Genomic DNA, 72,089 nt, shown 5'->3' with positions numbered 1-72,089 from the left:
ACAGTGGATCTCTCAGCAGAAACCCCACAAGCCAGAAGAGAGGGGAATGAATATTCAACTTTCTTAAAGAAAAGATTTTTCAACCCAGAATTTCATATCCGGCCAAACTAAACTTCATAAGTGAAGGAGAAATAAAATCCTTTTCAGACAATCAAATGCTGAGGGATTTCATCACCACCAGGACTGCCATGCAAGACCTCCTGAAGGAAGCACTAAATACGGAAATGAAAAACCAGTACCAGTCACTGCAAAAACACACCAAAATATAAAGACCAATGACACTATGAAGAAACTGCATCAACTAGTGTACAAAATAACCAGATAGCATCATGATGACAGGGTCAAATTCACACGTAACAATATTAACCTTAAATGTAAATGGGCTAAATGCCCCAGTTAAAAGACACAGACTGGCAAATTGGATAAAGAGTCAAGACCCATCGGTATGCTGCATTCAGGAGACTCATCTCGCTTGCAAAGACACACATAGGCTCAAAACAAAGGCATGGAGCAAAATTTACCAAGGAAATGGAAAGCAAGAAAAACAAGAGTTTCAGTCCTAATCGCTGACAAAAGAGACTTTAAACCAACAAAGATCAAAAAAGACAAAGAAGGGCGTTACATAATGGTAAAGGGATCAATTCAACAAGAAGAGCTAACTATCCGAAATATATATGCAACCAATTCAGAAGCACCCAGATTCATAAAACAAGTTCTTAGAGACCTACAAAGAGACTAAGACTCCCATAAAATAATAGTGGGAGAATTTAACACCCAACTGTCAATATTAGACAGATCAATGGGACAGAAAATTAACAAGGATATTCAGAACTTGAACTCAGCTCTGGATCAAGTGGAGCTAATAGACATCTATAGAACTCTCCACCCCAAATCAACAGAATATACAATCTTCTCTGTGCCACATGGCACTTATTCTAAAATTGACCACATCATTGGAAGTAAAACACTCCTCAGCAAATACAAAAGTACCAAAGTCATAACAAACAGTCTCTCAGATCACAGTGCAATCAAATTAGAAATCAGGATTAAGAAACTCATTCAAAACCACACAATTATATGGAAATTGAACAACCTGCTCCTAAATTATTCCTGGGTAAATAATGAAATTAAGGCAGAAATCAAGAGGTTGTTTGAAACCAATGAGAACAAAGAGATAATGTACCAGAATCTCTAGGACACAACTAAAGCACTGTTAAAAGGGAAATTTATAGCACTAAATGCCCACATCAGAAAGCTAGAGAGATCTCAAATCGACACCCTAACATCACAATTAAAAGATCTAGAGAAGCAAGAGCAAACAAATTGCAAGGCTAACACAAGACAAGAAATAACTAAGATCAGAGCAGAATTGAAGGAGATAGAGACACGAAAAACTCTCCAAAAAATCAACGAATCCAGGAGCTGTTTTTTTTTTTAAAAAAAGAAATTAACTAAATAGATGACCACTAGCTAGACTAATAAAGTAGAAAAGATAGAAGAATCAAATAGACACATTACAAAATGATAAAGGGGAGATCACCACTGATCCCACAGAAATACAAACTACCATCAGGGAATACTATAAACACCTCTGTGCAAATAAACTAGAAACTCTAGAAGAAATGAATAAATTCCTGGACATACATGCCCTCCCAAGACTAAACCAGGAAGAAATCAAATCCCTGAATACACCAATAACAAGTTATGAAATAGAGGCAGTAATTAATAACCTACTGACTGAAAAAAGTCCAGAACCAGACAGATTCACAGCCAAATTCTACCAGAGGTACAAAGAGGAGTTGGTACCATTCCTTCTGAAACTATTCCCAATGACTGAAAAGGAGGGACTCCTTCCTAACTCATTTTATGAGGCCAGCATCATCCTGATACCAAAACCTGGCAGAGGCACAACAAAAAAGGAAAACTTCAGGACAATATCCCTGATGAACATTGATGCAAAAATCCTTAATAAAATACTGGCAAACTGAATCCAGCAGCATATCAAAAACTTATTCACCACGAACAAGTTGGCTTCATCCCTGAGATGCAAGGCTGGTTCAACATACGCAAATAAACGTAGTCCATCACACATAAACAGAACCAAAGAAAAAAAACCACATGATTATCTCAATAGATGCAGAAAAGGACTTTGATAAAATTCAACATCCCTTCATGTTAAAAACTCTCAATAAACTACATATTGATGAAACATATCTCAAAAAAATAAGAGCTATTTATGACAAACCCACAGCCAATATCATATTGAATGGGCAAAAGCTGGAAGTATTCCCTTCAAAAACTAGTACAAGACAAGGATGCCCTCTCTCACTCGTCCTATTCAATGTAGTATTGGAAGTTCTGGCCAGGGCAATCAGGCAATAGAAAGAAATAAAGGATATTCAAATAGGAAGAGAGGAAGTCAAATTATCTCTGTTTGCAGATGATGCAATTCTACATTTAGAAAACACCATTGCCTCAGCTCCAAAACTCCCTAAGCTGATAAGCAAATTCAGCAAAGTCTCAGGATACAAAATAAAAGTGCAAAAATCACAAGCATTCCTATACACCAAATATAAACAAGCAGAGAGCCAAATCATGAATGAACTCCCATTCACAACTGCCACAAAGAGAACAAAATGCCTAGGAATACAGCTACCAAGGGATGTGAAGGACCTCTTCAAGGAGAACTATAAACCACTGCTCAAGGAAATAAGAGAGGACCAAAACAAATGGAAGAACATTCCATGCTCATGGATAGGAAGAATCAATATTGTGAAAATGGCCATACCACCCAAAGTAATTTATAGATTCATTGCTATTCTTATCAAACTACCATTGACATTCTTCACAGAATTAGAAAAAAAAACTACTTTAAATTTCATATATGTCTTGTATAGCCAAGGCAATCCTAAGCAAAAAGAACAAAGCTGGAGGCATCACACTACCTGACTTCAAACTACACTGCAAGGCTACAATAACAACAACAGCATATTACTGGTACAAAAACAGACATATAGACCAATGGAACAGAATAGAGACCTCAGAAATAACACCATACATCTACCACTATCTGAACTTTGATAAACCTGACAAAAACAAGCAATGGAGAAAAAAATTTGTATTCAATAAACGGTGCTGGGAAAGGTGGCTAGCCATATGCAGAAAAATGAAACTAGACCTCTCCCTTATACCTTATACAAAAATTAACTCAAGATAGATCAAAGACTTAAATATAAAACCCTATACCATAAAAACCCTAGAAGAAAACCTAGGCAACACTATTCAGGACATAGACATGGGCAAAGACTTCATGATGAAAATTCCAAAAGCAATTGCAACAAAAGCCAAAATTGACAAATAAGATCTAATTAAACTAAAGAGCTTCTGCAGAACAAAAGAAACTGTCATCAGAGTGAATATGCAATCTACAAAATAGAAGAAAATGTTTGCAATCTACCCATCTGAGAAGGGTCTAATATCTAGAATCTAAGGAACATAAACAAATTTACAGGAAAAAAACAACCCCATTAAAAAGTAGGCAAAGGATATGAAAAGACACTTCTCAAAAGAAGACACATATGTAGCCAACAAACATGGAAAAAAGCTCAATATCACTGATCATTAGAGAAATGCAAATCAAAACCACAATGACATACCATCTCATGCCGGTCAGAATGCTGATTATTAAAAAGTCAAGAAACAAGAGATGGTGGTGAAAATGTGGAGAAATAAGAATGCTTTCATACTGTTGGTGTGAATGTAAATTGGTTTAACCATTGTGGAAGACACTGTGGCAATTCCTCAAGGATCTAGAACCAGAAATACCATTTGACCCAGCAATCCCATTACTAGGTATACACCCAGTGGAATATAAATCATTCTACTATGAAGACACATGCACACATGTTTATTGCAGCACTATTCACAATAACAAAGACATGGAAGCAACCCAAATGCCCATCAATGATAGACTGGATAAAGAAAATGTGGTACATATACACTATGGAATACTATGCAGTCATAAAAAAAGAATGAGATCATGACCTTTGCAGGGACATGGATGAAGCTGGAAACTATCATCCTCAGCAAACTAACACAGGAACAGGAAACCAACACCACATGTTCTCACTCATAAGTGGGAGTTGAAAAATGAGAACACATGGACACAGGGAGGGGAAATACACACACCAGGGACTGTTGAGGGGTGGGGTGTTGAGGGGAGGAAACCTAGATGATAGGTCGATAGGTGCAGCAAACCACCACGGCACATGTATACCTATGTAACAAACCTGCACGTTCTGCATGTGGATCCTGGAAATTAATGTAAAATAAAATTTAAAAATCAGCTAAATCAAACCTATATTGTTGTTCTGGAAGCATCACAATTTTTTCATCAAATGAGAAATCAAAATAGGTATCTCACAGAGAGATCTGTCATTACATAATGCCTAAGCCTTGCCAGTCAGTATGCCTTGGCTTGTCGTGTGAGTTTGGGTGTTGTAAATTGTGTGTAGTATGTAATTGTGTAAATTGTATCAAGGGATCATAATGTTATGATATTTTTGTGCAACACTCAGTACCCTTTGCTACTGTATTTTAAGAAGACTATATGTCTTCAATGCTGAGTGATGTTTAATTGGCATCTAAAATGACACTCTAAGCTCTGGTATTTCTATATGTTAAACCAACACTAAATGAAAGCATGTTTATAGTCCGTGAGGCACACGCTTTCAAGATAATAAATTTTAAAAGGTTCAATGGCCAAAACATACCATAATTAGACAAGCATAATCCAAAATAGTTGATAAAACTCTATGAGAACTCTCAAAAAGATAAATTATTTAGCTTTTTCTAAAACTATGGTGTCTTATTTTAGATTTCCTCAAGAGCAAAGCCCAAGACATAAATTTGCAAAAACAGTTCAAAACGTGATCACAGGAAGCAGAAGAAAGGAATGGTGAGACAGGGAAGGAGGAAAAGCTATAAATTTCCGAGAACCTTGATCCTGGACTTCCGGCCTTCAGAACTTAGCAAATAAATTTCTGTTGTGTAAGTCAGCATTTCCCCAAGCTTTTTGGCACCAGGGACTGGTTTCATGGAAGACAATTTTTCCATGTACAAAGAGGGCGGGGTGGAGGATGGTTTCAGATGATTCAAGCACATTACATTTATTGTGCACTTTATTTCTATATTATTACATTGTAATATATAACAAAATAATTATACAACTCACCATATGTAGAATCAGTAGGAGCCCCGAGCTTGTTTTCCTGCAACTAGATGGTCCTATCTGGGGGTGATGGGAGACAGTGACAGATCATCAGGCATTAGACTCTCATAAGAAGTGCACAACCTAGATCCCTTGCATGAGCAGTTCACAACAGGGTTCATGCACCTATGAAAATCTAATGCCACTGCTGATCTGACAGGAGGTGGAGCTCAGGCAGTAATGTGAGCAATGGGGAGCAGGTGTAACTACAGATGAAGCTTCGCTCACTTGCCTGCTGCTCACCTCCTGTTGCACGGCACAGTTCCTAACAAGCCACGGACCAGTACCAGGTACACCACAGGTCCCCCAGACCCCATTGCCTGTCTGTGGCCCAGAAGTTGGGGACCCCTGGTGTAAGTGATGCAACCTGTCATAGTTTGCAATGGGAGGTGCTATGGTCAGAATGTTGTGTCTTCCCCAAAATTCCTGTGTTGAAATCCTAACCCCCAAGGTGAGAGCATTTGGGGGTGTTAGACCATGGGAATGGAGCCCTCACTAATCTCAGGGGAATGGGATTAGTGCCCTCATAGAAAAGGCCTGAGAGAGACCCCTCACCCCTTCCACCATGCGAGGACACATCATGAAGGTGCCATCTATGAACCAGGAAATAGGCCCTCACCAGACACTGAATCTGCCAGAATCCTTATCTTAGACTTTCCAACATCCAGACCTGTGAGAAGTAAATTTCTGCTGTTTATAAACCACCCAGTTTATGGTATTTTGTTCCCACAGCTTGAACAGACCAAAATGTAGTCCAAGCACACCCACTGAGTCACATTGCTAGGGACTGAACACGGAACTCTGACTTCTTCATTCTTTATGAAGTCAACAAATATTAACTGAGCAAAACACTGTAATAAACCCCAGAGTTAGAGAGAGAATGACAGAGACACAGCCCTGACTTGTATGTTGCACAGTCTTGTGGGGAAAGCCTAATATTGAAACCTACAAATTATGAAGATAAAACAAAGCCATGATGCTAATGAGGAATTGAGGGGGAAAAAAAAAAAAGCTCTTAGTTCCTTGCAAGAACTGCAACTAAAAAGCTGGAAAAGACAGTAACAGAGGAATCCACACTGTTATTTGTTAGTTACCCAACTTTATCTGAACCTGTTGTGGTTCAGAAAGTGAAACATGAGAGATCTTGGTTAATGTCTTGTTGCAGCCTACGTGATCATCCATCCTGAGTTTATCAAAGGCTCTAAGCCATTGCCAATCAATTGTTGCTGGAAGATTACTTAATGGGGTTGCACAGAAAGCACCTTAGCATCTGTCACTGCCAAGAGATGAGGCATGTTTTGGTGTGGACTCCTAGCAGGAGATGACCCTTTTTACCAACAGGATTTAAAAATACCTTCTCCTAGTGCTGCAGCAAACTAATAAAGTGCCACGCCCATACTGAACACGGATGTGAAATGGAATGCCGGCTCAGGCCCCAGGAGCTCATGCTAGACCAAAAGCTGCAACATCACTCCATCCCAGCTAGCATTTTGCAGATTGTATCTGCGGGATGCAAAAGTTTCCAGAACAACTCATTAGTAGAGATGCAGAATGTAAACTCTGCAACGTGGACAGTGGCAGGAGAAAACAGAGACTCAGTGACAATCTCTACCACAGTGGGAGGAGAAGAACGTCAAAGATGCAGAAAGGCCCCAGTCCACATCACATCCACAGATGTTCAGTGCAGTTTTATTTATGATAGAAAACAAAATGAAAAGCTAGGAATGAACCCAAATGTTTATTGACAGGTAAATGGCTAAACAAATTCTAGTGCATCCTTATTATGGAATACTACTCAGCGATAAAAGAATAAACTATTGGTACACACTGAACATACACAAATCTCAAAATAATCATAATAAATAAGAGTCCACACACAAAAGAATGCATGCATACTGTGTGATTTCGCTTATGTAAATACTAGAAAATGTAAACTAATGTATAGTGACATAAAGCCAATCAGTGGTTACTTGGGGATGGGGAGAGGGAAAGGGAAAGGTCACAAAGGGACCTGATGGATTTGTCCACTATCTCTCATGTTGATTATTGTGATGGTTTTGTAGGTATAGACACATAACAAAACATCAACTGTTTCATATGTACAATTTATTCTATAACAATTATACATCAATGAAGCTGTTTTAAAGAGAGAATATGAAACCTCATTTTCCTAAAACTCCTTCCTTGGTTACATTAGTAGCTAAGGGACTGGAGACGTACCGGATCCCAACTTGCACCTATTTTCTAACACTGGTGAAATAAACCCTGGATCTAGCTCATTGCAGTGTTGGGATGGTCATTCTTTCAATAAATCCTGCTGTCTTCATCAAGTCTGAGTTAAAAGACTTCACGTACTCTTACATCTGGGAGCTGAGGTTGGATGGAGGCTACCTGATTTTTAAAGTCAAGATTCGAATGCCCCAAACAGATGACTCCAGATAGGACAGTCCCCTTCAGAGTCCTGAAGAGTCATTCAGTTTCTGCCTCCACTGGCTACTGTTCACACAGTCAGTGACCGAACTTTTTTTTTTTTGAGACAGAGTCTTGCTCTGTCGCCCAGGCTGGACTGCAGTGGCACTCTCTCGGCTCACTGCAAGCTCCATCTCCTGGGTTTGCACCGTTCTCCTGCCTCAGCCTCCTGTGTAGCTGGGACTACAGGCGCCGGCCACCGCACCCGGCTAACTTTTTTGTATTTTTAGTAGTGATGGGGTTTCACCGTGTTAGCCAGGATGGTCTCGATCTCCTGACCTCGTGATCTGCCTGCCTCGGCTTCCCAAAGTGCTGGGATTACAGGCGTGAACCACCGCGCCTGGCCCAGTGGCCGAACTGTTAAGAGAAGCAGGTTCCTCTCCTCTATCTCAGGTCCCATCCAGGATGAATCTCTGAAGTTTGTCTGTCTCCACTCACTGAGAGCCAGCTTCTTTGAGGGGTTTTGAAGCTTCGCTGAGTGCTTCCGGATGCTAGGGCTCACCTCCTCCTCCTCCCTCCTTCCAGTCACTACTCCACCTCACAAGCCTCCAACTAAAAATATACCTCTGCCTGGCTCTGGACTCTGAAACTCGGCCCCCAGGAGCTTCATTTACTTTGCTTGCTTTCTCATGAAAAATGTAATTCACCATCTGTAGTTCTATAGAGGCCAGAAATGAGAAGAAAAGAAAACTGCCGAAGCTCACCTGGACGACCTGAATAAGACATAAGATTTCATTTCCCGAAAGTGTCTCAGTTAAGCAAATATGTCCTCTGCACCCCGATAAGCAAAACACTTAACCTAGCTCTGGAAGGGAAGAAAAGCTGAACAGAAAGATGTCCTGCCCTCGGGGGAATGTGTAAAGGACTCTCTGGGAAAAAATGCGGTGTTAAAAATGAGGGACTAAAGGAAAGCTTTGACAGTCCAGAGCAAGTCAAGATGATAGTCTGGACTTTTAGCAGAAACAGCCACTTTGCAGAACACAGTAAGACGACAACAAAAAAAATTCATTAAATGTAAAGCCACAAAGACAAGAAAGGTGAGGAAGGGGACGACAACCCATGAGATGGACAGCTGAATTTTAGACAATGGGAAGCAAACTTACGAGGCAACTGACCTGTTAGACTTAAACCTGAGCCACCTAGAGGAGCACCCACAGGAAATCAGCTGTTCCTCATTGGCTATCCAATATCCATCCTGCTATTTGCTTGAAAAAAGAACCCAATTTTGTTTAAAGCGCAACATGCCAACCCAAACAATAGGTCGTGACTGGTCCCAGCCAAGCATGATACTCCACTTTCCCGGCCTCTCTCCTAGAGAGGTATAGCCATGTAACCAGTTCTGGCCAACAGGGCTAAAGCAGAAGTCTTCTGGGGCAAAACCCGAGAATTATTTTGCTTTCTTACTCAAGGGAGATATGCACAGCCAGGACCTTCAACACCCCCGCTTCTTCCTGACTGGAATGTAACTGTGATGGCTGGAGCTGGAACAGCCACTCTGCAATCCTGAGGCAAAGCACAAAAGGATTGCACAGACACTGACCCTGACATACTTAGGTGGCTGAACCAATGCAGAAACTGCTGACTTCAGACTTCTTGGTTTGTGGGGCAGAAACCCTTTGTTTCAGACACTGCCCGCAGGTTTCTGGTACTTGAAGTAGACTGCAGTTTTAGCCGACTCACAGAGATAAAGGAAGTGAGGCCCCTAAAACTAAGGCAGGGCAAACAGCATGTCATGGTGATGGGTAAGTCCCAGAATGGCAGCTGTGGAGCAGATCCAGAGTCAACAGAGCAGACTGGACAGGAGCAATCTAGAGCCAGAGGGATCTGAGAAGCATATGCAAGGGGAAAAAGGAAAATAATACGCAGTACATTTGAACAGATGCAGGAGTGATTTAGAATCTTTTGGGAGTTTAGGTATGACTTAATGGTAGGTGAATAGAAAGCTAAGCAAAGACACAAGGTATTTAATAACTCCAGGAAAAAAAAATACAGTGGAGATACATTAATTGCTGTGTAAATATTCCTTGAACAATGCTTCATAGTCATGTCATCCATAATGAATGATTTAACCAAAATTGGGATATAATGCTTTCTAGAGGTTGAAAAAAGGGAACATGAGTATAGAAGGTGTAGGACAATTTATATCATCATCTTCCATAAAGTCAATAGATTATATCTACATTTAAAACATCAATCAATAGTAGTAATATGGTGCGGCTGTGTCCCCACCCAAATCTCACCTTAAATTCCCATGTGTTGTGGGAGGGACTCCGTGGGAAGTAACTGAATCATGCGGGCAGGTCTTTCCCATGCTGTCCTTGTGACAGTGAATAGGTCTCACAAGAACTGATGGCTTTAAAAACAAGAGTTTCACTGCACAAGCTCTCTCTTGGCCTGCCACCATCCATGTAAGATGTGACTTACTCCTCCTTGCCTTCTGCCATCATTGTGAGGCCTCCCTAGCCATGCAGAACTGTAAGTCCATTAAACCTCTTTTTTTTTTTTTTTTTTTTTTTTTTTTTGGTAAATTGCTGAGTCTTGGGTATGTCTTTATTAGCAGTGTGAAAACAGATTAATAGAAGTGGTAATAGCATTTTGTTTAGAAATAAGGGAGGTGATACCAGAAGAAACAGTCAAGAGTAGAACACAGTTGCTTTGAAAAGCAGGAATTAGGAATATGGAAAAGTGGGGCAGGAAAGTGCTGTTTTTTGGTAATAATCTTTGCATAACTCTGTTTTTGTCCACTATTGTAGGTACAAATGTTACTTTGCTAAAAGTTAACTTCTTTAATCCCATTTGGTTAAGAAGAGCAGCAAAGTATTCTTGAAAGAAGTGGCTTATTTGATTGGCTGCTATGTTAGACCCTTATATTCTACCTTGAAGCAAGGGTCTTTCCTGATCAAAGATCGCATGGTATCACATTGTTCTTTTAAAATTACTTGCCATTTATCCAACAAGCATTGACAGTGCACCAACAATGAGACAGGCTCTGAGCTAGGCACTGGCTCTGCTTTTTTCATCCCATGAGGCCCTTGCTGCCCAGAAGCATGACTCAAGGTGAGGCCAGTATGAAAAGCAGCACCTGAGACAAGGACGCTTGCCCTCTGCGCCCACCCCACACCCCCATGTCTCTTACCTGGACAAGTGCAGTAGCCTCATATTGAGGCACCCATCCTCCTCCTTTGTCCTTGTACAACCTATTCACACAGGAGCCAGAGGAGTCCTTTTAGTGTAGGTTAGATCAGTTCATTCCGCTGCCTTCAACCTCTACATCTTCTGGCTCATTCAGCGTAAAATCCAAATCCCTCCATGGTCAAAACACTCCACCCAGCTGGGCCTCCTACTATCTGACTCTCCTGAGCATTCACAACACCTGACATCCCTCTCCTGTCTTCATCTGCTTCTACCACTAATACTACGACGCATGCATTTGCTTAGTATCTCTTTCTGTGCCATGGACCACAGCAAATAAGGCTAGTGACTTTATTGTGGTCATTACCGCAGCCCCCACACATGGGACAGGGCTTGACACTAGGCACTTAGTAGCTGGTTGTTGAGTGAATACATGAACAGTAAGGAGGCACTGAAGATGACATTGATAGGTGAATGGTAACAAGTTTGAGCATTAGAATACACATATAAGTTAACATCTTTACCATTTTTACATCTACAGTTCAGTGGTAATAAAAACATTTATATTCTCTTTTTCCCCTTCATCCCCCCAACTTCAGCCCCCTCCTCTGGCCTCTGGTAACTACCAATCTATTTTCTATTTTCATAAGACCTTTTTTTTTTTCTTTGAGACAGAGTCTCACTGTGTCATCCAGGCTAGAGTGCAGTGGTGCTATCTCAACTTACTGCAACTTCTGCCTCCCAGGTTCAAGTGATTCTTGTGCCTCAGTCACCCAGCTGGGATTACAAGCATGGGGGGCCACCACACCCAGCTAATTTTTGTATTTTGTAGTAGAGATTCACCATGTTGGCCAGTCTAGTCTAGAACTCCTGGCATGAAGTGATCCACCCGCCTCGGCCTCTCAAAGTGCTGGGATTACAGGTGTGAACCACTGCGCCCAGCCTGAGATCCACTTTTTTACCTCCCACATATGAGTGAGAAAACACGATACTTGTCTTTCTATGCTTGACTTATTCCGCTTAACATAATGGCCTCCAGACTTGAGCATTTTTAAACCATCACACTTCCTGTGGTGTGAAGACACATTGCAAATAAGAACATCTGCAGAGACATAGGAAGCCCCGAGGAGAGGGCAGGTATTGCAGTGAGGAGCCTGGGTTGTCAGTGGCACTGGCAGGAGGGATGGTGAGACCTTGAAAGCCACAGCACACGTTTAGAAGGTAGAGCCTCTAGGCTTAAGGACCGCTCATGTTTGGGACTGAGGTGCAGAAAGTGGTTCAAGTGGTATCCAGGTTTCCAGACTCTTGAGGAAATGGTGGTAATTGGTGTTTGAGGAAAACAATAATGAATGTTGTATTATTAGCAGTATGACATATCAAGGTTGAGGTTATTGATGACTGCAGTTATTAGGTGGCATGTTACACAGGTGACTCAGGAGACAGGTCTAGGCTGGAGAAACAAGTCATTAGGATCTAGAAAGTAATGGAATCTGGGGAGATTGGTTCACCCAGTCAGAACCTGCAGAATGAGATGACAAGAGGCCAAAAACAAAATTTTGAGAAATGCTGATTGTCACACGTCATGATACTCTACCTCCATCTGTCCTCTAGGCTGAGGCGCCCATTGCCCAGAGGCTGAGCCTTCCCTTAGAATTGCCCTCATTTAAAGAGAGCTGCTTTGCCCAGGGTCCCATCCCCTTCCTGGAGACAACCCTCATCCGATGCCTGATCAGGTGAGAGGGGTTGTAAAGGCAAACCCTCTTGGCTCACTGTGAAATAATTCTGAAGCGCTAACTCAGCTCTAGAGCTTTCCAAAAAAAGGATGTCTCTGTTGCAAATGCATCACAGTTCAACTTGTCTCTCAACTCAATCTTTTTTTCCTCCCTCCCTTTCAGGTGTATCTCCCAAGAGGATTTCCCAAAATCCCCCTACACGTACATATCTATTTTGCAGTCATGAAATAGAGAAGCCCAACCTGCCACATCAATACTTAAGGAAGACACAGAAGTGGCTGATCTGAGGAAAAGCAAGAGACGTAGGAGGTGAGCCTGCCTGGCGTAGGGCTAAGGAAGCAAAAAAAGGGCTTTATTCAAGAGAGAAGCAGGTTGAAAATCCTTGAGGTCAACTAAGATGCATATTGAAAAGTGATTATCGGATTTAGCAATAAGAAGGCTATTGATGATCGTCAAGTGTTGCTTTCTTGAGGAGGTAGAAGTCAGATGTCAGTGTGATGATGGGAACAGTAAAGAAAGTAGAGACCTCATGTGCATTCCATTATTTAAAGTATAAATATATAGGAAAGGAGTGTGTACAGTTTAAGTGTACAGTTCAGTGGTAATAAAAACATTTATATTCTCCTTTTCCCCTTCATCCCCCAACTCCAGCCCCCTCCTCTGGCCTCTGGTAACCGCCAATCTATTTTCTATTGGCTGAAGATGAGATGTGGTGAGTAGTGACTCTCAAGTTGAGAGAGACTTGAACACATCCAAACACTGGAGCTTCCTCCAGTAACCGACCCAGGGAGTGCAGAGACCAACCAATGGGATGAGGTCTGAGAGCAGTGGCAGCCTCTTCCATCACAAGCATAGTCAAAGAAATAGCCTTGTGTGAGAGGAGGTCACATCTTCCACTGGGAGGTGAGAATAAATGCTGGTGGATGTGGGGATTGGGTGGCAGCAAAGACACAGGCCAGCCTCACTTGTTCCTCTCACCAACGTGGATAAGAGCAGACTCAATGCTGGATGCTGTGTTCAGACTGGGGGTGCTGGTGTAAATTAAGACACAGTCTGCCAGGAGTGACATACTATAAACATTTCAAAGTTCCATTTTCTTCTTATTGTCTGCAGGAATCTTGACCTTCAAGTCTACTCCCATTTGAAGTGACTTTGCCCCCAAATATGCTTCTACTTTGCATCATTGCTTTCTGCTTTTCTCCCAATGTTTCCTCATATAAGTCCTTGGCTCACTCAATGGGGTTAACATTTTTAACCCAGTTTATTTTTCTGACGACCTCCACGAAACAGAACCAAAAGAGAGTAGTCATAAAGATTCTCCATGATCTCCTGCCTTACCCGAGGCTCCGCAGGGAGCGGGTGCTCTCCATGCCTGTTAAATAAAGAAGCAAGTAAATTCAAGTGTTTCACCCAGTCCCTCTGTGTAGTGAACGCTTTTAATTTTAAGGGGCCTCAGTATCCGTTTTGGATGTGGATTTAGCTTTCTCGTCCCAGAGGCAGGGCTCAGGCACCCTTGACACAGTTTCCAGTTCTTCACCATACCCAAATGACTCGAGCTGGTAGCCAGAGAGAACTTAGAGGCATCTCTCTGCTGCCAGCCTGGGCTCCCTACTTCTTTAAATAGAAAATGTAGGCATCTGCCCACAAACTTAAAAGGGCCCACTCCCTCTTTCCCAATCTATGTGGCTAGTGGTCACACTCTCTTCTCTCTTCTGTCTTCGCTCCCAGACTTTCACGTTGTGTGGCCTCCAGGTATGCTGTGTCCCCCTACTTCGAGTTTGTGAGGGCTAAAAACTCTTTTTGCTCATAGACTCTTTATATGTTTTCCATTGACACATAAGGATTGTACATATTAATGGGGAACAGAGTAATATTTGAATACATTATACAGTATTAATGATCAAATCCAGGTAATTAACATATTCATCACTTCAAACATTTATCACTTCTTTGTGTTGAGAACATTCAAAAATCCTCTCTTCTGGCTATTTGAAAATATAAGTTATTAACTATAGTCATCCTATAGTGTTATAAGAACACTAGAACTTATTTCTCCTGCCTAGCTGTAATTCTGTATCTGTTAAGCAACCTCTCCCCAGCCTCCCCTTCCCACTGTGCTTCCAGCCTCTTAATAACGACAATCCTATTCAATGCTTCCATTAAGCTCCCACATGCGAGTGAGAATGTGCGATATTTATCTTTCTGTGCCAGACTTGATTTCACTTAATGTAATGTCCTCCAGAATCATTCATGTTGCTACAAATGGCAAGATTCCAGTCTTTGTATGATTGAATAATATTGCATTATGTATACACACTACTTTTTTTTTATTCATTTACTTTTTGCTGGACATTTAGGTTGATTCTATATCTTGGCTATTGTGAATAGTGCTGCAATAGACACGGTGATGCAGATATCTCTTCAATACACTGATTTGCTCTCCTTTGGATACTCAGTAGTGGAATTGCTGGAACATGTGATATTTCTATTTTTAGCTTTTTGAGAAAACTCCATGATGTTTTCTATAATGGCTGCACTAATTTACATTTCCACCAACCATAAGATTCCCCCTTACCAGCGTTTGTTGTATTTTGTCTTTTTGATCATTGCCATTCTAATAGGAGTAAGATGATCGCTCCTTGTGGTTTAAATTTGTGCTTTTCAGATAGTTATGTTGAGGATTTTAAATATACTTCTTGACCATTTGTATGTCTTTAAAAAAAAAAAATCTATTCAGATCTTTTACTCATTTTTTAATTGGATTATTTGTTTTTTTCTTTTCCTTTTTCTTTTTTTTTTTTTTTTAACTATTGAGTTGTTTGAGTGCCATAGTACTGGCATAAAAACAGACACACAGGCCAACAGAACAGAATAAAGAGCCCAGAAATAAGTTCCCATATTACAGCCACCTGATTTCAACAAAGTTGCCAAGAATATATATTGGGGAAAGGACAGCCTCTTCAATAAATGATACTGAGAAAATTGGATATTCATATGCAGAAGAATGAAACTAGACCCCTGTCTCTCACCAGGTACAAAAATCAACTCAAAATGGATTAAAGACTTAAATGTAAGACTGAAAACTATAAAACTATAAAACTACTACATGAAAACACAGGGGAAATGCTTCAAGGCATTGGTCTGGGCAAAGATTTTTATAAGGAATAATTCAAATGCACAGGCAATAAAAACAAAAACAGACCAACTGGGATTATATTAAGCTAAAAAGCGTCGGCACAGCAAAGAAAACAATCAGTGAAGTGAAGGGATCACCTGTAGAATGAGAGAAATTCTTTGCAATGTTAAAACTCTTAAACTTTCACGCTGTGGTTGTGTTATTGTGCCTGCAGTCGGACCCCTGATGCAGAGAACACCCCACAGGGACCCAGGCAGGTGGATCGCCTGCGTGCTCCTTTGTCCAGCCTTCTGGTGGCTGCTGGGGACAGTGACTACCAGCTATGTTGCTAGAGTTTCATTCAAAACACACTGGTACCCATCGTGGATTTGGGAGGTGGTCATCAGAGCGGATAGTCGGAGGTAAATTGTAGGGAAGAGTATAAGCTCCCACATGGGCTGGATTTCAGTGTAAATCCAGCTCTGGCACAGGCTGGGTATACAAGCCTGAATTAACTCATGTTAACATCTCTGATACCCATTTTCTTACTCTAAAACTGGGAAAAGTAGCTGAAACTTTATTAAATTATTTTAAGAATTGGCTAAGTCAACATAAATGGTCAAAAAATATCAACCTCACCAGAAAGTGAAGAGATAAAAACTAAAATAAGAAAATATCTTCAGCTATTAAATTAAAAGAGATGAAGCCAAGATGATAAAAATGCAGATGAGGCTGGAGAGAAATAGGCACTTTCCTGTATCGTGGACAGGTCTGTAAGTCAGCACAGTTTCATGTGCTCTGGAAAAACCTGGCTCTAGACATAAAAACACCTTATTAAAAAGCTGACCCAGAAATTCTAGTTCTAGGAATTGACCTTAGGGGAATTATTGGCTAAGTATACAAGCATGTATATATAAAGTCACTTCAGAATTGCTTACAGCATAAAAATTAGAAAAAATTCATTTAAAAGTATAGAACACAAAAAATTCATGTTATACTATTGATCTAAAAAGCATGCTATATTTTAGTAAGATGTAATTCCATTTTTTGTTTTCAAAATTCTGCATTTTCTAACATATGTTGTAATCCTCCCTTATCTGTAGGAGATACATTCCAAGATCCACAGTGGATACATGAAACTGCAGACAGTACCAAACCCTGCATCTATTAATACTATGATTTTTCCTATACACATATACCTATGATGAAATGTAATTTGTAAATTAGGCACAGTAAGAGATTAACAACAATAATAAAATAGAGCAATTATATCAATATACAGTAATAAAAGTTATGCAAATATGGTCTCTCTCTTTTGCTTTGTCTCTCGTTCTCTTTCCCAAATATTTTATTGTACTGTACTCACCCTTCTTCTTGTGATATGTTGATATAATAACCTAGATGGCTACTAAATGACTAATGTAGCCGATACAGGGTAAATACACTGCACAAAGAGCTGATGCAGGTCCTTGGCTGGACAGGGTGGGACAGGGTAAGACTTTATCACACTACTTAGAACCACATGCAATTAAAAACTTTTGAATTATTTATTTCTGAAATGTTTTATTTAATATTTTTTGGACCTTGTTGACTGGGTAACTGAAACTGAGGAAAGCTAAACTGTGGATAAGGGGGAACTACTGTATATGCATGGACACACACACACACACACACACACACACACACCACTTCATGGTTATCTATATATTTACAGAGTAAAGTATCAGTAAGTTCTAGAAACTTGTATACCAAAATGCTAACAATAGATATCTTTAGACAATGGTTCCTGCAAGAAAAACTTTAATCCATTACTCTTGTTTCCAAATTTATTTCTAATGGCATTGTTAGACTTTTATAATCTCAATGAATCTGTGTAATGCAATCAGAAAATAATATTTTAAAAATAAAAATAAAACCAACATTTTAAATGCTTAGTACAATGCTGTATTAGTCAGGGTTCTCTAGAGGGACAGGACTAATAGGATAGATGTGTATATAAATCGGAGTTTATTAAGGAGTATTGACTCACACGATCATAAGATGAGGTCCCACAATAGGCCGTCTGCAAGCTAAGGAGCAAGGAAGCCAGTCCGAGTCCCAGAGCTGAAGAACTTGGAGTTCGATGTTTGAGGATAGGAAGCTTCCAGCACGGGAAAAAGATTTAGCCCAGAAGATTAAACTAGTTTAGTCTTTCTACTTTCTTCTGCCTGCTTTTATACTGGCCACACTGACAGCTGATTAGATGGTGCCCACCCAGTTTGAGGGTGGGTCTGCCTCTCCCAGTCCATTGACTCAAATGTTAATCTCCTTTGGCAACATCCTCACAGACACACCCAGGAACGGTACTTTGCATCCTTCAATCCAATCAAGTTGACACTCAGTATTAACCCATCACAAATGCTTAGGATATAACGGGTGCTCATTAAATACCAATTACGGTTATAATTATTTAAAGCAAGAATATAGACCAAATTAATGGACTCATCTTCAGAGCAAAGTTATGAACTTGTCCCTCTTCTCTCCATTCTCTGATAAACTTAATCTGAACCCACTAAAGGCAATATGCATTTTAATGATCTTTGAATCCCCAGCACAGAGCCCTGTGCCTGGTCCATCGTCAGCGCCAAGTAGGGAAGACAATGAGTAATTGAAGGAATATCATCATGTAGAAGGGGTTTTTCACAGGAATCTAGAAAGCAAAAGGAAGAAGATCTAGCTGTGTTGCCTCTATGTCAAGACTATTCAAATGTTTTGTTTACATATTTTGTTGATCTCACAACCCTTGGTATTATTATCTCCCTCTGAGAGATGACGCTCAAAGAGGTTAAGCAACGTGCACAAGCCATACAGGCAACTAGCAAGTGGTGGATGAGGGTTGGCACCTGCTCCATCTGACTTTCAACGTCTCTTCTTTCCTCCACCCCTCCAGCTTGGTCTGTGATTCCCTTCTCGTGAATGCATTGCTAGAGGTTAAAAGTCAGACTGATCATCCAAACGCTGCTGTCTTCATAATCTCAAGGAGTGGAGGTGTGAGTTCTGATGGTTCAGTGGCTCACTGATTTGGAAATGAGCCTGCAGAACTACCATCCCCTGGGTAATGGGGCAGAGCAGCAGCCCTCCTTGGCTAAGGAAATTAAATGAATTTTCATCCATTCACCTAAATTATTCTTTTCGCCTCTCAGGAGAAGTAGCAATCAAAGAGAGCAGGCGAAGAGAGGCAGTGGGCTTGGAAAGGTCAATGATACCGAAAAGCACAGAATCTTCCTCCATTAATGCCCTAATTGTTTTTATCACCCAGTATTCACTCAAACGTCAAACTTAATCTCTGCCTTTTTCCTCCCCTAGGTCACAGATGTTTAATATTTCTGACTAAGACATAACGAACCTTTTTATGTCACCGTAATATTTAGTCTCTTTAAAACATGATTAGCTGCATCCATTGTGCAATGCAGGGATGACTAGAAATTTCGAGATGGGATTCCATTAGGTGGATTTTATTACCCAGCCAAGCTGAATGGGAAATTAAGCCAGGTAGCAAAGGGCAGTGGTGACACACTACGGTGCCAGCGTGGGGCTGATTCTAAAGCTCTGGTCAAAGAAAAGTAGAAGTTTGGAGTTTTAAGGACCTTTAAAAGTTATGGGAAAGACTTTTCAGTTTGGTCAAAGTCTGCTTCTCAAGTTAACAATTTTTTTAATGTGAAAATTTACCAAAACTTTATAAAAAATAACTACAGTCTGTGTGTTTCTAAATCATGGTTCCTATTTTGACTGGCTCATTTGGCAAAAATATGCTCACAAATCAATGAGTAGGTGATTGCTCATAAAACACCATTGAAAAATGTAAAGTGCATTCTTATATGTTTGTGCAAACAAGCATGAAGGTGCACCTATTGCTTCTTTTTCTTTATTTCTCAAAGTAGCTTCTGTTGTCTCATGCTCATGAAAAAGCACACACTCTTTAAGGCACCCCAACACATCAAGCAAGCAAGGACTGATAACACAGAGCTGAACAACCTCTGAAGCTATTTGTGGAAATTTCTCAAATTTTCTACATTTGATTCCAGAGCTTTCGTATCAGTTTCCACCTCAGACTTCACTCTTGATTTTTTTGTCTCCCGTTTTTTTATTTCACTGATGACTTTAAATTGAAGATACCCCATAAAGAAGAATTATGACAATATCTGACATTCATTGTGAATTACAAGTAACAGTAAAAGCTACAAAAATGAGGAGAGTAGCTACTGAGGGAGATAGGTGAAGCATTTTTATAACTATCAAGATATAAGCACTAGTCTCTGCTTTCTGTCATTTGCCAAAATAATAGTCTCTAAATGCTAATGATAATATCAGAAGAACAAATATTGGGGAGACATGGCACCAATTAGAGTTTGGCCCCCACCATGGACAAAACTAATTATAATATTATCCCAAATCCAGCCAATTTCACTTCTTCAATATTTTCTTCAGCTATTTTTTTAAGAAAGGGGGTCTTGCCTTGTTGCCCAGGCTAGGCTACAGTGGCACAATCACAGCTCACTGTAATCTCAAACTCCTGGGCTCAAACAATCCTCCTGCCTCAGCCTACCGAGTAGCTAGGACTAAATGTGCACACCACAGAACCCCGCTATTTTTAAATTTTTTTTTTTTTTTTTCCTGTAGAGGCAGGATTTCACTATGTTGCCCGGGCTGGTGTTGAACTCCTGGCCTCAAGTAATCCTTCCTTTACTTCCAGAGAAGCTAGGACTACAAGTGCATACCACCATGTCTGACTACTTTTCTTTTTTTACTTTTTATAGAAACAGGGTCTCACTATTTTACCCAGGCTGGTCTCAAACTCCTGGACTCAAGCAGTATTTTTAAAACAGTCAATTGGACTGTTTCTATAGGTGCCTCTGAATAGATCTCCTTATCTCCATACTGACACCTAGCTCTCTAAATGGCTCATTACCTTCAGCACAAGGCAATCGAAACCCTCCAAGATCTGGCCCTTTTTATCTCTTCTCCCATGCTTCCCCTACCAACTGGGGAGCCTTCTTCCTGGCTGTGAAATTTCTCCTGCTGCCCACACACAAACCTGCAGCCTGGAGGGATGCATGCAGTCAGGGGTTTTATTTGAAGGGAAATTGGGTCCTGGAAATACAGACATTTTGGATTCCTGATGGCATAGTTTCTGAGAAACTAGCAAAAGAATATCCTCAGATAAGGACTGGGCTAAAAGTTCATATTTCACTGATTATTTTCTTACATCATATATCATAATGAAATAGCTTATTATATATTGTAGATATATGTGTGTATATCTATATACACAATTTATTTATTGGTATCTATATATTAATTCTGAATCATTTTATCAAATTATTTTACTCTTTTTATTCACTTATAGTTAATTGCCTTGAATGTTCAGGTATATAACCTTGTCATTTTTAACTAACAATGGTTTTCCTCCTCATTTCAAACTTTTGTACACATAATTTCTTTATCTCACCAACACAACTAGTTATAATATAAACTCTAACAGTGATAAATGTGAATTCTTATCTTTCTCCTGAACTTAGTGGGAATATTTCTGGTACCTCCTCACTCACACTAAAACTGCCTTTGTGACAAAAGAGATATTATTTACCAAGTTAGGAACATATTTTTGAATTCTCCTTTTGTTGAACTTCTTTCAATCAAAAATAAATATTCGATTTTGTCTGACGCTTATTCAGCATCTATGAAGATTCTCATCAGAATGTTTTCCTCAGATACATAAATATGATGCTTTGAACATATTGTCTTGTAATGCAGCATTCTTGAATTATTAGAATAAATGCCATATAGTGATGCTGAGCTTTTTAAATGTGTTATCGAATTGTTTAATATTTTATACAGAACTTTGCACTATTACCGTAAATGAGAATTCCTATAATTTCATTTCTGTGTGATTTTTTAATGTTTTGGAGTCAATGCGATGTACATGACATACTAAGAATCTGCAAGTTTTTCTTTTTTATTTATATTATGGAGAGGTTTGAATAACATTGAAAATACCTGTTCCTTAAGTCTTTGGCAAAAATCCTCCATGAAACCATCTAGATTTGGCGTTTTATTTGTGGAGGAGGTTGTCCTTTGACAATTTTCTCTATTTCTTTCATGTAAATTGTCCGGTTTAGATTCCTTTTCAGGTCTTCTAGATCAACTTTGGGAATATATGTGTTTCTCTGGAAAAATGGCGTGTCATCTAAGTTTCACATTTGCACAGATTTGAGCAGCATATTCTTTTATGATTCTAATTTCTTCTCTTTCTGTTGTTATTCTTCCCCTTTTAAAAATGTCGTGTATTTCCACATAATCCCACGACCTTTTCTCGTAGTGTATTTGTTTCCAACAATCATCTTTTTTTCTATTGATCAGCTTTTATCTTTTCACAGTTTCCAAATCATCAATTTTCTGCTTTTGTCTTTATTATTCTTTTTCTTCTGCTTTCTTCTAGCTTTGTCATTGTTGTTGTTGCTATTATCTCTTTCTAATTTCTTGCTTTTATGTTTAATTCATAAATCTATTTCTTTTTGTTTATTGAGGTATATATTGAAGACTATGAATTTTCTTCTGACTGCTATTTTCACTGTACCCCATGAGGTCTGATATGCAGTGGTTTCATTAGCAGTATTTTGTAGATATTCTGTATTTTGAGTTTGTAGATTTTCTTTGAACTTATAGTTACTTGAGACATATATTTTTAACTTCTTTTTTTTTTTTTTGAGACGGAGTCTCGCTCTGTCGCCCAGGCTGGAGTGCAGTGGCCGGATCTCAGCTCACTGCAAGCTCCGCCTCCCGGGTTTACGCCATTCTCCTGCCTCAGCCTCCCGAGTAGCTGGGACTACAGGCGCCCGCCACCTCGCCCGGCTAGTTTTTTGTATTTTTTAGTAGAGACGGGGTTTCACCGTGTTAGCCAGGATGGTCTCAATCTCCTGACCTTGTGATCCGCCCGCCTCGGCCTCCCAAAGTGCTGGGATTACAGGCTTGAGCCACCGCGCCCGGCCAAGACATATATTTTTAACTTCTAAGAGCTGAATACTTTTTTCTGATTTTGTTCATGCCTAGATGTATGTAATTGTTATCAAATGCATCTGTATTACTTCCACTATTTGTAATTTGTCGACATTTCCTTTGAGACTAGTATTCGCTAAGTTTTAGTGACTGTTCCATGAAACATTTAAAATTTTTCAGCATATAAAGTTTAATATATCAATTAGAACTGCCTTGTTGTTTTGTTTGTCTTTTCCGTAATCTTGCACATTTTTTCCTCTTGACTTTCCTGGACTGAGATAAATCAGCATAGGTTTCCTGTTGTTGATGTTTCCTTCTATTGGTGTGTTTCTGTTTTTCCCTAGGTCTCTCACATGCTTGGCTTTGTGAAGGTGAACGGTGTTATGTTATGCTGTATTATGTGATGCAGAGGCGTTCCTAATTCTCATTGTCAAAGTCATCCTTTACATTTATTTAGTGCCTTCTTTGCTTCATGTAATGATTTTTACCACGAATTCTACATTGTCTTATATTAATGTTGCATCCTCTGCTTTCTTTTTGTTTGAATTTCCCCAGTACACTTATTTGTAACCTTCTAAGTCACTATTATTTATTAGTTAATTAACTCCAACGTTATGCAAGTAGCCTTTTCAACTAGGCAATGTACCGATACACAAAGCAGCCAGAGTTTTCGACGGAACTGTAAAAAGTCATGGCATTTGAAATCAGACAAATCTCAATTCAAATTCCAGCTCCAACTTATAGTGTCACTCTGCAATGTCTAAACTAAAAACAGGTACAAGGTGCAGAGGTAGCACAGAGGAGAAACTAGTTAAACACCAGGAAGGCTTCTTGTAGGAAGCAGCTTAGAAACTTCTACAAGAACTTTCTTCCCAATCTGAATCATTTTCCTCTCCTGGACTCCCAGGGCATCTTCTTTATCCTAAAACAACTCCTAGTCTGCCATGCAGTTCAAATGTGCAGCAGGCACATCTATTTCTGGTTCGACTCTCCTATATGGGTTTCATCACTATGCCTAGCACAGTTTATTGTTATTGAGTGCAGTAAGTTGCATTCTGAGTAAGATCAGTATTTATTTCATTGGAAATTGGCAAATCACAGCACGAGTGAAAAAAAAAAAAGTATATCACATTTTCAGAGTCTAAGTGTTGATCGGCTAGAGTTGGTACCATTCACGTGCTTTCTTGTGAAAGAGACATGAGCCCTGCAACATCTGGGTGTCCTGGTCCTCACCACAGTTTAGTTATATTCTGCCTACTTTGGGGGACTTTATGCATAAAAGACATTTGATAGTTAGGACACTGACATCTTTCCAGGGATGTCATAATTTTTCTTCTTACCACGGCATAAATTCTCTCCAGAGTTAGCATGTAGCAGGGACTATTTTTTCATTTCCCTCTACTCTTTGGACATAGAAAAAAATTAAAATTAAATCAATTATTTATTGAGCTTTTGCTCTGTAACAGATATAAGTATTGTAAGTATTATCTCAATTGATCTTTGTAATAACATTATGAACTTAGTACTAATATCATAGTTGCTTTACAAAGTACTCACTCTTCCCTTCCCTGATTCCTTTTAAACCTCATCATTTTCTTGCAATCAGTTACGTCTTAGGCCATCTTATGCTGCTGTAACAGAATGCCACAGATTGGGTAATCTATAATAAACCGAAATGTGGGGGGGAGGGGAAGTGCTAGAGGAGAGAGAGCATTAGGAGAAATACCTAATGTAGATGATGGGTTGATGGGTGCAGCAAACCATCATGGCACACGTATACCTATGTAACAAACCTGCATGTTCCGCACATGTACCCCAGAATTTAAGTATAATACAAACATTAAAAAACAAAATAAACAGAAATTTACTGACTCACAGTTCTAAAGTCTGAGAAGCCCAGTATCAAGCCATGATGAATGAAGAACTCCCTAGGAGGAGGGCTGAGTGCCACCCCAGGAACAGGCAGTATCACCGCAGTGGGTTTCAGAATTGCTATGGTCCAGGGATGCCTGTGTCCCCCGAGGTTTCTCCTTTTCCGAATAAGATTATCTATTGCAATTGTCCTATACCTTCTCATCTATCAATCGTTGATATATGTGTGTGCTGCAAGATGGGGTAGATAACCTATCTCTAGTTCATAGGTCTTCAGATGGAAAGGAGCAGTACCCAAAAAGAGGTGATCAAGGAATGGAACCTGAGGAGCTTCATCTGCCCTTGGACCTGATGAGATGAAAAACCCTGGATGTCAAGCCACTATAATGGGAAGAGACTATGGGAAAAGAGTGAACGTATTTTTCACACAAGAAAGCTTTGAATTGTGATGACCAGAGGGAGATCTGTAACACCGTGCTAAGCAAAGAACCACCTATTCCAGTTATCTGCCCTATGCTGTTGAAGGTACCAATAGAAATTTCTATATCATTGTCTTTTTCTTTCTCTAAAATCAGGAGTCCAATTCTTGGGTAAGGCTATCATGTTCATTATGGGATGAGGCTGGGAGAAAGAGGGAAGAAAGTGGACATATAGTTATTTTCACTATAACATCATTATTAGTGTTTTCTATATGCCAAGCTAAATACTTGGGTTTTTAATCTTGTTTAATCCTTAAATGACAAATATTTGAGGTAGTTCTTATTACTATGTGCAAGTTTAATAGGAGGAAGTTGAAACACAGAGTGGTTAGTTAACTCGCCCAATGTTATATAACCAGTAAGATTGGACCTCTGGATTAGAATCTAGATTTGTCTGACCCCAAATCCCCATATCATTCATCACAGTACTCTAACGCCACCTTGCCTTGTTCCTGGGTCTCAAAGATTTATACGGATATCATTCTATAAATTATAAAATACCTTGTCATAATTATTATTTTATTTCATCTTGAAAAAAAATAGCTATGAGCTTAGGCACTGTTTTCCCATTTTCTGGAACAGGCAATGAAAATAGAGGTATAATGAAGATGGTGGGAAAAGAGAGTAAATAAACATTTATTGGGCACCAATGTGTGAGACATGGTGTGTAGTCACAAAAAAATGGCATTCCACAAAATCTTGGGAAAACTCAGTAGAAAAACATTACGGTTTTATAGAGAAAGTGACTGACGCTGTTTTATAGAAAAAGTGACTGACGTCAGAGAAACTATGTCATTTGATCAAGGTTCCCCAGCCAGGAATGAAGGGGCGGAGACAGAAAGCCAATCCTCATTTGTCTCATTTCAAGGCTTCTATGCCAAGAAAATGTCTTGGATATTAAGTAAGGAAGGGCAAGACAAAGCCTTGAGCTGCCAATCGCCTGGCAGCATCCTCTCACACCCCACCCCTCTCCACCTCCCCCAGGCCAGACGCTGATCTGCATCCCTCCCTCCCACGCAGCGGTCCTGCCTGGCCCACCACTTCCCACCTGTGTGACTGCACCACACTACATAAACAGCCTGAGATTTCATTTATCATCTGAACAAAAGGGCCAATAATCTATAGCCCACCACATTTAGATGTGATTAGGAAGCAATAATGGATGTGGTTCTGATAATTCCTGTGTAACAAGCCAGCCTGAAACAGTGGCTTAAAGCAATGATGAGTTATGTGTTATGGTGACTAATCTATTGATGGTGTGGTTCCTGTGGTCTCATTGGCTCACGCGTGTGGCTGCAGCCAGCTGTGGATTGGCTGGCGTTGTACAAGCGAGGCAGGAAGGCTCACCGGGGGCAGCTGCAATCACTGGATCTCTCTCCACTGGTCTTTCATTCTGACTTCCTTGCCACTTGGAAGTCTCGAAGAAGAACCCCAGAAGGGCAAGATGGATATTGCAAGGCCTCATGGGCAGATGCTCTGGAACTTGCTCCACATCCCTTCGACTGCACTGTCTGCGTCAAAACAAGTTACAAGGTCAGCCCAGATTCAAGGGATTGGAGATATTGACTTCACCTCTGGGTGGGAGGAGGGTCGAAATTCACAGTGGAAAGGGGCGTGCCCATGGGATGGGAGCAATTTGAGGCCCCTGCAGAAATTTTCTACACATGTGAATTTAAAAATAAGAATTTAACTTATTTTTAATTCTTACTTTCAAATGGAAGGGATGATGAGCTTCACCAGTTTTCCCAGTGTTTTGATGAAGCTCATTATCCTAAGCAATCTAGGCTCAATCTGTCTACCAGGAAATGGGAAGAGCTGCAGAAGTGCCTCTGGGGGGAGGCACTGCGGGGACTTGGCCTCAATTGGCTTAAGAATGTTACCATTTTCTGGAGGAAAAATGTCCTGGGTTTTAACGGAGGAGCTCAGGTCTGTGTGGCAGCCAGGGCTGACCATGCTGCAGGCCCCTGGCCCTGGAATTTCACTCATGCACCCTTTCTGTTTCTCTTTGTTCCTTATCAATGCAATTCTTTGGACATCATGACCAGGAGATTACAGGAACTGCACTCTTAAATCCAGAACACAATAGATATTGATACCTAATATTTCTACTTTGTTCCTAGTATGTGGCTTTTATTCATGATTTTTACCTCTTTACTTCCCATTACTAATGGTTTCTCCTATCTTCTGAAGTATTTTTATCTTGCTTATTTTACTCTCACTCCCCACCAACCACCGGCATTTGTGGTTCAGAAGGTGTCTTTGTCCATTGTCTAGTGTTTCTTTGTGGTATGTTACTCTTTATGCCCTGTAAGCTACTGCTCTCTGGGGTGTGAGCAACCTGACTGGTTGTGGATTTGGGGAAACAGCCAAGTCAACCCCTAGTCTAAGTAAATTCTGGTGTGTTTATGGGGAGGGAAGGGATGATGACCAGGCCACAGAGCTCAGGCGACCCAGAGAAGCAGGGCCCACCCTCCATACCACTCCCTGCTGAGGTTGCATCTTTACACCTTTCTGGAGAAACAGCACAGCCCTGGGATCCTGGAGGGAGAGACACAGGGGCTGGAGGTCCAAGTGCTGTGGTTCTGGGAGGAGATGGCCTGTCTCTATCTGCTCCTCACCTCAGCAAGGCTTTTGTGCTGCTATGATATAACTCATGGACAGTGGCTCTAGTGACTTGCACTATTGCCCTTGATTCCTGTCATGAAGAGAGAGGCATCGCCTGTCCCAAGGGACTGCCATTTAGAGTTAAATTTTTGCTAGCCATCCTGGTATAGGAAGAGCTTCCAGAAGTGTCTGCTCTCCCTGTGTGCCAACTCACCCTGCACCCCAGAGATGTCAAAATGCAGGGTCATCACCATATAAACCTGTCCTTCAGTACAGCGGTCCTCAACCTTTTTGGCACCAGAGATCGGTTGTGTGGAAGACAATTTTCCTGAAACAGGATGATAGAGGGAATGGTTTTGGGATGAAATTTTTCCACTTCAGATCACCAGACATTAGATACTTATAAGGAGCATGCAACCTAGATCCCTTGCACGCACAATTCACAATAGGGTTTGTGCTCCTGTGAGAATCTAATGTCACCACCGATGTGACAGGAGGCAGAGCTCAGGCAGTGATGCTGGCTCGCCCACCACTCACCTCCTGCTGTGTGGCCCAGTTCCTAACCAGGGTTGGGGATCCCTGCTTCAGTACTCTGAACTAGCCATATGTGGCTAGTAGAAGAGGAATGAGATCTGAAATGTGCATCGCCAGAAGCCAATTCATGGAAAATTCTTCAGTCATCAACTGTGTACAATTATGTTTGGTTCTCATTGATTTCCAGTCAAAACGGGAGTTGTCTTCTGTCAGTAACATGCTCAAAACTCAGCAGGTACAATTATAAATGCACTCTTCATGTTTTTCTTTAACGATGGAAATTGCACAAAATAGAATTTATCAGATCCCATGAGTATAAATTTGCAGCAGAGCAGAAGACAGCAAGTATGTCTATGTGAGAAGTTACATGTTCTCTACATCCCAACCTATTGGTTTACATCTAGCATATCCAATGCATTTTGTCCTGAGGAAGTCTCTTAGTTCCAGAAGAAAGAGAACACGAAATTGTCAGCAATACAGCAAAACAGCCTGAAGAAACAAGAGACAAATTCCTACATATTAATCAGGAAGTCAACACATGTGGAGTAAGAACAGCTGGATTACACAATTAAGTAGCACAATACAAAGTATAGCAGTCCCCGCCTTGTCTATGGGGGATTATGTTCTAAGACCCCCTGTGGATGCCTGAAACCAAACCCTACCTATACTACAGTTTTGCCTATACATACATACATATGATAAAGTTTAATTCATAATTAAGCACATGAAGAAATGAATGAAAATAACTAAAAATAAAACAGAACAATTATAACAATATACTGCAATAAAAGTAAAATAAGGGTTATATAAGCACAAGCACTATGAGACTGCAGCAGTCAATATGATAGCCAAGACTGCTGCTAAGTGACTAACGGACAGGTAGCGTCTACACCATGGATATGCTGGACAAAGGGGTGATTAATGTCCCAAGTGGGGCAGAGCTGGACAGTGTGAGATTTTATGATATTACTCAGAACAGCAAGTAATTTAAAACTTATGAATTATTTATTTATGGAATTTTCCATTTAATATTTTCAGACTGTGGTTGACCTTGGGTAACTGAAACCACAGAAAGCAAAACATGGATAAAGTGGAGTCTACTGTAGGGGCAATGTTTAAAAGCTTTTGAATCGCTCTTGTGTGTGCCTTACTTTGATATTAATTGTATGAATTTTCAGAATTATTGATCCTATCAAAATTTAAATTTGATATGAAGGAAGTATCTTAGGAGAAACTAAAAAATATACATAAATGAACGAAGACTGGAAGAATCTTCAAGATGTTAAAAACTCAAATAACAACAGAAATAAAAACTCCAATGGTTAAAGTCATAGTAAAGAGAAGAAAACAAAGCACAATAGGCCAAAATATAAAGATAAAATGACGACTGAAGGGATAATAAAGATTGTGAAAATCAGGACACTCTCAAACAGAAACCAAAGCAGAAGAGAGATGAAAGTAAGAGCAAAATAAGACGCAATTTGTACCATCAGCAGAACTGGCGCGAGGGTCAACAGCAGCTTCACTTTGCGGAATTCATCAATTTGGAGAAGTTCTGTGATCTTTTGTGATGGCCTGTTACAATGAACAGCAGTTTCATTTGTATCTGATCCTCTAAAAACCACTGCTTTTTCCAATAGCATGATCACAGTAACGTTTACAAAGAATCAAACAGAACATAAGACAGACTAAAGGTGCTTCTGAAACAGATGTTAAAAAATAATAATAATGGCCTAACTGCTGAGATGGTGGCTGGCCTCTCTGAAGACTAGGGGCTTGGTGCTGTTTTGGTTGTAAACTGTGTTCCATTAAGTGGTACCCCAAATGAACCAGACATTAAATACCATTCCATTATTATAGATTCTGCATTGGATGTCACAAACATTGATCTGTGGAAAATACTGTGTGCTACTCCTGAAAAAACTCTATGAGAAATTTTAAACATTTTGCTGACAACTATTTATCTGTGACTTTATTCAACAAAGTGAAATAACGTTTGGACGACTGTTGCCTGCTCTTGAATGTCATTCATGGTCAGCCACACAAAAACACTGCTATTACAGAGAACAACGGGCCCCACGTGCTCTTTAAAACTGTTTGTAAATGGCACAGTGTGTGTGGTGGGCATCTCATTCCCTTATACTGTTGGAGAAGAAGCTGCCTCCATAGTGCTGAGGTTGTTGATGACTTTGCTATTCTGCTACAGTAAATGTTTTCTTTTCAGGTTTGAATTGTAGATGTGTTATTATCTGTACATCACACATGCCAACTTGGATCTTCCTTTAAAGCTTTTAGGGCTGATAAAATGCCTTAAATTACGAAGCTATTTAAGACTCGCACATGGGGCCAAAAATATTTGAAGGACACTGATGTACATTTTTTAAAACTCAGAGGAGAAACCTGAGCATAAACAAAATGTAAAAAAAAAAAAAAAATTGGCCGGGCACGGTGGCTCACACCTGTAATCGTAACACTTTGGGAGGCCAAGGCAGGTGGATCACGAGGTTAGGAGTTTGAGATCAGCGTGGCAAACATAGTGAAACCCCGTTTCTACTACAAATACAAAAAAAGTAGCTGGGCGTGGTGGCAGGTGCCTGTAATTCCAGCTACTTAAGAGACTGAAGCAGGAGAATCACTGGAACCCGCGAGGTGGAGGTTGCAGTGAGCCAAAATCACACCATTGCACTCAGCCTGGGCAACAGTGTGAGACTCCATCTCAAAAAAAAAAAATATTCAAAAAGTGGATAAAGCTTCAATATACCATTTAAATTAAAATTTGAGAAGGCATTCTGGAATGTTTCTGTAAAACAATTAAGAAATTACAGGTTCCTGAATTGGATGTTTATAAAGGCTACGTTATTTTATTATCTTTGAATTTACACATTAAGGAGATGAGAGGAAACTCAATTAAAAATTAATGGAAACAAAATTAAAATATGAGTGAAAAAAAGCAATAGAAATTATCCTGACATTTAGAAGCAAATTATAACAAAACCAATATTCAGGTCACACTAAATGTGGTAATTTATTAAAAGAAAGAGTGATCCTCCTCATAGAAATAATGTATAGGTTCTTGGATTGTCTGTGAAGGAGTGAATCAAGTAAACATATTGGAAAGATATTCAAATTTCTGGCTGATTTGAAACAAAATACTGCCGTCAATGGAGGTCTTGTAAAACTCAAAATACATTTCCACAAGAGGACATTATTGACAAGCAAGTAATGAGTATCAGTAATTCAAAGCTGATTTAATATTTAGTCATTACACCAGAAAACTTAAACCTGAGAGCTCATATACATCAAAAATTTCATAGAGTTTTCCCCAAGTTGATAAAATTTTGCAGAACACGGCCAACAATGGCTTGGGAGCCTGAAAATAATCTTTCTTATCTATCAGTAAAAACTATTTTAATCCACCATGCTAGAAAAAAGACTAACTCCACTTTCTACTCTCTCACTAGAAATTATTACAAAATTGTTGACATGTGACAAGGCAACAGATGAGAATGCACCTAAAATCTTGGGGAAAACATGTCATAGAGGTATGCCTGGAAGTTAATTTTTAAAAATTAAGCTATTTTCCCAGATGTGGTGAGATTCTTTGGGATTTTGTAGATTTTCTTTTCTTTTCTTTTCTTTTTTGAGACAGAGTCTTGCTCTGTCGCCCAGGCTGGAGTGTAGTGGTGTGATCTTGGCTCACTACAACCTCTGCCTCCCAGGTTCAAGCAATTCTCCTGCCTCAGCCTCCTGAGTAGCTGGAATTACAGGCATGTGCCACCAGACTTGGTTAATTTTTGTATTTTTGATAGAGACGGGGTTTCACCATGTTGGCTAGGTTGGCCTTGAACTCCTGACCTCATGATCCACCTGCCTCGGCCTCCCAAAGTGTTGGGATTACAGGCATGAGCCATTGCACCTGGCCAGATTTTCAATTTATATAATTTGTTATTTCTTTTCTTATCCTAAATAAATACTCATTTTAAATTGAATTTTCTCTTCATGGTTCTGTATAATTTTTCTCAAAGACAGCCCCATAGTTAAAGAATCTTCAGCCCCTGCACACCCTGGATCTACCACCAGGCAGGATGATGAAGAGAGAGGTAGGAAGACCCTGCTCTCATGCCCCCTTCCCAAAGATGCCCTTCTTGACCACCCTCCTGAAATCCCATGCAATACTCGCCACACCCTCATTCTGCTTTCTGTTTTTAACTTGCACTTAGCACCACTTAAAACAATGTTCTGTTTGTTTGACGGCTTGCTCATCATTTTTCCTCTGTGACTAGAAGGGTAGCTCCATGAGAACAGAGACATTTTCTTTCTCAGGACTGTATCCCCAATGCCTAGAGCACTTTGGGATATACATTAGGCATTTAATACATATTTGTAGAACCAGAGATTGCAAGACAGAGACTGCAAGATCTAAGCAGATCTGGGCTTATGTAAATGCACACACATGCACCTAATGAGCCACATGGGCCAATAGGAAAAAACCCAGGGACCTCAGTTCAGGTTCTAGTTCCTCCCCTTACCTACTGAGCCACCTTTACCAAGACTCCAACACTTCCAAGTTTCACTGTCTTCACTGGAAAATGGGAATAACAGTGATACTCGCCTTATCTATTCATGGCCACTGTCTCAGCAAACCCGTAAGAATGTAAAATGCTGACAGATTCTCAAGTCTACCAGTGCCAAGAGAATGACACAGTCTGTAAGATAGAGCCTTCCAAAGAGGGAGGAAGTACTGGACCTCCGCATGACTCCTGAGTTTTGCAGAGATTGGAGAACTGGGGCCCCTCACTTTTCACTCTCCTCCCCAGTGACATTGGGCTTCTTTAGTACTTCACTTTAAGTCTGCTGTTTCCGCTACCTGGAATTTCCACAACCCTGCTTCCCCGACATAAGCAATTCCCAACCTTTTTGGCACCAGGGACCAGGTCCTGGGAGACAATTTTTCCACAGATGGTGGAAGGGTATGGTTTTGGGGTGAAACTGTTCCACCTCAGATCATCAGGCATTAGATTGTCGTAAAGAGTGCTCAACCTAGATCCCCCAAGTGCACAGTTCACAATGGGGCTCACGCTCCTATGAGAATCTAACACCACAGCTCATGTGACAGGAGGTGGTGATTGTGACAGTGCTCCTCCTCTGTAGCCTGGTTCCTAACAGGCCACAGACTGGTATGGGTTCACGGCCTAGGGGTTGGGGAGTGGGATTGGGGATCCCTGCCTCACACCATGCACCCACCCACACATACTCACCATTGGCTCTGGATGTAAGAAGTCCAGAAGCACAGCCCAAATTTCTGGTCTTCTCTTGAACCAAATGCCTACTCAGTAGCCCACTTCTATCCTGAAGATCACACACTAAAAGCCTCGTCCCTCTTTAACTGTGGCTTCATCTCACAGAACTGTTTGTGCCCATGTGCTCCTGGGCCCTCTCCTCCCACTTTTGACATCCCTCATTCCTTCAGCAATACCCCAGAGGATCTTGTTTATGTTGGTGACTAGATACCTGAGGGTTACATGGGTGGAGAAGGAAAATGGTTGTCTCCCATAGAACAGTTGGAAGTTGACCTGGATGGAGACACGTCGTGTACCATGGCAGCTCCCCTAACCATTTCTGGGATCGTATCAATCACTTCTGTGCCCTCTGTGTTGTCAGATTCTTCAAGTTCAGGAATCATTTCATAACATCTCAGCAACTTTAGGAGCAATGATAATAATATTTTATACATAAAAACAACAGTTAAATTCAATACTTGAGGAGACCATTAGTGAAGGCATGTATTTTGGGTAAAAATGTTGAGCCATTATTTAAAATTTAATATTACAAAATGCCTCTTCCATCACTCCACCATTCAAAATCTCCCTCCTTCCCCAGTAATTTACAATCGCTGGCCTATGTATGTTATAACAAATACTAGGTATAGATCAATGGGAAAACAGAAAAAAAGGCAAACTGACTTTTTGGAGCTAATTAATAAGAAAATACAAATGATAAACTATGTTTCTAATGCAAGGATCACCAGGGAACACCACATCACTAGAATGATGCCAAGCTTCTTATCTCATCATTCAGGACCTTGGAGATTCTAGCAAGATCAGAACTGCTCAGCTAAGCCCAACCCCAGTTGCTGACCTAAAGAATTATAAGCAAATAAAATGTTTATTCACATTCTTATATGATGGGATGGTTTGTTACATGGCAAAGGCCAATACACTTACAACGTGATTTAAAAAACAACTGTCAAAAGACAGCCATCATTGTTAGAAAGTTCTGCCTTCTCTCAATCCTCAGTATAACCCTGAGTCATCCAGTTGTTTTGAATACCCCTTTCTCCATTTTATTAGTAAATCCAAATATTAAAAATTTCTACTGATGTTGCCCACTGTACAATTACTTTTGCCACCGAGGTAGGTAGTTACTCTCTCTTGTATGCTTCTAGTGTAAGTTAGAACTAAATCGTCATACTGTTTTATTCATCTTAGGGTCTTTAGTACCTAGCACAGTAGAAAGCATGCAAAGGAACACGCATGGATGTTCTCCAGGTGGACAAACAGTATAGTGGTGAATTAAATGAACTTTAAACTAAGAAAGTCCTCATTTCAAATCCCAGCTCTACTACTTACTAGCGGTGCAACTTGACTAGCTGTGACTTGGCTGTGTAGAACAAAAAACTCAAATGGTGCAGTAAATGAGATAGTGGTAATTTTCTCTCATTAAAACAAGTCGGGGGTACACAACCCAGCACTCTGCTGGTGGCTCCATGGTAGTAAAGGGCTCGGATTTTTCTATGATTCTCCTCCATCACTCTTTGCCTGTGATTTCCGTTCTCAAGCTCATCTCCTGGTCTAAGATGTCTGGAAATGCTCCAGCTATCACATCATTGTCCCAGGCAAGACGGAGGAAGTAAAGAACACACACACACACAAAAAAAAAGATGCTTCTCTGAGGCAAGTTATCTCCTTTCACCTTTCATAGAGCCCTCTCCGCTTAGAAATCTCAACAATGAATTTTTTATTTTTTTTTAAATTTTTTTGAGATGGAGTCCCACTTTTGTCACCCAGGCTGGAATGCAATGGCGCAATCTTGGCTCACTGAAACCTCCACCTCCCGGGTTCAAGTGATTCTCCTGTACTTTTATAATTGGGCACATTGTCACACCCCACAATCGATAGAACTTCTGTCATTAAAGAAGGAAAAATGCATATTGAAAGAAACTTGGAGTCTCTGCAGCATTCAACTCTTTTGAGCCTAAGTTGTCCCATATATGCAAGGGGAATATGAATTTTCCAAGGTGACGGTGAGAATTTTATGAGATAACTCACATTCAGTGCCTAGCAGAGTGTCTGCCTCACAGGAGATGCTCAACAAATGGTAACTATTCTTAATATGAACTTTTGTGAAAAGCTTCTAGCCACTATCTCTCCTACTTGACTATATTTTAAATGTCTTAGAAGGTCTGAGCCATCCATAGTTACTAATCCTTCTTTTTCCAATGCTGAGCACCGTGTCTGGTACACAGCAGATGCTTCTCAAATACTTATTCAAATAAGGTCAAATGGAAGTTAAGCATTGGAAATACACAAAAAAAGAAAATCAAGAATCTGCTAAACTCTTCTACCTCCTAACACAAATGCATATCTGGACAAATTGTGGCTGTGTGTTTGGCAGTGGACTTTGCAGAGAGCAAGCCTGAGTAGAGAATTTCTTTAAGTACAATCAGCCCTCAAATGGCCACTCAGCAAATGAAGGCAGGCTATTCAGTTACTGTAATTTAGTGCCATCTACAGAGTCCCAAGAAACTCAAGTCAATATGAATGTTTAATAAACAAGAAGCAAGTAGAAAAAGAGCAAGAAATTATGGCCATCTCAGTAGCCTAAAGAGGCTGTTCGTTCAATTTTCTCTCCTTAAAGCTCATTCTCCTGCTGTATTTCTTCCTGTTGACATAGGCAAACCTTTTGGACTTTCCAGCCACCATTGGTCTCAGAAACTGGAGGATTTACATCTACCAACAAGAGAGGAAGACTTTCATAGGATTCTACTGGTGATGAAAGAGTCCGATACAATTCACATGGCATCCAGAGCCTCATTGATCTAGCCATGCCAGCCTTTCCAGTCCTGGGCACTCTGCTAACCCTGGAAAACAGGCACTTAATCCGCAAACAACTTTAAGAAATAGGTGTCATTTTTTCATATTTTAAGGATGAGAACATTGAGACTCAAAGAAGTTACATGACATATTATGTAGGATCATTTAGTTGCAACAGATAGAAAAACAATGCAAAGTTAAACCAAAAAAAAAAAAAAATTAAGTGGTGTTGACCTCATGAAAAGCTAGATCCTGGGGTTCAACCACTGCGTCAAAATTCAATCATTCTTAATCTGTCAGCCTTGCTTCACCTCTGTTTGGCTTTATTCTCAGACAGTCTCCATCCCCAGAGTGTCAGACTGGCCCCAGCAGCTCTTTGTCTACATGGATCTTAGAGTCCACGAGACCACAGAAAGAGAAGGTCTTTTTCTTGATTGCACTGCCAAAATCTTGGGAAGAAATCTGACTGGCCCAGTTTGGGGCACATGCACAACTCTACACTAATCGTTCTGGCCAAAGAAAAGGTTAAATAAGCCTCTAGGACCAGCTGGGGACTCAGTGAACTCAATCCCACACAGACCATGTGCGTTAAGCAAGATTAGGTTAGAATGGGAACATGGTTATTCCCCCAAAGTCTAAAAGTAAATGCTAACCTCATTTACACAAATCAGAGGCAGGTAGCAGAGTTAGTCTTTCGTGTTGGTTTACCTTTCTCTAAAGCTACAGCTGTTTCTAGTACAACATTTTGATGCCAGAGTCATTAAAGACTGAAAAGCTAACGTATTTTTAAATGAAATCACATTTTGTGGATGCTTACTTTTGCTAGACACTGTATAAGACATTTTTTATGTGTGTTGTTTCGTTTAAGTCTCATTATCGTGAGGTGTAGAGAGATGAAGGCACCTACCCAAGGTCAACAGCTAGCATATGAGGGAGGTAGGATTCACCTGTCTATTTCCACTTGACAGATACCTTAACCCCCATGGGATCCTCCATTTCCCAGGTCTGCTCAGCACTAGGCACAGAAGTAGGTTAGGTGTAATTTCAGCCCTAACCACTGCTGGAATCCATCTGAGCAGAGAAAGAGGTACTTCAAGCACCTTATCATCACCACTGGGAGGGGAGATACCATCTGCCTCAGCCCACCATGCAGGATGTAGGTCTGGGCCCCTGAATGGCTGCAGCCCCTGCAGATCCAGCCACATCTGACCAGCGGATGAAATGGATTATTTTGTTGGCTTCCTGCCCTACTTGAACTCTAACTAATATTAGAGCCATGTTCTGCAGCCAAGCATACTTGCATAAGGCTAGAACAATTGTTCCAGAGCCTCAATTGTGAGGCTCTGACTGGCCTCTTCTCACAGGGGTCAAATCCTAAGGCTTATGCTCCAAGCCTTTAGTTAGGGCCATAACCTACAGTTAAGGGAGTTTCTCAGAAATAGAATCTTCCAGAAGACTAGTCTCACTGTCCCTGTAATCGAATGATTGCACAATCACTCTAATCCTCCATCTTTCCCTGTGTCTACACCCTTTACAATGAAACTTTATTTCCTGCTATCAAGAGGTAGAATCTATTTCCCATCTCTCAGCTCTGGGCTGGCCTTATGACTTGCTTTGCCAATGGAAGGCAGCAAAAGTGACCTTGTGACAACTCTGAGCCAGACCTCAAAAGGGCAGCCTGGTAGGAGGAGAGAGACCATGTGAGAAGGAGACCCCTATTCAAGCCAAGGCCATCCTAGCCCAGCCCACAGCCAGCTGAAGCCTGTGAGCCAGCCCACACAAGATTAGTAGAGCTACTGACATGAACCACAGCTGTTTGCAGATAGATACTTGAACCCAGCAGAAAGCAGAAGAAAAGCAGGCTGACCTCTCAATCCACTAACAGCAATTAATGCCTTAAGAAGTTGAGTTTGGGAAAAGTTTGCTATGCATTAATAATAAAAGAATATGTTAACTGATACAACCTCCAGACATCCTGGGAACTTTCAGATGTCAAACTCAGCCGAGGCCAAGCCAAGGTTCCCAAACCCTTTGGACCTATTTGAATATCTTGTCCGTTTCATTCCTCACCATGAACCACACCGTGCCCTGAGCTCATTCACTCTCCTTCTCCTGCTCCCAGGTGAGTTCCTAGCAGGGATATCAGTGGGGCCTGACCAAGGTGTGATGTTCTAAGCCCTAAACAGCCATTAGTAGAGCACATGAAAAGGGCAGAAGATGCATTCCTAGCCAGCAAAGGACTTGCCATCCACTTGAAGAAACATGATGCACATCCAAAAGGCAATCAACAAGCGATCACCACACTCTACCTTGTGTAAATTTTAGTGACTGTCAGAAAACCAGCAGCCAGTCTGTCTCAAGCACTGAACTGGAACTTCTTGAGGGTAGGACCAGGTCTAGATTCTCCACAGATCTCCAGCAACTAATATCTGCCTAGACCAAAGCAAATACACGATGCACATTTCCTGAAGGAATGAATAGCACAAGGCAGCTGCCTCCAGTGCTAAACTGAATGGTTCAAACAACACGGGTCAAGAATTTCAGATGTTTGGTATATACCAAGGACCAATAACTTTAATAGGTGAATGAAGGAATGAATGAGTGAATGAATGTGTGCTTCATACATTATGGATATTTATTATCTGTGTGAACAGCTATGGAAAGAGTAGGGGAGGCTGTGTCAGATGACCCAGACTCCCTGCTCACTAACCAGGCTCAAGCACCGTACTCATTTGCCTCAGTTTCCCCACTACGAAATGAGACCGAGAGAGGATTTCTTTGAGAATCAAATGCCATCATTTGTTTCTCTATCAAGCGAGCAATAGTTAAGCATCATAAGGCACTACATTCTGGTGACTTGGAGACAATAAGGCACGGCCCCAGCGGTAAGTGGCTCCAAGTCTAGGGCAGGGCCATCTTCATGGAGATGAAAGCAATGAACCTGTAAGTGACAAAGCACAGCACAGCCAAAGGAAGGGGAGCCCCAGCCAGAGAGAACTGAGCTCATACAGCACTCGCCAAACACTCAGGCCGTGCAGGGCTCAAACTAGCGCACAAAGAAGCCTGTGATAAGAAATGCTGACCTCAGTCACCTGCTAAGCCCCGGCTCCATGCCAGTATATGTCTTCTACATTGGTTCCCATCTGTTATTTTCCACCTTTCTTTCTCATTTACTTTTGTCACAGTCCATGGTGTTTTTCCATTACCTGGCTTCACAGGGCCGCCCCGCATGTTCTAACCCGCGACCCTCAGTGACCCTGACAGAATGAGACAGTGTGCACAAGCCTAGCCTAGACTCCAGCTGCCTGCTGATGCCAGAGCCCCGCCCAGGAGAGCTACATGCTTCTTTGAGTTTTACCATCAGGTTTTAAATCAGTCATAAACAGTGTTTGAATCTCAGCTCTGCCACTCAGCCACTTGCATGATCTTGGACAATTTCCTTTATTTCCCTGATTTTGATGTCCTCTTTTGATAAGTGAGATAATGATGCCTATATCATTGAGTTTAAGAAGAGTAACTGTGCTTTGTGAGTATTTCTTATGTGTGCTGCATGTTTCTACATATTTTAATGTTTTCACTGTATAGTTCTTATAACAGCAACTATTAGCGCTTCTATTTTACAGATGGAGAAATTGAGGCATAAGGAGGCTAGTTGTCTTACCTGTGATAACAGACAGCTAGCAGTCACAAGCCAGGAGTTTAAACTCAGACAGCGCTGCTGGAGACCACCTATAATCCCTCCTTACACTCTGCGTTTCATTTTCTGAATTCAATGAGTTAAGGGCATAATCCTGTGTCCAGTGCAAACCAAGTACCCTAAAAATAGTATGTATCATTCAATTCCCAAGGCACATGGGTAAAAAATAAAGTTGCCTGGACTCACATTTAGTAAAATCTCTACTCCATGGATGAGTGATATAAGACGGAGGCAAAAGATTATGACGACCCAGAAAGCTAACTTCTAGAGCAGTGGTTCTCACCTGGGGATAATTCCTTACTCCTCCCTGTGCCCCCTGCCCCCTGCCCAGGGGACATTTGGCAATGTCTGGGGACATTTTGGTTGTCATAATTGGGGTGAAGGTGCCCCCAGCAACCAATATGTATAGACCAAGGATTCTGCTAAACATCCTACAATGCACTGGACAGTACCCCACCAAAAAACATTATTATTATCTGGCCCCAAGTCTCAATTATGCCAAGGCTGAGAAACCCTGTCCTCAAAGACTGAGTCTGAGCCACGTTCATTAATATGGGCTAACTGCTTAGTACCCAGTACCTACAAACAAATACTCACTTCACAAATACGTACATAAATACATGGATGGATATATTTTGTCAATTCTAAAATGCCGTCAATTGAACAATGTACCATCAATTCAAAAGAGATTGCTCAGAAGAGGGAAAAAAACCACCACATGGACCGCAAGACACATCCCCAAATCAGAAATGTTCAAATGTGCATAGGGATTGGTGGGGGATGTGCAGCTTAGAATTGACTGAGTAATACTTACCCAGGGGAGATACCATGATCACAAAAGTGGTTTTCCCAGGGCAAGATTCATCCATTGCACTCCAGATGTGACCCCTATGATTTCCCCAAATGTGAGAAACTTGACTGCTCAATTTGTGGTTATAATTTTTTAATTAAAAAATAAATGAGTGAGTAAGTAGAGAATACTCCTTATGTTTTAAAATCCTCAGATCAAAGAAGAAATCATCTTTCTATTGTGGGGCTCATTCAGCCTCCAGACAGGCAACACAGTAGAGTGTCAAGATGGTAAGATGTTATCTTGAGCCTCAAGTGATTGGTAACACATTGAGCTGAGAAGGATTACAAGCCAATGTCGCAATTTAGCACAAGCATCCTTGAGTGATTAGTGATGTCTGCATAGACATGGGAGAGCAAGTAATGTCATGCATGCACATACCTGCTGTCTTTATTATAGTCAAAAGAACAGTGAACTTTGAGTCACATATTTAGATTTGAGCCTCAGCTCACCCACAGAAGATCTGTTCCTTTGGGTATATCAGTCTACTTCTCTGAAACTCCATCTATTCTTCTATAAAATGTGTATAATAGATCTTAGTTCAATTACATGGTTGTTTTAATGAGCTCTTTGGGGTATAATAAAAAATTGTTAACATTACATTATAATGAGATAATCTATTCTGGTGCTTCTTAAACTGAAGTTTTCAGGTAATATCTGAAAACTGTTCTATTTTCTATATTTCAAAATGCACTCTGAATATCATGTAATGGTACACCCTCACAGGCCATTAGTTAATCAGTACAGCGTGTTGTGTAGTAGTTTGTTGAGGTGACATTTTTTGGAGAAGTTGTAGGCCATTCTTTGGGCTCATCTCTAGCTTTCTAATAGCTAGATATCAGGGCTGGGAAATTGACCAGAATAAATTACTAGTCTAATTAATGCCCTTTCCTTACACTTTTTTTTTTTTTTGGAGACAGAATCTCACTCTGTCACCCAGCCTAGAGTGCAATGGCATGATCTCCACTTACTGCAACCTCCACCTCCTGGGTTCAGGCAATTCTCATGTCTCTGCCTCTCGAGTAGCTGGGTCTACATGCACATGCCACCAAGCCTAGCTAATTTTTATATTTTTAGTAGGGATGGGGTTTCACTATGTTGACCAGGCTGGTCTCAAACTCCAAGTGATTTGCCTTCCTCAGCCTCCCAAAATGTTGGGATTACAGGCTTAAGCCATCGTGCCTTGCCTCCTAACTCATATTGGAGCCTTCCAGGGATGGAAGATAATGCATTCACAGTTAAGGGGGATACACAGGGAGCTATTATAGTTTGTCTCTCAATGTGTCCTAATGAACTATGCCTCCAATATGCGCACCCTTGCGTAATTCTTGCCCCTTGAATCTGGGCTGGTCCTGTGACCTTAACCAATAAATGTGGAGGAAGTGACTGCACGACTTCTGAAGCTAGGCCAGAAGAAATATTGCAACTCCATGCTTGGCCCAAGAATATTCTTTCTTGGGGAGGTAATATTCCATGTAAGCAGTTTAACCACCTTAAGACTGCCATGATGTGAGGAAACCCAAGCTAGCCAAGTAGAGAAGCCATGTGAAGAGAGAGGCGTGCCCAGGTCCCAGGTACTCTATTCATCCTAACCAAGGTGCCAGACATGAGTGAAGATGCATCTTGGATGTCTAGCCCAGTTGAATCTTCAGATGACTCCAGCCCCAGCTGCCATCTGACTTCAACCATATGCAAGACCAAGCAAGACCCACAGAGTTATGACCTGTTCATCCACATAACAATGAGAGATCATAAGAAACTATCATTTTATGTCACTACATTTTGGGGTCACTTGTTACTCAATATAAGGTATCTGAAATTGGAGCCATGTTGGATGTTACCAATAGGAGAAAGATTGCCCTGTAAACTGCTTGTCTCTATCCCTGTAGTAGAAACAGTATGAAGGGAGGGTTGGAGAATAGGTAGATAGCCATACTTCCAATTAACCATAAACTTAATAATTTAGACATTGAGCTCAAGCCTCTCAATGGCTACAAAAATTCCCAGTGACCTTCCAATCTTACTATAAACTGAATGTTTGTGTCCCCTAAAAAACTTATGTTAAATCCTGGCCCCCAGTGTGATGGTGACGGGGCCTTTGGGAAGTGGTCAGGTTATGAGGGTAGAGTCCTTATGAATGGGGTCAGTACCTTTATGAAAGAAGCCTCAAAGAGTTGCCTTGCCCCTTCAACCATGTGAGGACATACAAACCAGGAAGCAGACCCTTGTCAGACATTGAATCTGGCAGTGCCTTGATCTTAGACTTCTCAGCCTCCAGAAGTGTCAGAAATAAATTTCTAAGCTACACAGTTTATGGTATTATGTTATGTATAGCCACTTGAATGAATTAAGGCAAAGCTGAAGACTAGACACTAAGAACCTGAGTCCAGCAGTTTCAACTGCCTCTAAATATTCACCTTTCCACAATCGCGCAGGAAAAAAACAACACCACAAACAGAAGAACAAGGGCCTCCACTTCCCCTCTGCCCTCCAAATCTAATGCTCTAATTGGCATCCAGAACTTTGGCATCCAGAACTTGACCATGAGGAAGTCCTGGAGAGGTAGATTTCAATTTTCCTAGCTCTGCAGTACAAGAAGGCACACAGAGGGAAGTAGAAATAGGCACTCAGGACTAAACAGAATTATCCAGAGGATCCTTGCTGTAATGGAGGTATGTACAAATACTATGCATATAGAAAATACGGGGGGGCAGGCAGAAGACAGTGAGCTGGTTGGCATTTGGTGTGTACAAGCCAGCCCCCAGGTGTTCTAAAAAGGTGTCTAGAAAAAGACCTAGAAAACACTTCTAGAAAAGGTGTTTACCAAAAAAGATGGATAGACTTGGACTCAGGTCAAGTAGGAGGTTACTAGACATTTTGGAAGAAAGGACATTCAAAGCAGATGAAAAAGCTGCTACAAAGATGTGGGAGCATGGAAGTAGATGTATTCGTTTGCTAGGATTGCCATAACAAACTGCCACAATTTGAGTGCCTTAAACAAAACGTATTTATTTTCTCACCAGTTCTGGAGGTTAGAAGTCCAAAATTAAGGTGTCGGCAGAGTCGATTCCTTCTGAGGGCTGCCAGGGAGAATCTGTTGCAGGCCTCTCTCCCAGCTTCTGGAGTCTGCTGACAGTCCTCAGTGTTCTTTGGTTTGTAGATGCCTCACCCCAGTCTCTGCCTTCCTCTTCACATGGCCTTCTCCCTGGATGTGTGTCTGTGTCTAAATTTCCCCTTTTCCTAAGGACATCAGTCATATTGGATTAGGGGATGCCTAGAGACTTAATTATTACTTCATTACCTCTATTGAGACCCTATTTCTAAATAAAGTCACATTCTGAGGCACTGGGAGTCAGGACTTCAACATATCTTTTGGTGGGGGACACAATTAAACACAATTAAATAGAAGATATTCAGAGTGGCTAAAGTATAACACAGAGGATTAATAGGAGATGAAGCTAGAAAGATAAGTTGCTTTCTTATCCTAATATTATAAATAAACCACACAAAGGATTGTAGACTTTATGATCAGAGAAACACAAAATGGTTTTAAGCAGATGAGTCAGGTGACTAGATCTGGCCTTTGAATGGACACCATGATAAAAGCAAAAATTGAGGTAATTTTAAAAAAGAAGCTGGGGATACCAGGTGTATTAGTCTATTCTTATGTTGCTAATATAGACCTACCCAAGACTGGGTAATTTATAAAGGAAAGAGGCTTGATTGACTCAGATTAGCATAACTAGGGAGACCTCAGGACACTTACAATCATGGCAGAAGGAGAAGCAAACACGTCCTTCTCAAATGGGATTTAATTAAACTGAAGAGCTCCTGCACAGGAAGAGAAACTATCATGAGAGTGAACAGGCAACCTACAGAATGGAAGAAAATGTTTGCAATCTACGCATCTGACAAGGGTCTAATATCCAGAATCTATAAGGAACATTAACAAATTTACAAGAAAAAAACAAGCAACCCCACCAAAAAGTGGGCAAAGGCTTTGGGAGGCCAAGGTGGGAGGATCATGAGATCAGGAGTTGGAGACCAGCCTGACCAACATGGTGAAAACCCACCTCTGCTAAAAATACAAAAATTAGCCAGGTGTGGTGGTGCATACCTGTAACCCCAGCTACTCAGGAGGCTGAGGTAGGAGAATCGCTTGAACCCAGGAGGCAGAGGTTGCAGTGAGCCAGGAACACACCACTGCACTCCAGCCTGTGCAACAGAGCGAGACTCCATCCCCCCCTCCAAAAAAAAAAAGTGGGCAAAAGATATGAACAGATACTTCTCAAAAAAAGACACTTAGGTGGCCAACAAACATGAAAAACAGCTCAACATTACTGATCATTAGAGAAATGCAAATCAAAACCACAATGAGATACCATCTCATGCCAGCCAGAATGACGATTATTAAAAAGTCAAGAAACAATAGATGCTGCCAAAGCTGTGGAGAAATAGGAACACTTTTACACTGTTGTTGGGAATGTAATTTAGTTCAACCATTGTGGAAGACAGTATGGCATTTCCTCAAGGATCTAGAATCAGAATTACCAATTAACCCAGCAATCCCATTACTAGGTATATGTCCAAAGGAATATAAATCATTCTACTATAAAGACACATGCACACATATGCTTATTGCAGCACTATTTACAATAGCAAAGACATGAAACCAACCCAAATGCCCATCAATGATGGACTGGATACAGAAAATGTGGCACATATACACTGTGGAATACTATGCAGCCATAAAAAGGAATGAGATCATGTCCTTTGCAGGGATATGAATGAAGCTGGAAGCCACCATTCTCAGCAAACTAACACAGAAACAGAAAACCAAACACTGCATGTTCTCACTCATAAGCAGGAGTTGAAAAATGAGAACACATGGACACAAAGAGAGAAACAACACACACCAGGGCCTGTCAGGAGGAGTGGGGGTGAGGAAAGGGAGAGCATCAAGACAAATAGCTAATGCATGGGAGGCTTAAAACCTAGATGATGGGTTGATAGGTGCAGCAAACCACCGTGGCACACGTATAACTATATAACAAACCTGCACGTTCTTCACTTTTATCCTGGAACTTAAAGTAAAATAAAAATAAACATGTTCTTCTTCAGATGGTGGCAGCAAGGAGAAGTGCTGAGCAAACAGGGGGAAAGCACCTTATAAAATCATCAGATCTTGTGAAAACTAACTCACTATCACGAGAACAACATAAGGGTAACTGCCCTCATGATTCAATTACCTCCCACTGGGTCCCTCCCACAACATGTGGGGATTATGAGAACTACAATTCAGAATGAGATCTGGGTGGGGACACCGGCAAACCATGTCACCAGGGAGGAGGCTATTTTCAAAGTCAAGGTGAACCTTACACATACATAAAAATTAATCCAACATGGTTCATAAACCTAAAAGCAAAAAGTAAAGCAATGAAGCTTCTAGAAGAAAACATAGAAGAGCATCTTCATGACCTTTGGGTAGCCAAAGATTTCTTAAACATGCCATGGGAAGCACTAGCCATAAAAGAAAGGACTGATGAATTGGACTTCATTAAATTAAGAACTTTAAGAACTTCTGTTCATCAAAAGACACCATTAAGAGAGTGATAAAAACAAGTCATGGCTTGGGGAAGATATTTGCAGCATATGTATCTGAAAAAGGACTCAGATTTAGAATATACAAATAACTCTTGCAAATCAAAGACCTATGGATTAATGTAAAATGAGCACACACACACACACACAAACTTCACAAGCTTAATGGCAATAACAAGTGTCGGTGAAGATATAGAATAACTAGACTTCACCTACATTGCTAGTGGTAGTGTAAATCAGTTCAACAACTATTTAACAATATCAAAAGCTAACCCTAGAAATTCTATTCTTTGATTTTTTCCTAAGAGAGATGAAGACTTACATTGACCAAAAGACAGGTACAAGAGTGTTCATAGAATTATTTATAGCAACCAAACCTGGAGATTACTGAGTGTCCATTAAGAGTATAACAGGCAGGGTGAATTGGCTCATACCTCTATTCCCAGCACTTTGAGCGGCCAAGACGGGAGAATCGCTTCAGTCCAGGAGTTCAAGACCAGCCTGCGCAACATGGTGAAACCTCATCTCTACAAAAAAATACAAAAATTAGCCAAGTGTGGTATGGCACATGTCTGTAGTCCCAGCTACTTGGGAGGCTGACATAAGAGGATGTCTTGAGCCTGGGAGGTCGAGGCTGCAATGAGCCATGATCATACCACTGCACTCCAGCCTGGGCAGAAGAGCCAGACCCTATTTCAGAAGGGGAAAAAAAAGAGTACAAATGATAAATCATCTATGTTATGTTTATATATACACACTTCTCAGTTGAATGATTCTTAGTAACTAAAATAATCTATTGTTAAACACAACAAATTAAATTTATTTCACAGATATAACAGAGAAGAAAAGAAAAAAGCTGAACACACAGATGTGTGTGTTGTAGGATTCCATTAATAAGAAGCTCAGAAACATGTGGAAGCCACCTCGGTGGGAGGTCAGAATCATCACACCTTCGGTCATCAACTGAGAAAGCACAGGGAAGGTTGCTGGAGTATTGGCCTCCTCTATCCTGATCTGGAGGTTGCACAAGTGTAGACAAATGCGAAAATGTGCTGAGGGAACACTCGGGGTTTGTGCACTTAACTGCGCACAGATGGTATCTCAGCGAAGGAAAAAGAAAGCCCAGATGAACCAGGAGAAGAGTCCAGGGGCGTTAGCAGCAGTGGGACAAGGGGCGGGGGCACTAGGCAGCGTGGAGGAGACGGAATGAGGGGGATTGAAAGTCACACAGACACAAAGCGGGAAAGTCGAGGGAAGATTCAAGGGTGACTCTTAGTCCTGACAGTAATAATACAGGAGCAAAGAGAGCCCGTGAAAAGCTGAAAGAGTCAGAAAGGAGCTTCACCGGGGTCTCAATGACAGGTTGGATTTTGCTTGGGAGATTGGAGGTCAGACAAGGCACCAGGTCCCGCAAAATGAAGATGGATGCAAACAGGGGTCAAAAGCTGGGGCAACCACGGCCCAACACACCCACCACTGAGGGAAGGTTACTCCAGCTCGTTAAAATCTTTCTGAGTTTTTGTGATAACAGTCAGAAGTTTAAAAAAAAATCAGCCAGCACTTTGGGAGGCCAAGGTGGATGGATTACCTGAGGTCAGGGGTTCGAGACCACCCTGACCAACATGGTAAAACCCTGTCTCTACTAAAAATACAAAAAATTAGCCAGGCATGGTGGCGGGCGCCTGTAATCCCAGCTACTCGGGAGGCTGAGGCAGGAGAACTCCTTGAACCTGGGAGGCAGAGGTTACAGTGAGCTAGTGAGCCGAGATTACACCACTGCAGTCCAGCCTGGGTGTAACAGAGCAAGACTGTGTCTTAAAAAAAAAAAAAAAGAAAGAAATTCACAGTGTCTGTTTGTCAAAGCGGTGACAGAAAAGGCCCCAGAGTAGAAAAATAGCTACTCTAGTCAAATCTTCCTTCTAGACAGGAAAAACGTGGGGGGACAGGGGCAAGGTGGTGGTGATTGTATCGAAAATGCACAATGCTGCATTCTTTCAGGAGAAATGCTCTTCGAATCCGAAAACCACTTTATCACAACTGTCAAAACAGACTCAGGCAGTACATAATTTATAACCCTGGGGTGGTGGCTGGGGGAAAGAAGCCTAAAAGATTGGTTTATTTTTCTTATTAATATGTATTGGCTAAGAAACAGCTACCCCCACTAGACCAGAAAATGTTTCATTTGAAGCAGACACATTTGATTTGCATGTTTGAGCCTCTGTGGCTGGTTTTTAGACCTGATTGGCACAAAGACAGATGGGCAAAGCCTCCATTCCTTACTCCATCACTCACATCATGGTGGGGACGGAGAACGTGGAGATGGAGAAGATACTGGTCCCACTGACAGAGCTCCGTATCCAGGAGCTTGTCCACAACACAGACTCAGAGAGTTGACGCCCAGGGGCAAAAAATGGTAGCCTCCATAGGGGCCTTAGGAAGAGCCACGGAAGCCTGAGCCAGCCCAGGGGCTCAGAGGAAAAGAACACACTGACCAAGCTACACATGGAAGGGCTGGTAGCCTTCAGGAAAACAAGAAGGAAGGATGTTTCAGGGAGATGGAGTAGCATGTGCAAAGGTCAGGTGGCATGAATGAAGGCATCTTTTCTGGGGGAATTGACTTTTTCCAAGAACATTAAATATTAAATTTCAGGAACATTAAATATACATACAAAAACATTTTCTTCCATTGATATTGGAAAGAAAAGGAAACTGACAAGAAAAATTGTTGAACTTGTGAGTCCCTTCTAGAGAGTCTGGAAGATGTTGAGCCAGGCGTAAAGTAGAGTTGGATAACTGCGTCTGCAAAGGCATCTCTGTGACAGGGGGTGGGGGCTGTGTCCTGGCTTCCTAGTGCCCTGCAGGGCGCATTGGCAAGTCCTGAGTCCTGTTAGGGTTTGAAATGAGGGACTGCACGCCGCAATGTTCTGTCACCTCCCTCCAGGACCTCACTGCAGCCTGAGAGAAGGTAAGAGCTGGGGTGACCGGCACAGCCAGCTACAGGTGAGGACAGTGGTCCAGGCACGCAGGTGCTGGCCCAGGTTTCACTACACGTGGAGTCTGGGTTTGGGCTCTGTCTCCAGTCTCCAGAGTCCAAATCCAGTATTTTTCACCCCAACACGTCCTCTGCCCCACGTCAGCCCCAGTCCTGATCATAAACCCTGGCTTAACAGAGAAAGGACAGAGCTGAGAGGGATGAAGACTGAAGAAAAACCAGGTTGAGAAAGAAAGAGGATGAACAGAGGCCGGAACTTGGCAGTCGGGAGTGAGAGCAGAGCTCTGGAATCACACGGACTCAGGACCTCTATGAACTCAGTCCCGCCCAGCTGGTGAGCGTGGACAAGTGACAAACCTGTCCAATCTGCGGGAAAGAGACATACCAATTCCATCATGAGTTCACGAGGTGAAGTGAGCTACCACCAACACTGCTCAGTACTGCTTCGGTGCCAGGCGCCATGCTCGCCCTTTCCCCATCTTATTTTATTGACTTTCTAGGCCTTCCTGCAAGGCAAGTTTTATTACCCCGTTTTTCAGGTGAGGAGACTAAGGCCCACAGTGAGTACTGCAACCTGCCTGAAGCTAGTCCGCGCCACCGGGTTTACGAGAACTCTGAGTGACGTTAACATGCCCCCGCATTTAAAGAAGCAGACGAAAGAATCAAAGTCCAGACGAGACATAAAGAAGGGTCCAAGTCTCCCCCGCTCCCCAGGACAAGCCTGACCTGGCAAACTCACTCCCTTATGCTGCCTTTTCCGCTTACACTATTTTCCTTTGCCTTGTCATTTTTTTTTCTTTGCTCAGAGTCCAGATGGCTAGAGGGAAGGCTTCTGTTTTTAGGTGTGGTTTTTGAGAAGAGCTTTTAGACAGTTGTCTTAAAAATCTTTTCTGGGAAAACTCACTCCCAGAGTAAAAATCTTTCTTCGGAGAAGAATTGCAGAGCGGTAATGGATTCTGACCTCATCAGCCTTCTGGGCCCAGGCTCACCATCGGCCTCTCATCCCCCAAACCTTATTAAGAACCCAGCCCAGCCCTGGGACACTGGGCTGTGGCTACCAGACAAAGGGGACGGTATCGCTGCCTCTCACCTTTCCAGTGGAAAGCCACGCAGCAGGACCCCGAAAGGAGAGCTGGAGAGAGGATTAGGTTCAGGCCTGGGTGGCTGCCTGGAGAGAGGGAAGGCCGCCCTTCGGCTCATTGAAGTCAGCTGTGGAGGAGATGGAATGAGGGTGATTTGAAGCCAGACAGAAAGCGGCGAAGGCGAGGCAAGATTCAAGTGTGTCTCCAAAGGAGACCTGGAGGTGTGAGAAGGAGGTGGGACTGGATCTGGGGGGAAGGGCTGCCTCCATGAGGTACACACCCACTGGAATGGGTAGAACTGTGTCCCTGAAAAAAAAAAATGTGTCCGAGTTTTAAGCCTCCAGGTATCTCAGCATGTAACCTTATTTGGAAATAGGGTCCTTACAGATGAAATTAAGTGAAGGATCTTGAGATGAGATCATGTGGATTTGAGGTGAGCCTTAAACCCAATGACAAGTGTCCTGATAAGAGAAAGGAGAGGGAGTTTTTGTTTTGTTTTGTTTTGTTTTGTTTTGAGACAGAGTCTCGCACTGTCACCCAGGCTGGAGTGTAGTGGCGCCATCTCGGCTCACTGCAAGCTCCATCCCCCGAGTTCACGCCATTCTCCTGATCAGCCTCCCAAGTAGCTGGGACAACAGGCACCCACCAACATGCCCGGCTAATTTTCTGTATTTTTAGTAGAGACAGGGTTTCACAGTGTTAGCCAGGGTGGTCTTGATCTCCTGACCTCGTGATCCACCCACCTCAGCCTCCCAAAGAGCTGGGATTACAGGCGTGAGCCACTGCGCCTGGCCAGGAGAGTGAGATTTGAGACACAGGGGGACAAAGGGAGGAAGGCCCTGCGGAGGTGGAAGCTGGACGGATGCAGCTCCAAGCCTAGGAATGCCCAGGACTGCCTGCAGCCACCAGGAGCGCCTGCAGCCACCAGGAGCGCCTGCAGCCACCAGGAGCGGGGCCTGGGGCGGCTTCTCCCTCAGGGCCTCCAGGGGGAACCAACCCTGCCGATACCTTGATTTTGGACTGTGAAAGAATGAATTGCTGTTGTTTCAAGCCACCGGTTTGTATAATTTGTCACATCAGCGTTAGGAAATGAGTTCACCCACACGAGGGCCTGAGCCGCCTGAAGCGCATTTCCGTATCAGGTTTCTCACTGGGTTCCCAGGAGCCTCACAGTCCTAGGAGATGAATGAGGTGGTCTGACCCTTTAGTGATGCATTTCACCAGCTCCTTGGCCCCACCTGTATGACTAAGAGCGCAGCACCCCGTGGTATGCTCAGTGGGCTGCAGGGGTGCCACCTGGGGATGCAAAACCAATACTTCCTCCTCCTCCCACCCTTTTGGTCACATTCTCTGCTGGTGAAGACATCCAGGGCTGGGCCAGGCTTTGCGCTGTTCTGAGAGTAAGACCCAGCCATGCAGCTCCCCTCCACCGGAACCTCCAGGGTTTGCAAAGAAAAGTACTCTGGACCGAGCCCTGGTCCACAGCTGGGAGGAAACAGTCTGCACAGCCAAGGCCTCCAGCCCAGGCCCCAGTGAAAAACCCTGTATCCCCTTCCCTTTCCCAGGCACGTTAGCTCAGGCCAATCAAATGCCCAAAGGGCCAAGAGCTCCTGGATGCAACAGACAAAGCCAGACACCAAACCCCAGCCTCTGCCCATCCAGGCCCCAGCCACATCTGCTGTACCTCTTTGGAGCCTCACAAGTACTTTAAGAGGTGGGCAGGAAATTACGTACCAGTGTCAATGACAGGGTTTGTTTGTTCACTTGTTTTGAATATTCTGTAGAGAGAGGTTCATTAGTTCATGCTGCCTGAGCTGTGCAGCTGGCGCTCCCTCTGCCGGAAGAACCCTTCCTCCTGATGTTACTTAAGCTGTACCAGCCCTTCAGTGTGCCCCTTGGCTATTCTATTCATCAGCTATGCACCCCTGGCTGACTTCAGTGTCTCTTCTCAGTGCTCCCTGCTGGCAGATGAATTCTGCTTAGAAAGGCTGAGTCTGTTAGCCAAAGGCACACAGCCAACATTGGAGGAGCCAAGGCCAGACTCCACAGCTCATGGGACATGATCTGGGCCCTCACAATTCTCATGCTGTGGTAGAGAAGGAAAAGGAGGCAGGGAAGTGCACACAGAATAAGTTCAGGTGAGTTGCCAGAAACCTGAGAGTTCAGCCAAAAGGCCAGACCTCCCAATGACTGCAGGTGAAGTGCCAGGGAGCAGAGCAGTGGAAACACCTGCCCACCAATCAGGAGTCAGTATAGGATCCCTGAGGTGACTTTAGAGCAGCGGTTGGCAAGTTAGGGGCAGTGAGCCAAATCTGCTCGCTTGTAAATAAAGTTTTATTGGGGCACAGCCATGTCCATTTATCGACGTATTGCCTTTGGCTGCTTTAGTGATTCAACGGTTGAGTTGAGAAGTTGAAACAGACTTTTTGACCTGGCCCACAGAGCCTGAGGTATTTACTATCCGGTCTTTTACAGAGAAACTTTTGTAACCTCTGTCTGAGAGTGAGAACAGATGCCCCTCCCATTCATCTTTCAGGTGGGAGCATCTTGAGCCCATGCACTTTCTGGTGAGAGCATCTAAAATCCATGCACCTTCAAGAGGGAGCACCTTCCGCCAGTGCACCTAGAGGTGGGAGCACCTCCAGTCATGCACCTTCAGGTGGGACCATCCAAAGTCAGTACACCTTTGGGAGGGAGCACCTCCAGCCAGTGCACCTAGAGGCGGGAGCACCTCCGGTCAGTGCACCTCCAGGTGTGCTGCTTTCAGCCTGGCTCGCACAGCCTGAGGCCGAGGGGAACTTACTTGAGATTCCTCTTCAGGGGGTCCAGCCTAGAATGGAGATGAGGGCAGCCCAGGTATATGTGTTTTGTTCTCTCCAAGGTGAGGCAGGAAGTGCAGTGTCCAGTAACCCCATCGGCTCCCATCTCAGCTCCATCTCTGTCTCTGCCTCCCATTCCACTGACACGGACACTCCCTCTGGGACCTGATGTCCTCTAGGATAGGATGGGTCTGTTGGCCAGAGCTCTAGGACACTGCTTTCCCTTTTGTAAGACCACAGATGACTGAATTCGGGTCAGGTTCAATCCACAACAATCAGAAGAGCCAGGCCACATTGACACAAAGAAGGGTGTCTTACGCCTGACACACCTGCAACTGCCTCCTCAAAGCAGGATAATTGGTATCACACCCCATAATACAACGATCATTTATTCATTTACTTCACATGTATTTATTGAACACTTACAATGTGTCAGGAACTGCATTCAGGATACGGTGACAGGCAAATTGGACACACGGAGCTGCCATAGGGTGGAGCCCATTGAGTCCATGGGCTCCTGGACTCACGAGTCAGCTCCACACACAAAATCACAACCTGAGAAGTGCTGACTTAGTTTTGATTTCCCCAAACAGGCTTGAGACAAGGACTTGGATTTACATATTTGTTTGGAAGTTGATTGCAGGAAGCAGGAGAGGGAGAGTGAGGCTGGAATGGAGGAAAGGTCAGTCTAGGGAGGCCTCCATGGGGTTGCTGCAGGACTCAGTGCATCTGGAACCTGAGAAGTGGGTAGAAAACTCCCAATAGGTGGGAGACTCGGGCACCACCCTGGCTCCACCCCACAGCTTTGGGGCACCCCCAGGTGATGACCTCTCCTGCACTTCTCTGTGAGCTGTTTCTCCAGTGAGCAAGCTCTTGGCTTTGTAGGAGAGACGGATCCAGCCATACCCATTGACCTCTGCAGCATGAGGGGCATCTGAGTGCTGTGAACTGTCCAGCAGGCTGCAGCTGAAGTCAGAAGTGGACCAGACCATGGGATGTGGACCCCAGCAATGCTGTGAAGGCAAAGGCAAAAGACAGTGAGAGAAGGGGACAGAGAGACCTGGTTCAGCAGGGTGTTGGGGGAAGGAGACAGACCTGCAACATGGGCCACTGGAGACAGCTGGAGGAGGAGTGGGCTGTGGGCAGAGAGGAAAGGGAAGAAGAGTCACAGGGGGCAAGGATGGCTGGGGAGGGCATCTGAGATGGGCTGGGCAGGGTGTGCACAGTTGTTGTGGGGACAACTGTGCACATCCTGCCAAGTGTCTGTGCAAGAATCTCTCAAACACCTGCCCAGTGCCTGAGTTCTTCCCATTTGCGACCCACGTCTCCGGGTCAGAAACCAGAAACTCATTTTCATCCTGGGAGGGTGGCCTCACTCGTAAGAGCAGCCATGCCCCGTGATGGGGGCAGTATACCTGGTGGTGAAGCCCCCATGCCTAATTCTCTGATTGCTTGGAGATGCTGAAAATCATATGCGCTCCTTCAGTGGATTTTTCTGTGCAGAGTGTGCTCTGTGGTTTACAACTAAGAACCTTGACTGGCAGCTTAAGACTTCATAGATGGGGCAAGAAGTTGGGCTTTGGAAGGTCTGATCGGTGGATGTGCAGGTGGAGATGGGCTGTGGGAGCTTTGGTGGGAGCTTTGCCTTGGTGGCAGTTGTGGTGGAGACAGGAAAGTGGACAAAAGGCATGAAAATAACAAGATTTGTTGATGGATTGAAAATGGGAGTAAGCAAGTAAGGGGTCAAAAATGACACTTTGGAGCCAGACATGCCCTGCCAGTGGTGGGTGGTGGGGGAGAGGGTGCCTGACAAGGAGAGAGGCATCAGGGAATGTAAGTTACAGGGGATGCTGGTGACTATCGTCTGGAAGAGAGACGGAGGAAAATACAAGTTTGCATACCTGCATAGAAGAGTTAAATGAGGCTGGGCACGGTGGCTCACGCTTGTAATCCAAGCACTTTGGGAGGCTGAGGTGGGTGGATCACCTGAAGTTGGGAGTTTGAGACCAGCCTGACCAACATGGAGAAACCTCGTGTCTACTAAAAATACAAAATTAGCCAGGCATGGTGGCGCTTGCCTGTAATCCCAGCTACTTGGGAGGCTGAGGCAGGAGAATCACTTGAATTCGGGAGGCAGAGGCTGTGGTGAGCTGAGTTCATGCCACTGTACTCCAGCCTGGGCAATGAGTGAAACTCCATCTCAAAAAAAAAGACGAGTTAAATGAAGGAAAGAACAGGAATTCATGAGTTTTGTCTCTCAAAGTCTCAAACCCTCGTCTTGCTTTTCATCCCTCCCTCCCTCGTTTCCTTTTTTCCTTCTTTCCTTCCTTCTTTTCTTCTTTCCTTCTATCTCTTCTTTCCTTTCTTCCTTTCCTTTCTTTCTTTTCTTCCTCCCTGCTTCTCTCTTTCTTTCCTTCCTTCCAACATCTTTTCATCCTTTCTTCCTTCCCCCAGTGGCTCTTCACATAATCTTATTATGTATGTATGTCATAAAAGCTTTGAGTGACACACCATCTCAAGGCATCATTTTAACTTTTCCAGAGACAATGGAGTCTGCCAGTGGGCAGCCTCCATGAAGCTGCAGGAGAAAGGACACAGGTTCAGACATCACCTCTGCATGGCCAGTCCACAGGAGACCCATCAAGAGCCCATATGGCTGGGATGGGTGGACAAGCCCGGGGGGCTCTGTAGAGGTCCCAGAGACCCCCTTGTAGAGTGGGCATTGCTGTGGGAGGGTATCCTCAGGGTAGATGATATATTGTGAAATGACAGAGAGAGAGAGGGAAAGAGAGACCACAATTCCCCTGAAAATTTTGGCTCATCCCACAGGACTCCAGTGGCCTTTGATGGTCCTGGCACATATGTACATGTTTTTCTCCATAAATATATGAGTGCTACTGGTACAAATGACTTAACAGTTTGCTGACCCTCAAGTCCAAAGTAAATCATTTTCTTGCTTAACATTGGTCACTAGAGAAGAAAACTGTAGAGGCTGAAATATAAAAATATATTTTTATACCCTACAGGCAGGTTCAAACCGGGGTAGAACAAAGGAAAATGCAGCTCCTGTGTATAAAAAGCCAAAACAAATTAAAGCAATAAATCTGGAACAATGACAGAAGGCAACTTAATAAAACTTTCCAACAACGGTACACTTTGAACAAAGACACACTGAACAAAGACACCACACACACACACACACACACACACACACACCCCACTGCTCCAGAAGGGCAGAGGACCATGGTGAGAAGCTGAGTGAGAACTGGGGGAATTGGAATGCCACTTTTGATTTTCCTGATTGTCTTGTTCTGTCCAAGCCACTGAATAATACATCAGTTAGTCTCCTGACCTGTAAAATGGATATATAGACCACTATGTGACTATACCAGACAATTAGAAAATAGATTTGAAACCTCATTGGAAGAGCATAAATCCTCTATAAATGCCTAGTGTCTTCATCAATATCACAATCATTTCTATCAGTACTGAAATCTGACAACAGCAACAATAATAATATAGTATCAGTTAACACGTATTAACCGATTTCTATAAGGACTATAAAACCACTCTTTATGGGTGGAGATAATGAAGTTCAAGAACACTGTGACTTGTCAGGATCAGGGCCACCATACACAGTGCACAACGTGAACACATACAAGTTGTTCACGTTGTGCACAGCACAGTCTAGGGGTGCCATTTACATTTGTCATTATTACGGTTTGGGACACTTTCTCTGCAGTTGGCAGTGAAAGGTTTGAGGAATGGGCAGCATTTTCTTATTCTCAAAAAGGTGCTGCACAGGCCAGTAGAGAGGCTGGTCAGGAGTTAAATTTAATTTTTTCTGACTCCAACATAAGAAAAATCAAAACATCACCCCCACTCACCTCCCTGCAGCTGTTGCCAATCTCTCTACCCCTTGTGCAGCAGCCCAGCTGGCTGGGATTGGGGACAAGCGTCTGCATCCTCCCTGCCAACGATCCCCACCTGGTGGGGCAACAACAGATGCCAGAACAGCCATCTGGGTGGAACCTGGAGGACAGCCAGGCTTGCAGCACCAAACCAGGGTGTCGCCAGCTGCTCATAGTGGAGGGAGGTTGAGGGGTGCCCTGAATAAGGGTGCAGAGAGTGCTGAGGTCAGCCCACTTGCCATTCACCAAGGTTTGCACCCTGATGGGGGGCTACATCTGTCCAACATGAAGGGCACCTTTTTTCTAATCCACAAAAATGAAATATATAGGTAGCTGGGTAGCCCAGGGGAAGTGAGGGGTGAGCAAGGAAGAAGAGATCAGGAGAGGCCAGAGAGAACCCCTGTATTCATGCGGCCAGCTTGGCTTGGTGGCTGAGAGCCCAGTCTCAGTGGTCAGACTGCCTGGGGCCAAATCCTCGCTCTACCACCTGCTAACTGTATAAACTTGGCAACTACTAACATCTGCGACTCAGTTTCCTTCTCTGTAAAGTGGGAATGGTAAGAGTTTTTAGTTTCTAGGCCATTGTGAGGCCAACATGAGTGCACGAGGGGAACGTGCTTACCATGTGCTCAGTAACTGTCTGCTATTACAGACAGAAGTGTGCCTGGCCCAGGGCCCACACGAGGAACAAGACAGAGCCCAGAAGCCTGGCTCACCAGCGACAGTAAACGTCAGCTGGCCACAGGAGCAGTGATGAAAGGCCAGGAAATCAAGTCCACCCAGGAGCCAGAGCTCCAGGATGGAGTCAGTTCAGACGGATTCCAGGAGAAAATGGGCTGACATTTATGTTGAACTCCTGTGCTCCACGGATTTGGAGCCAGAGCCTTTTCTACCCAGAGAGGACGGAATGAAATCCAACTGCCTACCAGAATCTCCCCTACCCAGCCCTATCTGAGCTCCGCCTCCCTGCATCTCTGTTCCCAACACAGTCCCCACGCTCACTGTCCCTACACTCAGCACCTTCTCTCCTTGGCCTCATCCCAGCCTCATTTTTCCCCAGGAGAACTCTTGCATTGCCCCATCTCAGCGTTTGGCTTTGGGGGCAAACAGAAACTGTTTCAAATCCTGGTGTCTTGTTCCGACTGGTGAGGTTCCTTAGCCTCAGGCCTCACTTGCCATCCTTACAGAGTTGGGCAGACCGACTCTCACTCCATGTGATAAAAGGAAATGAAACACAGATGAGCTGAAAAGCATTGCTCCTGCCCTCAGTGTCCATGTGCTTGGGGCAAACTCCTCAACCTCAGTGAAGCCTCAGCTCCCTCACCTGAAAAACAAGGATAATAACAGTAAATGAGGAAATGGATTTAACAGTGTTAGAACACAGCCTGGCACACAGCTAATGCTCCATAAATACTGTTGTTATTGTTACATATGTGTTATAAACAATCCATTCCCCCCAAAAGACTTTTTCTCCTTTTTTGGGGTTTGCATCCATCCCCCCCACAAGACTTTTTCTCCTTTTTTTGGGTTTGCTTCTTGTGCAGTTATTTTAGTTTCTCCAAACAATTTCTGAGCTCCTGTTGTATTACAGCTCTGAGCTGTATCTGGGATGAGGGGGAGCAGGGTCTTTGCCTTTAACATCTCAGTCTTGAGGGGGGATATTCATACGTAATTAACCATCATACGATGTGGGAAGTGTCTGTCAGCTATGGCCTTAACAGTGCTGCATAACAAGCCACCCCCAAACTCAGTTGCTTGTGACAGTAAGCACCAGTTCTCACATTCCGCAGTTGTGTGGGCTGCTCCTGGCTTCGCTGATCTACACCAGGCGTGGTGTGGCTGGGCTCCAGGCTGCAGCAGGGGTCCCAGTCAGTTCCACATGTTTCTTATTGTCCTTGGCCCAGCAGCTGCTGCTGGCATGCTCTTCTTATCAGCAGATCACCAGACCTCCAGAGTGTGACCCCAGCCACTCAAGCACACCTCAGGACTCCATTCACGGCTCACCCACTGATATTCCAGTGGGCTAAGAAATTCACATGGGTAATCCTGAATTCCATGTTTAAGGATCTATACCCACCGTATCCTCTTAGATCTAGGCAAGGGTGTGGAGGGAGGAAGTGGGGGGTGCAAAGAATTGGGACCCATCTTACACAGGAATTTGGACTTTAGTTCTGGATACAATGTAGGTGTGAAAGCAGAAGGACACTGGTCCAAACTTGGGCTTAGGAAGATCTTACTGGTGACAATGTGAAAGAGGGATTCGAGGAGGGAGGGGCTGGAAGCACAAAGACCTCTTAGAATAGACCCTGTGGGGGTGTCCTAGTGAGTGACAGAGGGATGAGAAGCAGGGGATAGACTTGAGAACCACCCCACATTCCTTAATGCTGTGAGCTGGTCCCAAGTGCTTTCCATAAATGAAAAGAGCTCCCCTAGGTCACTTAATAAGTTCGGCAAGATAAGTCAGGAGGGCGAAATGATTTTTCTAAGACTCCATTAGGAAGGATCAGATGACCACCAGGATGAGCTTTTTCTTTCATTTCTCACGTGTGTGGGTTCCCCAAGCTCCTAAGGCTGGCCGCACTGCAAATGCAAATTATTAGTTGCCATTTGAGAAGTCTTAATTATCTGGATCCATTGGAAACCTAGTCAGTTACTTGAAACCAAGAGGTCGATAGCTCTAATCAATGCCGGGCCATTAAGGCACCCCGAGCACTCAACAGAAACAGCCGCAGCCCCACACCCAGAACTCATGATGCCTGAGGAACCTTCGCTTTCTGAAAAGAGAACAGAAAACTCTTTAGGTTGGACCGTGTGATCGCTGACGAGGCGGGCATATGTAACCACAGCTGCCAGGAGGGGTTAATTAGATTAAGATCTTTCATTTTAGGTGATCAGAAAGGTTTTGCCTTTTATCCTCGCCTCCGGAAATGGGTTGTTAACCTTTAAAGTGAATCAGACTTGAGGGGCCCTCTCATGTCTCCCCTACAGACCCATCTCATTCCAGAGAACCTTGACTGGAAAAAGGAGAGATTAACTCTTCTTTTGTAGCCTTCAACTCCTCTGGGGCTGGGAGATGTGGCACCTTAACCTTCCTCCTTGGATGTCCTAACATGATCAGACATAGCACTGCCAGCCTGTCCCTCCATGTGTCTCCTTTGTCACACTAAGTGGCACCTTACTGTTGGCTCCAGTCAAACATTGGAGTCATTGATTCTTCTCTTTCCCTCAATATCCCACACACACAGCCACTCACCAGGAGGTCCTTTGGGCTCCGCCTCCAAAATGTGTTCTGAATACAGACCCTTCCCTCTAGGGCCTTTGCCCCCACCCTCGTCTAGACCCCCAGTGTCCCTTTTCTTGCCTCAGTGGCAGTGATGACCTTTTAATTGGCCTCCCTGCTCTGCCCTTACCCGCAACAGAGCATTCTGCATAAAGCAGCGGAAATGATCATTGCCAAATGTCAATCGAAGGAGGTGTTATGGGTGGAATCCTGTGCCCTATAGCGGTACGTTGAAGTCCTAATCCCCGTACCTGTGAATGTGGCCTTATTTGGAAACTGGGGTTATGCAGATGTGATTGGTTAAGATGAGGATGGGCCGCAGACCCAAGCTGACTGGTGTTCTTATAAGACTCAGAGACCAGACTTGCAGAGTCATGCAAGGAGAAGGCTATGTGAAGACAGAGGCAGAGACTGGAGTAAGGGGTCCCCAGGGGCTGTGGCAACCGGTAGAAGCTGGAAAGGGTGAGGATGGATCCTCCCTGGAGCCTCCAGAAGTAGCATGGTTCTGCAGACACCTTGATTTCAGACTTCTGGCTTCCATCCTCTGCGGGAATGAATTTCTGTTGTTTTAAGCTATCTAGTTTGTGGTGATTTGTTACAGCAGCCCTAGAAACTGATACAGATGGGAAAAACAGCAGCTTTCCAGTGAGGAATCCTGGCAGTCACCACCCTATTGAAGGCAACAAGGTTCACGCCACCAGGGATAGGTCTTCTTGCAACCACTTACTCTCCGATACGATACAATGTGATAAGAAGGGCACTCCATCTTCTTCCCCAAAACCCACAGCCTCAGTCTAATCACGAGAAAACTGTAGACAAATCCAAACTGAGGAACATGCTGCAAGATACTGACTGCTACTCTTCAAAAGCATCAGGTCATGAAAAACAAGGACAGACCCAGGAGATGTCACAGATGGGAGGAGCCTCAGGAGCCAGGATGACTAAATGCAGCATAGGATCCTGGATAGGATTCTGGGACAGAAAAGGGACATCAGTGAACAAGCCACTGAAATCTGAATAAAGTCTGTAGCTTAGTTAAGAGTGTTGCATCAGTGTTAATTTTTAGCATTGATAAATGGGCCATGGTTATGTAAGATGTTAACATGAGAGGAAGCTGGTGAAGGGTAGACAGGAACTCTCTGTGCTGTCTTTGCAACTTTTCTGTAAATCTAAAATTATTTTCAAATAATTAAAAAAAAATCCAAACCTTCCTTTTGCACTTGGTATAAAATTCAAATTCTTAACCAAAGCCTGCCAAGGCCCCGTGGCCTCCCCTTCCTCCTTTTTTGTCGTATGTGGCTCCACTCACCCACCCTCAATTCCCCAAACATCCAGGCCAGTTCCTGCATGAGGACCCTTGTCCTGGCTGTTTCTCCTCACCAGAAAGTTCTTCTCACTGAGATTTAAAAGACTGGTGCCCAATCCCTTTCTGTCACTCAATCTAAATGTCTCTTACCTTCCTTCCTCCGTCACTCGGTCATTCTCTGCCCCATCAGCCTATTTTAATTGTCCAAGTCACCCTAATTTCTGGTTTTGTCCATGTTTGTCAACTTATCAAATGTTTATCTCTTTTCCTAGAAAGCCAACTCGTAATATTAAAGATATTATCTATCTAGTTCATAGATAAAGTTCCTGCTCATAGCCAGAGAGCCACAGATGATTATCCAGTGAGGGAACAAATGGTGAGTTGGAGAATCTCTCTGAGACAGCTTTTTCAACAGTAAAGAATGCAACAAATACGCTTTTCTCCAGGACTTGTTTTATGATGGACTAGTCCAAAATATACCGTGTAATATAACCAGGAATATTACTAATATATTATTAATAGAGCACAGTGCCCAGCCCACCTGGGGTCTTCTCTTTCTGCCCATCCCAGCAGGTGGCAGAGGTGGGGTCTGTGGTCTCACAGCAGAGCAGGAGCAGGGACTAGAGAGTGCCAGAGCTTCTCCTGTGTACCTGGAACCAGCCAAGGATACTGTGTAGAGAGAAATGAGGTGCACTCATTGAAAAGTCCTAGGTGCCGGATAGAATGTAAGAGACCCACATGAGAAGTTGGAACTGCCAACAAGCAAGGACACACTGCTCTCGGCAGCGGGTCATGAATAACATATATGCTCCCCACAACATAGGTGCTGGGGTTGCAGCCTCCACGCTTTCATTCCAGGTAGCAGGAGGGAGAATTGACAAAGGGCAAAAGGAGATTCCCAAGTAAATAAGACCCCTTCGCAGAAGCACTTCGGGAAGTGCATCCCACGACTTCCCCTCATATCACATCCACTGAATCCAGCCACAGAGCCAAGACCAAGAGCAGGGCGGCTGGGAGGTGGACTCTCTTAGCAGGTCATTGCTCCTGCTAACAAAATGGGAGTTGTATTGTTTTGTTGTTAGCGAAGAAGAGGAAAACAGACATGGGCGGGTGACCAGTGGACTCTGTCCCAGGTGGTTTCTGCCAAACTGGCTCTTGTCAGGGATTATCATGACTCTGGTAGGCTGGGCCCAAGATGACTAGTATCCCAGAAGGAAAGAAGAAGTGCACCAGGCAGCGGCAGGACAGGGGTGGTCTCTGCAAGAGGGCTGTCCTTGGAGGTGAAAGATCACCAGTACATTAGTCCAGTGCCTGAGAGGGTCTGTGCATCTGGACTGATCACAGTCAAATAAATTTTTAAAAAACCAAAAGCTTTCTCTTGCACTTAGAATAAATCCAAATTCTTAACCAATCCCCTGTGGCCTCCCCTGACTCCTCTGATACAGGAGGGTCTGAGCTGCAGGCTGAGGAACAACAGGACCATGTGGCAGCTGCATGAAGCTGGCTGGCCCAGCTTATCTGGGCAGGAAGACAGTATTCAGGCATAGTAGAGAGGGGTCTAGCAGGCTTAGGTTCCAAACAGAGGAGCTAGGTTCAAGGCCAAGGCTCCAGCCCCACACAACTGGAGGACCTGAATCTCATCAGGAACCGGAGAGGACTCTAGTCTTCTGCCCAGCACAAGGTACCAGGGTACGGAGAGCAGCGTGGCCTTACACTCCATTTCTTTTTTAATAGAGTTCTTTCAGTTTTGAAATAAGCAACCATAAGCACTGACAGGCGAGGTACATGCCACTAGACACTAAATTTTTAAGAAAATCCAAGCATCAGATACCCGAACCCTCATGATGACGGATGGTGGTTGAGTTACACGGAATGCCCCTCCTTCTATCCCTGCTGCTCTGCCTCTGCATGACCCTGGACCACTCTGACTGCCTCCAGACTGGAGTCTCAGCCTCCCTCCTCCTCGGCCTCCAGGTCATCCTCCACTAACTGATGGAAATGATGGTTCTAAAGCCAGCAGCACTGGCCTCACCTGGGAGCTTGTGGGAAATATAGACCCTCAGTTGCTACTCAGACCTAGGGAGTCTCCATGTGCATTTTCACACTATCCCCAGATGATTCCTCTGCACAATAGAGTTTGGAGAGCACGGTTCTAACTCACACCCCAACCAGGCCATGTCTTCCAGCATCGAGGCAGAGGGCCCAGACACCTGTGCATGATCTGGTAAGACATGGTGTATCCTCCCAGCCCACCCACCAACCTCACCAATCTCATCTCCCTCCACTTGCCCAGAACCTTCATTCCAAACATAGGGAGTTTCTTACCACCCCCCAGATGCTGCCACATGTCTCCACATCTGGACCTTGCAGGCATCCTGCTATTGTGAATTCATTCCTTCCACAAAGATGCTCAGGGCTCAGTGCAGGGGACCCAGGGGGCTGGCCCTCATGGAACCTGGAATATACACAGGGAAGATGCTTAGGAGGGAAGCTCAGTGCTAAACATTCATTGATTAAAGACACATGTGTCAATACCATGAAGACTTTCTGGCTGAGAGGAGCACACAACAGGGGCCTAACCTAGAACTCTCCTGATAAGATTTGGCTGTGCCCCATCAAATCTCATCTTGGATTGTAGCTCCCCAAATCCTCACATGTTGTGGGAGGGGGAGGTAATTGAGTCATGGGGACAGGTTTTTCCCATGCCATTCTCGTGATAGTGAATAAGTCTCATGAGATCTGATGGTTTTATAAAGGGCAGTTCTCCTGCACACGCTCTCTTGCCTGCCGCCACGTAAGACATGACTTTGCTCCTCATTCACCTTCTGCCATGATTGTGAGGCTTCCCCAGCCATGTGGAACTGTGAGGCCATTGAACTTCTTTTTCTTTTAAATTACCCAGTCTTGGGCATGTCTTTATTAGCAGTGTGAGAACAGACTAATACAACTCCTCTGCTGAGGGGCATGAGAAGAACCCCAGGACAAGTCACGACGCAGCCAGGCAGAGGAAGGGGTGCATGAGGCCAGAAAGGAAGAAACTTGGCATTCCCAGAATGTGGGAGGCAGAGAGGAAAGTGGCCCTAGAAGACTCTCTGGATGGACTATTTGAAGAGATTTCTGAGGCCACTCTCAGAGGCCACGGTGAGGAACCCAGCCCAATGGAGAGGAGTATGTGTGCTTTGCTGAGGCCTCACCTCAGTTTTCCCATCTTTGAAATGACCAGGCTGGGCTTTCTAAAATGCCTCTTACCAGAAAATGTCATGATACTACATTATTCATGGAGGATGCTCAAAGTGCCTTTCTTGGGAGGTATCCCTGTGTTTTCCTACAGTGACTACAAAATAGCAGCTATTGCTGCCTATCACTTGGGTGAAAATATGGCCATATGTACAAAATTGATTCACTACCAGAGAAAGGGGCATTAATCCAGCTGCAAATTCTCTTTGCTGGGACATGAGGCAGTAAATTTCAGCTAGCCAGCAGCAGCTCTGATTCAGTGTGAAATATAGTGGTTATGTTTTTTGTGTGTGTCTTTTAATAAAGGGAACACTTTTTCAGATTCTTAATTGACAATCACATTTTCCCATCTAAAAACCATAGCAGATGATGAGATCATAAAAACAAGAAGCCAAAAAAAATGTCTTTTTTCTGCCCTTATTGACACTTCAAAACATGGAGTTAATTGAGTGAGCCTTTTTGTCTGCAGTCAGGGCATTCCTATTTTTGAGTATCAAAAGAAAATGAACTCAGCCAGAATAATTCATTGAACATCTATTAAATTCAAGGTGGTTTTCTCAGAACGGGGAATAACAATAACAGTCTTATTATTGTTATTATTGCCACTATCCTTTATTGAATGCCTACTCTGTACGGAGCACTTTTTACAACTCTCTACTCTAAATTTTGAAACAGCACTGAAAGACAAGCTCTTGTTATTCCCATCTTCCTGAGGATGAGCAGTGTGCTCAGAGAAGTGACTTGTTCTTGCTTGCACAGCTAGATGGAGAGTGAGCAGATTTGAACCCAGGTCTTACGCTGTACCCCAGCAGTTCTCTACTTCTGCGATTTCCAGGAAAAGTATGAAAACGCTTCTGCCTCAAATCCCCTTGGGATGGTTAAGTGTATGTGTCAACTCAACTGGGCTGAAGGATGCTTTGATACGTCCTTGGATAGCTGGTAAAACATTATTTCTGGGTATGTCTGTGAGGATGTTTCTGGAAGAGATTAGCATTTGAATCAGTAGACTGAGTAAAGACAATCTGCCCTCACTGATGGAGGGGAGCATCATCCAATCCACTGAGGGACTAAATAGAACTATTATAGCACAGGTGGTAAAAGCAGTTTAGGTGACCTCATACATTTAGGTAAGCCTCACACATTTGATCTATCATCTCTGTCTCTGGAACTTAGAGATGCTAATCATCTTTTTGATTCTAGAATTTGGGGACAGAAAGAGTTCCATTTTAACATTTTGTTAACTATTGATTAATTTAACACATATTTATTCTCAAGACATTGAGTTGAGTGCTGAGGATGCACAGTGAACAAGGGACTCAGTCCTGCCCTTGGGAAGTTCATGATTTAGCAAGGAAGACAGATACTAAGCTGTAATTACCAGTGAAGTGGGTGCTTCAAAGGAATCCTGTGAAGATGCTGGGTATATCACCTCGTCTAGGGTTGCGGTATGGTTTGAAGAATGCAACACCATTTCCTCCTTCTTCTATCCCACAGCCAGGGTGTCCAGAAGCTAATGGTTGCCCTTGTATGGGTGGGAGAAGCATCCAGCCCACTCAGGAACCCAGCTAGAAGCTGGCTGAGAGGAGAAGCTGAATGTGGCCCTCAGCCCCAGGGTTCCTGTCTTTGTTAGCTCAGGCTGTCATAACCAATCGCCATAGACTGGCTGAATTGAACAACAGAAGTTTATTTCTCATATTTCTGGAAGCTGTGAAGTTTGAGAGCAGGGTACCAGCATGGTCAGGTTCTGGTGAGGGTTCTCCTCCTGGTTTGCAGAAGGCTGTCTTCTTGCTATGTCCTCACATGATGGAGAGCAGGGAGAAAAAGCAAGCTCTGTCCTGTCTCTTCTTCTAAGGTCACTAATCCCATCATGGGGGCTCTGCCCTCACGACCTAATTACCTTCCAAAGACCCATCTCCAAATACTATTACAGGGGGATTAGGGTTTCAGCATATAAATTTGGAGGAAATATTCAGTCCATGACAACCTCAAATCTGGGTACCCTGAGACCATCCTGCTTGGTCTTCAGTCTCAGCAACTCACCCACCCGACAGTTTCCCAGCCCCAGGGCAGTTCTTAGAGATACGACCCTGTTCCCTGTTCTCCTGTTCCCTGCCTCACCCTTGGCCCTGCAGAAATAGGAGAGTAGCTGAGCAGGGATAGGGCCTCTGGTGTGGGCTTCCATCAGCCCAGGAAATAGGGTGCACACTTGGTGCAGCCCCATCAGCCACGGCTGCTTCTCTCTCTCTGAAACTTATCCAGCAGAGCCCTTCTGCTCACTCACCAAGAAGAATGCACGCCTTGCTCTGCCAACCCTTGGGTATAAAACCAAAATAGTGACAGTTCCCGGCACAGGTGGGTGCCAGGCTTGGAAATGTGCCTCGGGAGAGCTTTGGTATGAGGGAAGATGTATAGATGTGGGGTGAGGGGTGCTGGAAGCAGGCTCCAGGACAAAGCCAGCAGAGAGGGGAATTAATAATAACCAGCGTCTATCAAGAGGCTTTTGCTGCACAGCAAGAATGGCGCTAACTGCATAAAGATGATGTTAAGTTTAATCTTCAAAACAATCTAGTGTGTCTGGACATCCCCCAGGCGCTTGGATCACATCACTGAAAATAACTACCCAACAGAGCCAACATCCTAGAGGAAGGAGGCAGACAATGAGTGACCAGCAGGATAAATTTGTGCATCTAGAGCACATTAGGTCACAGATGCTATGGGGAAAAGTGTCAGGCAGTGCAAGGGGATTGGAGGTGCTGGGCCACAGGAGGCCATATTAATTGGGTGGTCTCATGGAAGGTGAAAGAGAGCACTTTGAGCAGAGAGAACAGCTAGTGAGTAAGGAATAGTGTTCCCAATTTACAAATGAGAAAGCTGAGACTCAAAGAAACCGAGTAATTTTCCCGATTACACAAGCTTATAAATGGCAGAGTTGCTTGTTAAAAAGTGGTATGCTCTGGCCCCCTCCCAAAACACTGCATCAAAATTTCTGGGACCCAGAATTGTTCTTATAACTCTAAAATGTGGGATCCATTATTCCATAGAGAGACTCTCTTTCTAGACCTTGTGATTTAGTAGCTGTTTCTGGGAAAGTCACTTAACAGCTTAATTTCCACTGTAATTTGGACATTTGTCCCCCAAAACTTCATGTTAAAATTTGAGCCTGTTGGAGGTGGGGGGCCTAATGTTTGAGTCATGGAGGTGGATCCTTCATGAATAGATTAATGCCCTTTCTGGAAGGGAGGGGAGTGAGTTCTCACTCTATTAGTCCCCATCAGAGCTAGATGTTAATGAACCTGTTACGTCTGTTCACCTCTTGCTTCCTCTTTTGCTGTGTAGTCTTTGCACACACTGGCTCCCCTTCACCTTCCACCATGAGTGGAAGAGCCTGAGGCCTTCACCGGATACTGAACAGATGCCAGGGCCACACTCCTTGTACAGTCTGCAGAACCTGAGGTATTAGCCCCAGGTATTCCTTTATAGCAACACAGATGGACTAAGACAGTTTCCTCTTCTATAAAGTGAAGAGTGCATGCTGTAAGTGAATGATATTGTAGCCCTAAGCAACCTAGATGACAAGGCAAAAATGGAAAACAACCAAGTAAATAAGGACCAAAAAAGAACACACATCAGGTTATCATAGGTGAGAAAATGTTCACAGTACATAGTCCTGTACTGGTCTCTATGCATGCTCAGCAACCATTAGTTTCCATCCTGGAGCTGTTTTTAGGGGTCCAGTGGTGAGCCCCACCCAAGACCAGCCAGAACAGCATGTGGGGTCTAAAAATGGATCCAGTCACTAGATCCCGCCTTCAGTACAACTAACTACATTCCCCAGCTGCTCCTAGAATTTAAAGAAAAGGAAGAAAAAAGAGGGAGAGAGAGAGATAACCCAACCCCACGCTGCTTTTCTTCAGCAGTGAGCCGACAAGGATGGAATCAAGCAATCCATCAAGAAGGAAATTAGGACACTGAAGTAGGGAATTGAAAATGAAGCTGAGACTGACAAGAAAGTAGATGAAGTATGAAAAGCATCTCTCTTTTTTATGCATTTATACATGAGAGCATCGAAAATATCACATCTGAGAGAGACTGCATTTCCATTTGCAGAAGTAACTATAGAACTAAAAGTCAGGAACAGAAGGTCGCAATGTCACCAGATGATGTGACATCTGATTGGACCCCTAGGCCCCTCTACACACACACACACACACACACACACACACCCCGCACTGCCCCTTTTCCGAATCACTCTGTGGCCCTCCGGTTTTCTCTTCCCTTTCCAATAGCTCTTCCTTCATTGGTTGGCAAGAGAGCTGCTTCCAAAACACAGGTCTCACCTATTCTCCAGTGAAAAGATGGTTCTTATCTTCCTACTATTCCAAGGACTCAGAAAGCCTCTTTTCCAAGGAATTCTGAGCTCTCTCCATCTTCCCTGCTTCACAGCTAGTCCTAGGCTCCTGCTCCAGCAGTACTGACCCACTTGCTTCCTCCCTCCCTCCCTGTGTGCTTTACCTGTGACGTTCTTCCTTCACTCACACAACAGGCATTTATTGAGTGCCTTCTGTGTGAAGTGTTGGAGCCCAGGCAGGGGGAGTTGGGCAGCCATGCATGGGGTAGCTGGAAGGGGAATTCAGAGCCTAAGCTGGAGTACGGGAGCAGCTGTGTGGGGTAGGTGGTGGCAATAGACATGGAAGATTTGACATAAACAGGAGGATTGATTGAATGGGTGAATATACGAAGGGGGAGAGAAGCTAGATTTCTCACTGTCAGGGAAGGGCTTACAATACAGAAAGGGTGAAAGCTAGAACACACTCTCTTGTGGTGGATTGAAATCACTCATCTCAGTCAACTCATGGTTTCAGCCTATACAGATAGATACAGAAATAGACATAGACACAAATGCCCAATGACAGCGCCTGGAAGCAGCCACACTCCATTAGTGAGGAGCACACCTCACACCCTGATGTGGCCTCTAGACACCACCCTCTTCTAAAAGGAACCAGGGCTTCTTGAGCTGTGCCTATTTCCAAGGCTAAGAAAGGGAATGTACAAAATGACTGTGGCACATCCCGTGCCAGAGATCAAAGTAGTGTTAAAAGAATAATAGGAACATATCCATAGGATATGGAAGCCAACTTAACGGGGTCCCCACTGGCCAAATCAGAGAAACCAGAGCATCAGAATGAGTGTAATAGATTATAATTCATAGAATAAAACAGGAAACCGCTAGTTTACACTGATAAATACATAATATTGAGCATATCTTGAAGAATGGAATATTAACATATTTTGAACGTAACTTCCCCAAATAATACTTAGTACTTGCAAAGGAAAAGACGTTTCACAGTGGAGTGGGGTGGGGCATTCTATCTTATTCAAGGGATGGGACAACACAAGCATCGTGTTGCTTTTGCAATATCCTTGCCAAGGGTATCAGCAAGGATCTGGTAGCCTGGATCTGACCTTGAAGAAACACCAAGAAAATCTGAGTTTGGGGTAAGAAGTATTCTACAAAAAGACTGGCCTGAAATTTTCAAAAGAGTTGAGGCTCTCCAAGTCAGGAAAAGAAGGATTCTAAAGGGGCATGATAACTGAAACAATAGGTTATACTTTTGGTATACAAAGGATGTTCCCGGGACGATTGAGGAAACTCGGGTGAGTCTGAGGATGGGAAGTAGCCATGCATCAGTGCCAGCCTGCTGATTTTGATGGATGCAGTGTGGGTATTCAGGAGAATGTCCTTGTTTGTAGGAAATACACGCTATAGGACACACAGGTGATGGCAGCAGGTCAGGGGCAGACTCTCAAAGAGTTCCAGAAGCATGTCCCACACTTCCAGCCTTCTGTAAGTTTGCAGTTACTAATATAAAAAGATACAAGAAGAAGTACACTGTGCAGAGGGATGACAGAAAGGCTCTCTGAGAGCCAGGAGAAGGTGGCACATAAAATGCAGCTTGAAGATTGATTGTGAGTTTCTGAGATGCTCGATAAGGTGTCTTTTGATTGTTAGGATTCCAAGACAGTGCACCAGCAACTTCCCTTTGTGACCAGTCCTTTTTCTTTCTCTGGATCTCAGGGACCCAAGACCTCTAGAAAGGCAGCTCCCTTTTTTTGTAGGGGTGATCTAGGAGAAACAGAGGCAGGGGGATGAGCACACCAACAGAAGATTTCCATCTTCTTATATGCCAGCTGTATCTCACACTGACTCCAAACTGAGGTTTCACATCTCCAAAAGCTTTGATCACTGGGACCCTCCCTCCCTCCCTCCCTTCCCTCCTTCCTTTCTGCCTTCCTTCCTTCCTTTCTTCCTTCCTTCCCTCCCTCCTTCCTTCCTTCTGTCCTTTCTTTCTTCTTTCCTTCCTCTCTCACTCATTTATTAATTCATTCATTCATCCATGCTTTTAAAAAGTCATGGCATCATTGTATTAGGTACTGAGATACATGATTAGGTGCTTATATGAGTAAGCAAAAACAAGAAAGACAAACTCTGTCTTCAAGGTCCAGTAGGGAAGCTAGATGTTGACTATAGATACACAACCATAAATGCAAAATTATAACCATAAGTGATTTGACAGGGAGGTATGTGGAAATAAGAAAGCACATTATGGAAACTAACTTCGGCAGGAAGGTTAAAAGCAATCTCTGATGAAAGGAAAACTTCAATGACTAAAATAACTCAGAAGGTGTTCTGAGTTAAGATTCGAAACCACTGATTATGAGTCCCTGAAGGGACAGGCTAAGCTGCTATAAGAGAGGCCCAAAAATATCGAAGTCCAACAAGACCCAGTTCTCTCTCTTGTTGATAACAGCCTGGAGGTGGGTGGGTCCAGGGCGGGTCTTTGCTCGGCCCTACAGGGAATTCCAGCACCAAGGACCTTCCCTCTTTTGGCTTTGCTTCTTTCAGGCACTCACCTCATCTGCACAGTTGAAACCACTTCCTCTGTTCCACATCTGAGTTCCAGCTGGAGGAATGAGGAAA

General features: G+C 43.3%; 1 pseudogene; it reads left to right on the top strand.

Annotated features, from left to right (window-relative positions):
• The first annotated feature begins 40,838 nt into the window (after window positions 1-40,838).
• Window positions 40,839-40,988, top strand: LOC112630910 (annotated as a pseudogene).
• The last annotated feature ends 31,101 nt before the right edge of the window (window positions 40,989-72,089 follow it).

The sequence above is a fragment of the Theropithecus gelada genome, chromosome 8, assembly GCF_003255815.1.
Source record: "Theropithecus gelada isolate Dixy chromosome 8, Tgel_1.0, whole genome shotgun sequence".
Taxonomy (NCBI): Eukaryota; Metazoa; Chordata; class Mammalia; order Primates; family Cercopithecidae; genus Theropithecus; species Theropithecus gelada.
The sequence above is the reverse complement of the archived record's forward strand: the minus strand, read 5'-3'. Positions and strand labels throughout refer to the sequence as shown.